Source organism: Natator depressus, chromosome 4, assembly GCF_965152275.1.
Source record: "Natator depressus isolate rNatDep1 chromosome 4, rNatDep2.hap1, whole genome shotgun sequence".
Classification (NCBI taxonomy): Eukaryota; Metazoa; Chordata; order Testudines; family Cheloniidae; genus Natator; species Natator depressus.
In genome coordinates this window covers 80,771,462-80,832,999 of record NC_134237.1, presented here as the reverse complement: position 1 = coordinate 80,832,999, position 61,538 = coordinate 80,771,462, and the positions used below count along the sequence as shown (strand labels likewise).

Genomic DNA, 61,538 nt, shown 5'->3' with positions numbered 1-61,538 from the left:
TAAAGCAGGCCAAATTTAGGACACAATGAGATACAAAGACCCAGAATGAGGGGGGATGACAAATTATTCATGCAAGAAACTTTAAAAGCTTTGGATTCAAATGTTTGGTATAAATTACTGTCTATAAACTGAGTTTTTCATAATTCTTTATTTCGGATGTAAATTTTCAACAAAAGTGAAGGGGACACAAAGTTGTGTAGAACATAAGGAGCTTTGGGACTAAGATGAGTGATATCCTTTGAAATTAGGTATTAAGATAAATGGATGCCAAAAAAACCTCTAACTGCCAACTCTGGATGTTGCTGCAAGAGTGGGAGTGGGGTAGAATTTTCCTGGCAATAGTCACAGGATTGCCAACCCCAACCATTAAAAAATCATGAGTCAGATCCCCTAAAATCACAAGTCTGGGTTCAAATCACTGGATTTTATTTTTGTGGAGGGGGGCAGGTATTTTGTCTTCTGGTTCTTGAGCTATTAATGTTCATGCTTTCAGGTTCTTCTCCATGAAGGCTAGTACCTTTCTTCAAATAAAATACCAATTTCATTTAATCCTGTGACTCCAGAAGCTGGGGCTTTAAGAAAAAAAACACCAAATATTGTGATTAAAATCATGAGTCAGCAACACAGAGCCATAATAAATATTTTTGTCAGGTATTCACACCTCACAGACTAGCTTCTCTCTAATTCTCAGGGAAATTGTTCAAGAGCAATTCTTCCATGTGCATTTGTAACTCCTTGTACTACTGCCATGGGCAGTAGTACCAACAGAGTAGTGACTTGCTGAGTAAGTGCTGGTCATGCAATTTACAGCTGCCGGGACATTTCATTCTAGTCACATTATATATGACCCTGGTATCTCACGTTTTAGACATAACAGACATCCAGGGCAGTAACTCAGGGAACGATTAATGTTGCTTCACAGAAAAGGCCTTTGGAATCAACTGGACACAAGGTCAGTTCTTCTTAAAATCCACAACAAGTGTTTTTAGATGCTGTTCTCTGCCAGTACCACCCTGCCCCACTCCACAGAAGTTTTAAATGACCAACTTTTAAAAGGTGATGAGAAAAGGTCAAAGAATATCAGAGTGACTTGTTATGTCAAACGAACAAAACCTTCAGTGTACACAGTACATTCTCTTTAAAAATACAGTATAGTCCCTGGAAATACCTCACAGAAGAGCTCTCTAATAAAGTGATCATATTATTCATTAACATTTTAAAAACTACTGCTTCAAACTTTTTTCCATGGTGTTTTCTCTGCTTGCTTAGCAGTAGCTAAGTGGAAGGTACAAGGTTCACAGAAGAGGGCTTGCAAGCAGCTCCCAAACAACATGCTTGAAATTCCTTCGTTTTGTAAGAGGAGTACAAAACTACAGTTGAATAATTAAGCATTGAGCTAGGGTTTATGCAGAAAAGACTGTAATTTGTAAGCTGTGCCTTAAGTGTCTGGGTTTGAAGTGATTTGCATATTTCTTTCCCTGGCATTGTAGGAATGCTATGAGAATTTGCTTCCCAGGTTTCACAGTATGTGTTTCTCATGGATACCTTTCCAAGTTTGTCTTTAGAAACACTGAGGTAGTGTTTGACAAGCACCAGTATTTTGTTGTCTTTACGGCTTATGAATACAGGTATTCATTCAACAGTAAGTCAACTTGTGCTTCCTTAAAACATACAATCTAATTTTGTTTATCTAGGTTACATTAAAAATTAATCAGAATGATTTATGCAGGAAAACTATAACAGCTCTGATAAATACAAGTAACTAAATCCAGCAACAAAAATGTATGTTTGCCAATTTAAATATATTTTTCTTGCAAAATAGAGTATTTAGGATGCAGTTCATCCCTGGCAATTATTTTCCTGTTTATTGTATAGCACTTTAGTTATTTTCAGTCCTTCTTGTAATTACATCTGAGACAGTACAACTTGTTTGAGTAACACAACATTTGATTAACCTTGTACTCACATGCTGTTTTTCTTTATTTTTTTAACTAAATGAAAAAACTAAAATTTCAAGTAAGAAATCTAAAATGTCAGCTTTAGCTACTGATATTCATGTAAAAATGCTTTTTACAAATCCCCTGAACTGCTTGTTCAGGACTGTTGGAGCTCATCTACATTCAAATATAGGTAAAAAGCACTGATTTGGATTAAACTGAAATAATATTTAATGAGTTTAAAAATATAGTGCAGTAAGCATATCTTCAGATTCATTGGATGCAGTGAAACTTGTAACGAGAGATCAGCAAATGTCAGTTATCTGTTAGACCTGGTCTCAAGACTTTCAGATGGTCACTCTAAACTGGGTATGTTACACATGGACAATGTACAGGGCCTACTGGATAGCCGACTCTCTTTAGTCTGGAAAAATACAACCTGGTCAGTGAAGTCACTGGTGTTACATTGATCTATCTTCAGTATAAAATGTGGTCTATCAAAGATGAGTTTTGACTTCAAAATTTGCATCCAGCTCTGAACTTCCCAGAGTCTGGATTGTATGGATCTGGAATTGCAGTTTGGGCCCATCTCTAATACATATGGAGCCAAAGGGGCCACATAAAGAAGGGGGAAATAGCTCTTTTTGTGAGAACTATTTTGATCTCTCTCACACAGTGCTAAATGTATGTCAGAAATCTTAGTTTCTCTTTCTTGCCTTTTCTGAACATAATTTGTAGGTAGAGATGGGGAGACAAGGACAAAGTTGAGCTCCAGCCGTTTCCTTGACCTTTGTTCACCTCACCTAATAATGCTATATGTATCTGTCTAAATGCTGGCCTTTTGTTTTCAGTTTGAAATACATGAAGGTACAGTGAAGATGGAAAAAGCAGAAGTCTCTTGCAAATCTAAAGCAGGCTCTGTCATGCAGAACTTTAGAGGCCTTTCTCAGCAGAAGGATAGTGGGAGGTAGCTATTTATTATAGGCTCAGCAGTACCACAGAATGTACATGAGCTATATTCTATCCTACAACACACACAACTCTGTGGAAATATTGCACAAAGATCAATAGAATATGGCAGGTACTTGGCATTTTCCCGGAGGGGCTGGCAACTTTGGAACTTAGTCCTAGCTTGGTCCAAAATAAATGTGGTGACGGTCAGAGCACATTGCAAGGCTCATCTATATTTTTCCAAGGTCTTGGTGAGGGAGGGAATGGCATTTGTGGTGAGATGGATATTGTTTTGATTTTAATTCTGTTTCTGGTGTGGGGAATGAAGACAGGCCATTTGTATGTGACAGCTTTATAATAAGTTAAAAACAATCTGGCTTCCAGGATAGGTATTCATATCCTCACCAAAAATGTACAAACTGATACTCTGCGCATACTAGGCACAGGAATAATGTACCACCTCTGGGGTGGAACACAACAGGAGCCCAGTCGTCCTCTGTTCTACTGGCAAACAGTACTTACAGAGCAGCACGTCTGATAGTTTCTATTACACTAATTCCTTTGCACCTCCATGATCCTGTTTGGAATAGTGGGAGGCATAGGCATGTACAAGGTTTACATGAGTCCTGTGCTGGGCAGCAGGGTTGTTACATTGCACAAAGAAGGCATATAGGGGGCAGCCTTATGTGCTGAATCATGCCCCTATAGGCCGTTTAAAACAGGTGCATTCACAGGACATGCAGGATAGCAGTTTTCAGCAGTTGTAACTTTTGCACATCCCCCTGCATCTGTAGATCAATCTCAGATGTACATGTCAGATTATAAGCAACATGAAGAGGATAAGGGAACATGGGCAGTTTAGATAATATGCAATGGCCAAGTCACAGGATTGGAGCCCATGACGTAGTAAATCTCCTGTTTCCAAAATTGGCTGCATAGAGGAGGCCCTGATAGCCACTCTGTCTTGTGTAGTACCAACCTGCCAGCTTTGCCAATAGCAATGATTCTAGCTAGTACCCACTTAAGTGTGGTAGAATGGATGCAATCATCTTTGGAAAGCTGCGGTCACTTGTTCAACAGAGGCACCATTCCGCCTCAGTGAATGTCCATGTTATGCTGGTGTAATAACCCTACTGCTACAGACTCAGTGGAGAGGGAATGCTAGGCCTTTAGCTCCAAGCACAGGTCTCTCCCATTTGAGCTAAACCCATAATTCCCTTGGCTCATAGCTACTACTGGTACTAGCTAACACAGGGGATAATAGCCTGGAGAGGAACATGGCAGTAGTGTTACCACAAGGGCAGTTCCTTTACTCTTGCAGCTAACTTTTGTTTAACAGTCTGAGTTCTTTCCTCAGCAGTGTACCCTGAGTGTCAGTGGTGCCTCTTGTGGGTTAACAAGGACTCTTCAGAAATTCAGACCCTCCCCCTCATCTGCAGTAGATCACAAATCCTACAGCAGACCATGCCCATTGCAGCCTCCACACTACTTCCAGGCAGGGCCAGCTCTACAGTTTTGGCCGCCCCAAGCAGTGGGGAAAAAAAACTGCCGCCGCGGACAGCAAAAGGAAGAAGCTGCCGCCCCAAGCACCTGCTTGGAATGCTGGTGCCTGGAGCCGGCCCTGCTTCCAGGGACCTTAGTTGGGGGGCAAGAGGGTTGCTAATGTGTTCCATGCACTGCAATTGAAATATTGGGAGTGTCATTTAGTCTGAGCTCTGTTTTCTAGACACAGGGAAGAATAGGGCCTGCAACAGAGGGGCTACCTCTTTAAGGGCCAGGAAGCCTTGAGCCACTCTGCCACGTTCAGTGAGTGCTGCCATGTGATACCAGCTAAGGGCTGGCTGGGGAGGAGGGTGGACAGGCTCTTTCGATGAATGGCAAAAAGCTGGGCTAGAGCTAGGAATTGACTGAGGGTGGGTAGACCTGACCTTGATCATTAGAGCTCAGGAGCTGATGTGAGACAATGAGAAGCCACTGATGCTGGAAGCCCACCTACAAGAAAAGGGGCTGAAGTCTAAGACGAGTGGGGCTGAAGATGTGTTTATGTTTCAGACTTGGACTAAGGGACTGTCCTCCCAAGAAGGGGTGGAACACTTTAAAGTTGCTTAGTCAGAGGCCAAATCACCTCTGTGGCTGGAGCAGGCCGAAGATTCTTGAGGGGAGACTGAGACAGTGCACCACAACACCAGGCCTTGCTGCAAGGGGATGCGCTTCAAGATGGCAAGTCTTATAACAGGGCCCTATCTCTTTAATACCACCTTCTGTTCAGCATGTAACTTGTGAAACAATGGGATGAGAGATGACCAAGAATGCTCTCACTCCTGACACTAATGCAATGTATACTTGATACCAAGCAGATGAATTCTGCCCTGCCTCAAGTACTAATACAAGAAAAAGCTAAATAAAACTCTACAAGTGTGTGTATACGATATAGAAAACAACCAGAAGTCTGCAGAGACAAATATGAAAGTGAAGATTGGAGTAACTTTCCAGCTAAGTCTGAGTGGAAATATATGCTAACCCAATGACAGGACAGCTGCATGAAAAATGACTTACAAGAACAATCCCAAGGGAAAAGATTAATTCTCTCATAACAAAATGTAATTCTTTCAGAAGCTGAAGGAATGAGAACCTGATTATACTGGAGTTTGTACATGGAAAACACCACCAGAAAGAAACTCCGTACTCAATTCTAAGAGGAGAGGACTTTTTAGGAAATATTGAGCCAGTGTTAAAAGCTTCATTATTTATTTGGAAGCAGAACACCATGCATCAAAAACTGATTTCAATATCGTCCAAGAAGTCTGAATTAGTTTGCATATGAGAGGTTTAAACTGGTGTTAGAGACAGTTTACAACCTCCACAGGAATAGTACAGAGAAGTAGTAATTAACTGAAGGGTTTTCCCCTAATCCTACTGCTTAAAAGGATTTCCCAAAAACTAAGGCAAGAATTGGAACAGAATAATGCCACCAATGCTGTCCACTTGTTGGACTGTCCAAATTTGATTTCAGAAAATGAAAAGTAACAGAGGCTTCTGTCTTACAATTGGTGTAAGACCTTAGGTCAGCACCCAAATACCTCATTCTATGGGAGTGGAGCTAGATGAATAAAAGTTTGAAGGGAGGATGATGTAACTGCTGAGATGCATTGATTAGGTGCACAATAAATTTAGTTGAACATCCACTCTATGCTCAAACCCACAAACTTAGATTCTATACAACTGTATATAGAGGGCCAGCAATTGGCTGATCTACTCTTTTCAGTCTTTCATTTTGTCCAAAGCTGAAAGGTTTTATTGGCCTAGTAAACCTGATTCTATCATTCCATCCTGATGTACCTGGAGTCAAATCAATTGTTTCTCTGATTTTTGTGTTTTGTTTCTAAAGTGTAGTCTCAATTTTTCCTCTAACAAAATACCATGTCTCGTTAACTTCTGCTTAGGACTTGCGGATATGCTAAGGAGAAGACCTCTATAAACAGCTTGTTTCCACAACGTGACTCATGTGGCATGTGACCAAAATTCATCACCCAATTTGGTCCACTGGTTGGATCATTAGCTTCCCCAGTCTGGGCCAGGTACTGACGGGAGTGCAATAGCTCTCCTCTCCGAATCAGAGCAAATCAATTACTTTCATTGTTGGTGCAACTAGAAATCATTGACTATGTCTGAGCCTTAGCCAAAAGAAATTTAACTCAAATACATTTATCACTCAATAGCTATATGAGAAGAGAACAGAAGGGTGTTTTCTTTTAATCAACATTACTGTGAAGTGTGTTTTGGGGGGGAGAAAAAAACAGTAACCTTCAGATTGCCTACTTTGAGAACTCCCGCCAACTCCTTTTCTCCCACAACAATCACACCCAGTCACATATTTGACTGTACTAGTTAAAGAAAACCGCTGACCCCATTTCAAATGAGAGCTGAATTCAAGCTTACCTTTCTATTGTACAGTACAATCCATGAACTGAGAAGCTCTCAGATTACTTTGAGCCCTACACAGTGCCGCTGTAAGCTGAAGAAGTCCCAGCAAGTAAAGGAACCTGTTATAAACCTAAGCAGGTCTGAGGCAAAGGATATGTATTACAGTAGACTAAAGTGGTGCACACAGTACATTGTTTACTTCTAGAACAGATTTCAATTAGGGATGTATATTGGTTTCTGATGCATCATTTCTGTGTTTTCAGACTCCAGATAAAGAACTGTTAGCCTAAATATAAAGGGGCAGACCCTCTGCTGGTGGTGTAAAGTGTCATTGCTTCACTGAAGTCAAGCTATGACACTGCCTGCTGATAAGCTGTTCAAGGGGGCTGACACTGTTGCATTCTAGTGGCCTAAAGATGAAAAATGCCCCTTGTGAAAGAGCTCGGCTGCTGGTCCCCTCTGGTGTATCTGAGGGGGTGGTTGTGGGGAGCCCACCCTTTGTCTCTCTTAACCTGCCTGGAAGTTTGAGGAACTCCTGGACAAAGTCTGTGTCTACCTCTTACTCCTGTTCAATCCCCTTGCTCTGGCAGCTCACTGGTGTTCCTACTGCAGTCGGTGGTGGTGTGAGCCTGGCCTTGGAATGTTCAGTGATGGTTTTTTTTTATTTGGACAGGATGCCAACATTTTCTTGAACTCTATTGAGAGGCGAGAGTGGCAATTTTTAATTGTTTATAACTCAGCCAAATCTGAATGGAATTTCATGGGACAAAGGAAAGGCACTGTTGTAGCTCAGGGGATTCCGCTTGCTGACTATCAAAGGCCGGCTGCACACAATAGATATGTGAGAGCTTCTCAAAGAAAATGTGCCAGGAATCCTCTCTAATGGAAAGTATTAGGCAACCTAATTATAGGGGCTGCTACCAGCTCCCGCTTTAATAATTTATATATTAAAGGCTAGATCCTTAGCTGGTGTAACTCAGCATACTCTGTGGAGTTATGCCAGTTTATGCTAGCCAAGAATTTGGCTCCAAACAACTACTGAGCACTTTCTCAGGGGTCTATTTTGTTTATTCTCCTGACTAGTCTAAAACAAACTGTTCAAGTCTAGAAACCTTGTATACTTAAGACCAAATCTACTTCCTAGAGGGGACTCACTCCTTTGCTGCACACAACATAGAGTGAACCGAGCTGAAGTTAATTCAATTTTAACATAAACACAGTGGCAGATTTGAGGACTAAAAGGCTCGCTGGTGTCATACTATTAAGTCCTAGAAATGACTTTCTCATGCTGCTGTCAGACTAAGATTCCTTCTTTTCTTAATCTCACTTTCTGGCTGTTGTCCAATTTCTCTGATTCATCTCTCAAACATGTAGCCTTTATCAAGATTTTTGGGAGGAGGGAGAGAAAGGAAGTCCTTGGATTTTTTTCTTCCTTATTTGTTACCAGGGATTCTGTTTGAAAAGCTTAATTACTTGATTGCCATGAAATTGAGCAACTGAAGAATACAGATGTAATACAAAAAGAAAAGGAGTACTTGTGGCACCTTAGAGACTAACCAATTTATCTGAGCATAAGCTTTCGTGAGCTACAGCTCACTTCATCGGATGCATCCGATGAAGTGAGCTGTAGCTCACGAAAGCTTATGCTCAGATAAATTGGTTAGTCTCTAAGGTGCCACAAGTACTCCTTTTCTTTTTGCGAATACAGACTAACACGGCTGTTACTCTGAAAGATGTAATACAAAGTGCTTCAGAAATCCAGGTGCCCCCAAACATGGAGATATCTGATCTACCATAGAAAGAAACCATTATGTCCTACAGATATGCCATTTTATTTACCTATTTGCAGAAATATTTGTATTATAGACACTTACTTGTAAGCAGCTGAGTTTAAAAACTTTATTAAACAACAAAGTCTCATGCAGAACAAGCATTTTATTGGATGTCAGATTCAACAAATATAAACCATGTCATCTCTATAACAAGTCTAGTTTGGGAAGCTGAAAAAGAACCTGGTAACCAGAAACTGTACTGTAACAAAAAGCTTGCCCTAAAAATGCATTAGGGCTTAGTTCCAAGAGCTTTTGGGGATGCTGTCACACTGTTATCTGTCATGGATATCCACAACCTGGTTGCTCATATAATAACATTTAGCAAACTTCTAAACTTAAATCTGTAACTAGCAATATAATTTTGAAACATCAAATTGAACCAAAGAAGAACTCCTAACCAAAACAACCAAAGAGCCATTTCAGTTACTACTACTTCTGCTACTGCTGTGTAGTGTCTGAACTCCAGCAAACTGAGCAGAAAGACTCTAAGGCATTTTTAGCCTTAAACGTTGATCTTCTATCCAGCAAGCAGTGTTGTTGTCATGGTACTAGTTGCACAAAAATGATTTATTTTTCAATACTACACCTGCACTGGAATGTCCTTGCAAGAAAAATTCTTCTTACTATGCTAGTGTCTGCAATAAGAAACCTGGCCCTTAGTGATTTCTCAGCTTCCCTACTTTCAGTTACCTATTTGAAAACTTTACAGTTTATTCTGAAATGTTCTCTGGTTATGGCCCAATTCAGCCACTTCTAATCAAGTTGATTTCAGTAGGATTAGAGGCAGGGTAAATTACTGCTCAGCAGAAAGCCTAGCTTAACACACACACATTTAGTACTGATATAACTATTTCAGTTTGAAGTGTGTGGATTTTTTTTTAAAAAAGTAGTTATACAGACACAACTTCTAGCACAGATGCAGTTTATCTTATTCACTTTTGTGTACAGGAATATTTTATATTGGTACAAACACAAGTGTGACCGGTGGTGCCTGGGGCAGCCCTCTCTGGAAATGCCAAGATCAGGGCAGGCTGCAAAAGGGAGAGCAGATACCCACCAGCCTTGGTAGTAACAGTGAAGTTAAACTCCCCACGTAGTCACAAACTGTGCTTCTGATCCTCCACACTCATTATCAAGAAGCAAAAAAGAAATCTCACAGCCCCCTTTATTGCATTCCAGTTCTCTGGTCCCCAATCAGCACCTAGGTCCAGTACAGTGAGAAGCTATTTAAAAAACTCTGCTCACATATACAAAATGTTCTTCTGACCCCAAAGGGTCAGCCACATCACCAGGCCTGCATAGCTTTGGATCTTACCCAAAATACCATGCTGCCAGCCAACCCTTTAATACCTAAAATTAAAGGTTTATTATAAAGAAAGAACAAGAGGAGAGCTGTTAAATAGTAAAGGAGTTACATGCATACAAAAACTCCCATATATCAGGTTCCTAGCAGTATTGGTGAGGTTGCTGAAAGTCCCTCTAGAATACATCCACAGCTTGGATGGGTCATTCAGTCCTTTGTTCAGAGCTTCAGTTTGTAGCAAAGTTCCTCCAGAGGTAAGAAGCAGGATTGAAGATAAAATGGAGAAGATGCAGCTACCTTTTATAGCAGGGGTGGGCAAACTTTTTGGCCCAAGGGCCACATGGGGGTGGGAAAATGGGGAACCACAGCCAACGGGAGCTTTGGGGGAGGTACCCACGGGCAAGGGCAGCCCCCAGGGGCTGCAGGGACATGGTGCCAGCCACTTCCCAGAGCAGAGCAGGGCCCATGGCACCACAGGGGTGGCAATCCCGCAGGCTGGATCCAAAGCCCTGATGGGCCGGATGGGCTGTAGTTTGCCCACTCCTGTTTTATAGTCTTTTGCCATGGTACCTGTGCTTCCTTTGTTTCAAACACAAGCTGCCCAGCACATGGCTTGGAGACCTTGGAGTTCTCTCCATAGTCATGCCCCTGCATGCCTTGCTGAGTCATAAGGTGTATCTGCCTTCTCCCAATGGATCAGTTCTATAGCTGATGGTCCTTAATGGGCCATTAAGCAGGGTAGGCAGTACTGATGCCAAACTATCTGGGGGTGTAACCCAGAAGCATAGCCCAAGTTTGAAATAGACAGACATACATATCTATAACCCAAAATACAAAGGTGATACAAACACATAAATGAGATCATATCTGGCAAATTATAACATTTTTGCAGATAATCTTGCAGATAATGGCATATCTGGCATAACTCATTCAATTTTATAATATTGATCATAATATCCTCAAGTGTCCCCCAGATTACAAACAGTATCACAACAAGTATCCTGGTATAGTTGTGTCCACTCTAGAAGGGTTGTCTGCTTTACTTATATAGGGTCTATTGGTATAGTTAAAGCAATAGAACCTTCTTGTGTAGACAAGGCCTAAGAGTAACAGAATTAGACCCCTCATAAACTTCATGTTTCTCCATTACTTGTAAAACTAGTTAGTTTATTCCTGAATTTGATACTTTTTGACCAGCTCTACTAATTTTCTGTGGGACTTTAATTTTTTAATATCCAGTGACGACTTAGTGTGATTTTGTTGAAAAGACTAAGCAGAAAATTTCAGTTTTCAAAAAACTTTTTGGGGGTTAGTTTTTGAAAGCCAATAATCTTTTCTTACTCCTCCCCTCTGTCAGCCCCCTGCCTTTTCCTTTCAGAATAAAATTTTACCAAAGCAAATCTTTTGCCAAAAATGTTTTTGAGGGAAAAATTGCCCCTCTTCTGTCAAGTGTTTAAATGGAAAAATTGCAACCAGCTCTAATAATAGGGTTTAAAATGTTAACCGCTAACCCAGGTTACCTGCAGGACTGATTCATATTGGTAGATATTAGAGAAAACCATGCTCAAGAGTAGTTCCATGGAAGACAATGAAACGCATGTGAGCAGGGCTCATAAACAACTGTATGCATACACATACCATACTGGCACTTCTCTGAAGACACTGACTTGTTCTCTAGAACATCGACTTTCTTTTTTTTTATTAAAGCGTCTAGCTGTTATGATGCATAATTTTTTTTCAGTTGGAAAACACATTCCATTATTGAGTGGATTTTTTTGGTGGAAGGAGAGAGTGAATTATGGCACTAGGGATGAGCTGCTATTGAGGCAAAAGGTCCACTCCAGGGAGTCAGTCCTGCAAGCTGCTGAGTACCAACTTCTGCTGACTCATCTCTATTGGGAGTTGAGACATTTGATACCTTGCAGAATCAGGCCTCTAATGAAAGAAGGCAGTGGGGGAAGGGCAGGGAAGCTCAGAGAAAATCTTTGCACTTTTAAAAACACAATGTAGCATGGCTTTGTGGATATAGTTATGCTGGTATAACAGTGCTTCATAATGGTATAGCTATTTCTGTACAAGAAAAGGGGGAGGGATAGCTCAGTGGTTTGAGCATTGGCCTTGTCAAGGTTCCTTCCCCACTCTGAACTCTATGGTACAGATGTGGGGACCCGCATGAAAACCTCCTAAGCTTACTTTTACCAGCTTAGGTTAAAACTTCCCCAAGGTACAAAATTATTTTACCCTTGGATTTCCACTGCCACCACCAAACTTTATCTGGGTTTACTGGGAAACGTAGTTTGGACACGTCTTTCCCCCCAAATCCTCCCAACCCTTGCACCCCACTTCCTGTGGAAGGTTTGGTAAAAATCCTCACCAATTTGCATAGGTAACCACAGACCTAAACCCTTGGATCTTAGAACAATGAAAAAGCATTCAGTTTTCTTACAAGAAGACTTTTAATAGAAGTAAAGGAATCACCTCTGTAAAACCAGGATGATAGATACCTTACAGGGTAATTAGATTCAAAACAGAGAATCCCTCTAGGCAAAACCTTAAGTTACTAAAAAGACACACAGATGGGAATATTCATTCTATTCAGCACAGCTATTTTCTCAGCCATTTAAAGAAATCAGAATCTAACACATACCTAGCTAGATTACTTACTAAGTTCTAAGACTCCATTCCTGTTCTGTCCCCGGACAAAGCATCATTCAGACAGAGACAGACACTTTCAAAAGCTGGGAGGAGGGAGAAAAATAAAGGATCTTGTCTCCTCATTGGTCATTTTGGTCAGGTGCCACCGAGGTTACCTTTAGCTTCTTAACCCTTTACAGGTAAGAGGATTTTTCCTCTGGCCAGGAGGAATTTTAAAGGGGTTTACCCTTCCCTTTATATTTACGACAGGCCTGCTAAACCCAGGATTGTGAGTTCAATCCTTGAGGGGGTCATTTAGGGATCTCGGGCAAAAATTGGGGATTAGCCCTGCTTTGAGCAGGGGGTTGGACTAGATGATATTCTGAGGTCCCTTCCAACCTGATATTCTATGAAAAGCTATACTGGTATAACTGCATCCCTACTAGGGGTTGTATTTCTGTGTTTGGAAAAAAAACCAACAAAAAAAACCACACAACCAAGTAATAGTTATATCACTTCAGAAACTGTGTGTGGAGCTTGATGTGTCGCAGAGTAGGGCATGCTCTTCCTATGAGGAGATCTCTCCGCAGCCATGAATTTCAGTTTGAGTTGAGGAGACTGCCAGCCATTCCTCTCATCCCCACCCCACCCACAGCAGGATTGCACCTGGAATTCTATTTGTGTTTAGATGAGTTAGGGTTTACCTTCACTTGAAGTAGGTTGTGGGTAACTTGAGCCATTTCACATTGTGTCTTGCAACTCATCTGCTATTTTAATGCATTTTAAACTTTAAACTCACTTTGAAAGCAGATTTACTGAGATTGCAGGATGAGTTTTCACACAACAGAGTTGGTGTGGATGCATCCTTAATCTCAATTCTCCTTCAAAATGAGGCATGAGGTCTGAGGGTTTTTAAAAAAATTGGACTTGTAAAACTCAACGACAATTTGTTTTGTATAGGGTCCTTTGCTGCAATATAGGACAGAGGAAAGGGATGCAAAGAGCGCACTGGGGAAAATTCAGTTCCAATAAATAAATCAGGTTAGCTCAGTGGATCACTGAAAGGCAAATAATGACCTCACATAACTTGTGACATGCATAAATTCCATTCACTCTGCTTGGCAGCATTAAGAAAAGTGGCATGTGAGCAACATTCTCTTCCTAGTGTAAGGAAAGGTATGAGTTAATAAATTTCAAATAAGTACTACTAGACTTTTATTCCATATCCTTATAAACAGTATCTGAATGCCTCAAATGATGCAAAATTAGTATAGGACTAACTATATTAATCCTTCTGTTAAGCCTCAGAGCTGGGTGGTTTCTAGAAAGCTGAGCAGACTCAAGTCTGAACTGAGTTCTCATGCATTTAATCAAGTGTTGTGCCTTCTTTTCTAACAAACTCCAGTTCCAAGTACTTACTAAATATTACTTCTTGCATGTCCTTCATTTACCCTTTTCCCTTAAGCTTGTCTTTCTGCCTCTACATTCCCCCCTTAAATTAGCATAGTTTTCATAGTTAAATATGGCACATTCTAAACAGTAATCCACTCCATAACCTTTAAAAGAACAAAACCCAGCTTTTCAAGTCATACAGAAACCATTCACTTTTTTTTTTTTTTGCAGAACACCAATGTCTGTCTCTTGAGCCTCAACCCTGAACAGTAATGTGTACACTTCACACAGCTGTTTCCAGACTCTCAAACTGCTCCAAAGAGTTTTCCTGAGAGGCAAATTTATTTTCTATTCACAGGGTTTGAAACAGAAGTGGAGAAAATGGCTTTTTAAAGTGAGTTTTATATTTTGGCTTGATATTGTGGCAGCCATCAATTTGAATTTTTCAATGGAATCTTGAGACACTTTTCCTGTTCTGGGCCACACACATTTGGGAAAGTGTGAAGGTTTAAGAATTTCCACAAATCTTGCAAAAAACAAACTTAAATTATGGGTTTTAGTTATTTATTTATTTTGCTTGTAGCACTAAGGGGCTGGGGGAAAACATAAGCATCCTCACAGCAAGCATTAGTGTTCACCAGAGATCCTAGAAATCCAGTTGCCATGGGGGAATATGCAGAATTTGCAGATTTGTGTTCTGTTGACAGAGAATCCAGGCGCCCAGCTCTGAAGGCTGCATTTCTTCCAGCGCAGTGCAAAAGTAAGGGTGGCATAGTATAGTATTGCCACCCTTACTTCTCCACTGATGCTGGCAGTGGCACTGTCTTCAGAGCTGGGTACCTAGCCAGCAGCTGCCTCTCCCCAGCTACCCAGCTCTGGAAGGCTAGGGAAACTAAAAGTTCAGTGTTCAATTTTCCTGCAATTAAAATAGATATTTTTGTTTTTATCTGAGAATTTTGTGGCTTTTATCACAGGAAAACTAAAATCCCCGGTGTTCACTACACAATGGACAAGGAGCGAAATTAACTTAAAAAAAAAAAAAAAGCCACTGTAAGAGGTTGGTGGGGAAGCAGGGGAAGTTGGTATGTTGTCAGCTGGATACCTTTAAACTACGGCTGTCAATTAATCACAGTTAACTCATGCAATTAAATACCAATTGAAATGTATTTTCATATATATTGTATTCTGTGTTGTAATTGAAATTAAAGTGTATATTTTGAAAAATAGCACTGTAAAAATGATAAACAAAAGAAATAGTGGTGGCATCTGACTCAGATAATGAAAATGAACATGCATCAGTCCGCACTGCTTTGGATTGTTATCAAGCAAAACCTGTCATCAGCATAGATGCATGTCCCCAGGAATGGTGGCTGAAGCATGAAGGGACATATGACTCTCTAATGCATCTGGCACGTAAATATCTTGTGATGCTACAACAGTGCCATGCGCATGCCTGTTCTCTCTTTCAGGTGACATTGTAAACAAGTGGGCAGCATTATCTTCTGCAAATGTAAACACACTTGTTTGTCTGAGCGATTGCCTAAACAAGAAGTAGGACTGAGTGGACACCATCAGCTCAGGATTAAACAAAGACTGTGACTGGCTAGCCAACTACAAAAGCAGTTTCTCCTCCCTTGGTGTTCACACCTCAACTGCTAGAAGAGGCCTCATCCTCCCTCGTTGAACTAACCTCGTTATCCCTAGCCTGATTCTTGCTTGCATATTTATACCTGCCTCTGGAAATTTCCACTACATGCATCCGAGGAAGTGGGTATTCACCCAAGAAAGCTTATGATCCAATACGTCTGTTAGTCTATAAGGTGCCACAGGACTCTTTACCGCTTTTACAGATCCAGACTAACACAACTACCCTTCTGTGTTGTAACTGATATCAATATATTTGAAAATGTAGAAAACATCCAAAAATATTTAAATAAATGGTATTCTATTTAAAGGTGCAATTAATCGCAATTTTGTTTTTTAACCACTTGACAGCCCTACTTTAAACTGTATGGTATTTGGTAAAAGACTGCCTGTAGTGATGCTAGTTAATGGCTACAATGGAGGCTGTTACTCAGGGACTTGGGGGAAGAATGCCAAGGAATAAGAACACAGAACATGAAAGAAGGAAGCTTTTGAAGTCTGTCCTAAGTTTAGAGGTGTGTGGGTGTGGGTTTTTTTGTTTGTTTGGGATTTTTTCTACATACTGAGATTTGCTACCAGGAATACATAAGTGAACTATGTTTTGGTAGTCTGAAGCAATTAATATCCATTTAGAGTTTGATTTTTCCCATTAGGGGCCAATGCTGCAAGAGGGGAATCAATGCAGTTACACTAGCATAAAACTGGAGTAAGGCCCTAGTAATCAGGCCCTAAGCTTGCTTTTATCCTCCCGTAGCAAAAAAGCAAGCAAATAAAAAAAAAATCAAGAATAAACTTACCAGCTTCTTGTCAGATATTATTTGACTAGTGAGAGAAGGTAATATCCTCCAGTGATATTGAGTCAGGCAGAAGGGAATGTAGGTGGAAAAGCAATCAGAAATGTAAAAAAAACCTAGCAGGAGTATGAAGAGCAGAGTATAGGCCCCTCTGGATCTTATAATCATTAAGGTGGAGCAATCCTGACAAATGTGTGGGAGTTTGTATTACCACTGCCAATGCTCTACCACTCCTTGCTCATGGTACCAGTTTCATTGATTGCAGTGGTAGCAGGATTGGATTGCTGGTTAAATGGAGGACTTCTGTCTTGAGCTATCAATACCTCTTGTGGCTTCTTGTGTCCATTTTTAAGCTTATTCTGGTTTTTGGTTTTTTTGTTATTGTTGGTTGGGGGGTTTTTTTTGTTCTTTCTTTTTTGGGTTTTTCAGAACTAAATTGTAATTATATTTCAGGTACAAACAATCTAAAAGAGCCTGAAAAAACTCTAACCCTGCTCTTCAGATTCCTCACCCTACTGTCTTAGCACCACTGCTAAGTAGTAATACTGTACATCATACGTTAATGAGAGAGATGGGCAGAATCTTTGGAATGAGGCCTGTATGCAACTCTAGTATCCTTGATGAATATTAATAAACAATTCTGAGTGTTAAACCAATGGGCAATGCCACAGCCACTTTACCTTCCACCATGGCAGTACAATTCATCTTCTACAGATACATCTCCACCCCTGATGCTCTCTTTAAATTTCTCAAATGGTGCTGCTGAGTATTTCATGTTCCACATGTACCTCAGTAACATAGAAGGGACAATCTCTGCTGAGTTCACCATTGTTTTCAAGGAAATGGAAAGAGACAATGAAAGAGGCATAACTGATAAGCTGGAAGAGGAGCAGCAATTAAAGCATTAACTCACCGCTTGATATTTTTCTCTTTCTCCCCAAGGACCCTCAGGCATACTTCTCCTGTTACTGACCAAAGTAGGGGGCAGTTGCTTTGAGGGGCAAGAAAAGCCTTCTGGGATTTCAAACAAAGGGGATTAGTTATTTCTAACAGTATTTTCATATGTTCTGCATATTGCCTCCATAATTAGAATATATTATTGCACCATTCCCATTTGTTATGAAATGAATTCTCAAACCTTTGATCTTTAATAAAATATCCTGCATGTATAATGATGAGACATAAATGACTCTTGTTGCTTTTAAGTAGACAGTAAATGTGATATGTCACTGATTTTATAATTGTGGCTGAAACCAAATGCCAGTTGTGCATATGGGGAACTGTATATTAAACAGCAACAGAAAGGTCAAACAGGCAAATCTGTTAGCCCATTGTGATTGAACTGTCGTATAAAAACTTCAACTTGAAAATGATACAGGAGCATTGTAGGGCAATCATTCTTTTCATCCAAGATCCCTAGTGTAAATGGATTAATCAAAACATTGCAGGCTGTAGAAAAACACTTGTTTTTAGTGAAATTTAAGATGCTTAAATGCAGCTTCCCCCTTTCCCCTCAGAAACTTATCTACTGCATATGTGGAAAGTAACAACCACAGAGTTACTGTACTGTTTTATACTGTTTCTCCCATCTTATGGGTTAAGTTAAAACCTCTTTAAACTGATATGCAAACGAGTCCCCCATTTAAGTAAGTTGGAAGAGACAGTTAAGGGGCCACACTTAAAACAAAGCCTAATGGAAGCTGCTCAGAAACTAGCATCTGGTGCGCAAAGGCTGGGGATTGTGACTCGGGGGTAAGGGGTAAACATACAAACTGACAACAGAATAGACTTAAGGAGAGTGACAGGCTGAAGGAGCAACTGAAAATGTGTGGCTTCCCCTGGAAGAAACATGGGGAGAAGTTTCTTTTGGGTCAGGAAATCAGGCTGAAAAAAGGGCTCTTGGTGCCGTGAGTAGAAGAGGCTGCTTGCTGCTATTGGATTCTTTCTGCATTCAGAGACACAGGACTCTCCATGTTCTTTATAAATAAACAAAATTGCATCAAAGAACTGCCAGACTGCCACCAATTTTTATTCCCAACTGGAACACCACCATGGTCCCAAACTTGGATTAGCTGCTCTGGTCAAAGGGGGGCAACAGTACACTGAGGAAATGTTTTCATATTTTATATAAAGAAAAAAAGGGACCTTTTTACACTTGACAAGTCAATTGATAGTGCCAGAAAAATCTTAAGATGAATCATGATGTTTTGAGAGAGAATATGTAAATTTCTATAAGGTGGCATAAATCACTAGGGAACAAGTCAGCTGTTTCCTCCATATGCACACACAATTTAAAGTTTTCCAACAGTATTGTGCACTTCATTATTGTGACTCAGGCATTGCAGCAATAAAACACTGGAGCCCTCACCCTTCTCTGGAGAGAGAAGCAGTGAGGTTTTTTCCCCCCCAAGTTAGTGGTGTGTATTTGCAGTCCTCCAATACTAAACCGTTATCACACATCATTTATGAGCTAGAGGCTATGACAGGACTCCTTACTCATAGGAGCTGCAGTATCTCATTTCACTAAGCCGCTCTTTACTCTGATTCCATGGAGTCTTCCATATTGACTATCTTCGTAGCAGTGAAGGTTACCCCCGAGCCTAATAAGGTTCACAGTTTTGCACCTGACATAGTTAAGCCCTTATGGAGAGGAATGTAAAGGGGACAGATTGCTTTGTTCTTTATTACTTGTCAGATGATTGGGGGGGTTGTGGGAGTAAATAAGAGAACTGCTCAGGGGGAAAAACACTGTGCCTTACTGGTATCTGCACTATGACATTATCTGCGGCAATTAAGTTTGCAGGCACTGCTGTGTCTGTGGTTGGGAGTATGTTACCAGGTATAGTGTGTCTGTAAAATGATTCCCGCAATTACAACTAAACTTATTCAGATCTGTTGCATCCAGCCTGTTAATCCTTAACTATTGTGCCATTAACAGATTCTTTATAGTGGGCCAGTTTTGTAAGCAGCTGAAATTTCCACTGGAGTAGAGGGTGTCCAGCACTTCTCCGGGTCATGCTTAGCACCTTGTAAGACTGGCTTGACCCTCTAGTATCCATTATACAACACTTCTAACTTGTAAGCTAGAGATACTAGCCTAGCATAGATAGATCAGTTTCAGCTAGTCTGACAGAAAAGCCTTAGCACTAGCACTGAGGGACAACACATTTCTGGTGGGTTCAGCTTCGCAGCAAGATCAAAACAGTAGCTTACCAATTGCATTTCCCTTAATGCCTCTTTTCTTCTTTCCCTCTTCACTTCTTGATTTTTCTCTTCCTCTCTTTGCGTGACCCCTCTGTTCCTCCTCCCTCTACACCAAACCAAATAAAACAAGTGACAGTTACAGGGTTACCTATAGCCTGATAGCAAGCACCCCTAGCTTTACAGACTGTTAGCCAGCAGGTAGCACTGGAATGAGAAGCATTTTATACCATTATGGTTAAACTGTGACCTAGATTCACTTCAGTCCAGGTCTGGGAGTGGCACAAGTCTTCCTCAGCCTCTCCTCCGCGGGAGATTGCAGCCAACCAGTATAGGCACTTATCAGAGCATTGGGGTGGCTGGATTGTTCTCTGATTCGTGGAACCACAGGGTTCCGATGGTGCTCCTAGCAGAACTTACAGCAGTCCTCTCCTCAATCAAAGTGGGAGGAAAGTGATGGAAAAAGCAAATGACCCCGGGTCACCACAGCCTTCACTGGCATTGAAGTGCAACTTGTATCTCCCTTCCCCTGTACAGGTGAAATCTGGGCCTATGGCTGTACTGGTAAAATATTTGGTATCCCTAGAGTGAATACAGCACATTTGATATACCTCTATGATGGAATGTATTTTACACACACACACGTATTGAAAGGGTTAAGTGGAGCTGGAGAGCTTAATGAGGGCACCTGGTGGTAACTACACAGGTGTCAGGCTCAATTACAGGTGAGATTCAGCTACAGAGGACCTGGGTGGTTAATGTAAAGAAAGGGCTTTAGGGGAAAAGAACACCAGTCTATGGGGAGAGTAGGCCTTGGGATCCTTTCTTGAGACAGGAGCTCTAATAATAGAGTTGGAGAGGTACTGAGAAACCTTAGGGATGACGTGCCCCTTCTGAAAGGGCTAGGAACTGGCTCTCTGAGGAGAAAGCTCAGGGAGCCTGCTTACTACTGGAGTTGGAAAGGACTCTGCAGAGCCTGGAAAAGGGCATGGAGACTAGCTGATGTAGGAAGATGTCTAGGGGAGCATCAAGGTGCCTAAGGGAGCAAACCTAGGCTGATCACTGTAGCATTTGTGGGTTGGAACCCACAGTAAAAGAAGAGCCTGGGTTCCCCTGCAGACCATGGAGGAAGGAAGGGTGCCCCGCACTCCCTCAGGATAAAAGAGGCAAGGACTATTGGTAGCTGTGAAACAATGGCTATAAAGAACACTGGGCCTAGAGTCAGCCTCTGAAGTCCTAGTGTAAGAGCACTGAACTACCTGTTTGGACTTTGTTACCACTAAAGGGGTAGGACTGAGCGTGATTTGCCCAGAGGGCCAAGATAGAAGAAACAGATCCCTGCAGAGCTGGATCTGCAGAGTAGCTGTCAGCAGGGAATGCCAGAAGAGCAGAACCTCCTATACCATAAGGAGGTGTGCTGACTGGTGAGTCATTCTTTGATCTGTTTAAGATTTCTTTGAATTAAGAGAATATAGAATGTGAAATCCTGGCTCCATTGAAGTCAATGGCAAAATTCCTACTGACTTCTGTGGGGTCAGGATTTCACCAAGATTTTTCCCTCCCCCATGTGTACTCTTATAATTGCTTGGAACCCTTTTTGTTATATGTGGCCCCTTCAATTATAGTCAGTAGTCAAACTGGAAAAGAGTGCAGTGGTACACTTCCAAGCTCTGCCCACTTGATATGCCACTCACAGGTGATTGTCTGGATGTTCAAAACATGATCATATGTGCTCTTCTAAGCAACTCAGATTTGGTATTCCCTAAATAAGTTTTGGATACATGGGCACTGCTGGGCTCCTTAATCTTGCCTCCCCTTCAGTGAGGCTCAGATGCCTTACTGAGCTCCGTGGGAATAGTTCCACCACGGTGAGTTTCAGATGCCCTCCCTTGGGTTCTGTCTCCCCTCTGCCATGTTGGCTCCATGGGTTGTGGGGAGGGAGGGAATTAAATGGTGGCCTACCAAGTGACACCCACTCGGAGGCAAAATGAAATCTCATTCTAGAATAAGATCACCCTCTCCTCTCTGCTTTCATCAACAATGAAATAATATATTCATTTAAAATCACCAGTGAGCAACTGAGTTAGTGCCTCAATTAGATGAACAAGGGCAAATCAGAGCTATTGTTCCAAGCTCTCAAGCACATGTCCCTGCATCAGTTATGCTGGGTTCATAGTTTTAAGATTTTCTCTATAGGCACTAAAACTAGAGACTTCTTTTTTTTAAAACAACCCCCCCCCCCGCCCCCAGGCCCTATAAGGTGGCCCAATTCAAGACCTGGATACAGTATAAGCCTGTAGTGTCATGACATGAAACCTAAATGTTTACAATGCTATAGTCTACATCTTTTCTGTATCTAGAAACTTAACAGTAGTTATAGCACTGCACATAGAAAACCTTATACCCCAAATTTAATTACTTGTCACTAATGTAATTGTCTGTGTCAAGCTGCCATTACAGCATTGAGGGAGGACATAGCCATTTATATCCTCTTAGTCACAGAGAGGATGATCTAAATACTCGTCAGCTGACCAGAGAGTTACTTTCCAGGTTTAAACTTGGCCTAGAAATTGTTTTGCAAGCAAATTAAGAGGAATTAGTCTGAAGCTGCTGTAGTTGCATTTTAAAATTCTTAACCCTTTTTTTGCATATTCACCTTTAACAAAACACGAATGGCCAGATTTTCAACAATGCAATACACATTCACGTGCACAGCTGAACATGTAAATAACTTCTATTCATGCAAATATGTGCACGCACATACCTTAGCTAATCTTCACATTGAATCATTTGTGGAAATGTACGCTGCACTAGCCAGTACATCATTTGGCCATCTTAGACTTTGGAAATTAAATCTATACTGTCAGCACAAAGATACATAATGGTGCCAAAAATTGCTCCTTTTAATTCTGTAGAACACTGATGTGCACACACAACATTAATTTCAAACATTTGTAACATCACTTATTTCACACACAGCAAAACTTTAGCACAGGTAGGTTATGAATTGTACAGTTGAAGGAATAGGAATCAAGAGAGAAGCATTAAGCACTGGCTTTTTCAGATACTGTATGTTTTTGTAAATGAGATGCAGTGGGGAAACATCACTAAGCTGTTGCCCAAGTGAGTAGAGTTCACAGGCAAAAAGTGTCATGGATTCTGAGAAGTGCAACCTAGGTAGCAGTGACTTCAGCTCTTCAGCGTGTAACAAGACTCTCAATTGAGTCTAAATGAGTCTTTTATTATACCGTAGAGAGAGGAAGGGTCAAATGGTGTCTAGGACCTTAAACAAGGCCCATACTACCAGGTACAAGTACCTGTCCCTACCCTCTCTCAACTCATTGGGCTTTGGAACCTATGTCCCCTGGCTAGTGAGTGCTGTTCAGTTGTGGGTCAGTCCCTCCATCAGGGTATGCCAGGTACAGTTCTGTTGCCCTCAGTTCACACAACAAGGATAGCAACACTTTATTACTCCTGCCCCAATAACAAGGAGACTGGGGATCCAAAACTAGCCAAAGGGATCATTTGTGCAAGCAGTCCCATCATGCTAAGCATCTAGACAGGGTGGGTGTGTCATAGAATATCAGAGTTGGAAGGGACCTCAGGAGGTCATCTAGTCCAACCCCCTGCTCAAAGCAGGATCAATCCCCAACTAAATCATCCCAGCCAGGGCTTTGTCAAGCCTGACCTTAAACCTCTAAGGATGGAGATTCCACCACCTCCCTAGGTAACCCATTTCAGTGCTTCACCACCCTCCTAGTGAAAAAGTTTTTCCTAAGATCCAACCTAAACATCCCCCACTGCAACTTGAGACCATTGCTCCTTGTTCTGTCATCTGCTACCACTGAGAACAGTCTAGATCCATCCTCTTTGGAACCCCTTTTCAGGTAGTTGAAAGCCGCTATCAAATCCCCCCTCATTCTTCTCTTCTGCAGACTAAATAATCCCAGTTCCCCTCAGCCTCTCCTCATAAGTCATGTGCTCCAGCCCCCTAATCATTTTTGTTGCCCTTCGCTGGATTCTTTCCAATTTTTCCCCATCCTTCTTATAGTATGGGGGACAGTACTCTAGATGAGGCTTCACCAATGCCGAATAGAGGGGAATGATCACGTCGCTCGATCTGCTGGCAATGCTCCTACTTATACAGCGCAAAATGCTGTTAGCCTTCTTGGCAACAAGGACACACTGTTGACTCATATCCAGCTTCTTATCCACCATAACCGCCAGGTCCTTTTCTGCAGGACTGCTGCCTAGCCACTCAGTCCCTAGTCTGTAGCAGTGCATGGGATTTTTCCATCCTAAGTGCAGGATTCTGCACTTGTCCTTGTTGAACCTCATCAGATTTCTTTTGGCCCAATCCTCTAATTTTTCTAGGTCCTTCTGTGTCCTATCCCTACCCTCCAGCAAATCTACCACTCCTCCCAGTTTAGTGTCATCTGCAAACTTGCTGAGAGTGCAATCCATGCTATCCTCCAGATCATTAACGAAGATATTGAACAAAACCAGCCCCAACACCAACCCTTGGGGCACTCCGCTTGATACCAGGTGCCAGCTAGACATGGTGCCATTGATCACTACCCATTGAGCCCACAAACGAGATCAGCAAATGAGATCTGCCTCTGAAGTCTTTTTCCACAGCTCACCACTAGATGACAGGGGGGAGCTCATCCAGACTCTACTTACATACTTAGCATGTCTAATGTCTTCACACACAAATATGAGAACTTATAGCTGACCCTGAATCTGTATCTTTAATAGTTGGTATTGTACCTTATTATTGCTGATGATTTTATGATATAGGGCTCTCAACCTTTCCAGACTACTCTATCCCTTTCAGGAGTCTGATTTGTCTTGTGTAACCCAAGTTTAATCTCTCTTAAACTACTTGCTTACAAAATCAGATATAAAAATACAGAAGTGTCACAGCACAGTATTACTGAAATATTGCTTGCTTTCTCATTTTTAACCTCAATTGGAATACAAATATTGTACTTACATTTCAGTGTATAGTGTGTGTATATAGAGCAGTGTAAACAAATCATCTGTATGAAATTTTAGTTTGTACTGACTTCGCTAGTGCTTTTTATGTAGCCTGTTGTAAAACAAGGCAAATATCTGGAGGAGTTCATGTACCCCGTGGAAGATCTCTGCATACTCCCCAGGCATGTGTATATCCCTGGTTGAGAACCACTGATCTAAAGTCATACATCTGCTTTAGGAATGGAGCCAATTCTAACCATGAGTGACTTATCAGATTTATTTTTGCATTACTATTACCTAAAAAGTTCAGTAGTTACTGCCTTTTAATTGGTAAAGCAGGCAGCACTATGTTATTACAGTCTCTTAATTAAATAGTCAAATCATAATGAATTGTAAAAAGAACTTCAGTTGGGGTTTTAGGCAGTTTCTCCATGAAACAATAATAACTTGAGGATGCAATGGAGCCATGCAACTTTTCTGTGCTTCTACATCTGTCTTCCTATTGTTTGTTCTCGGTGGTGCCTTTTACTTGTGGGAGTTCGTATGATCTCTTTGAACATATCTGTATTCTGGACTATATCATTTTAACTACACAACAGGCACAGTAATCCTATGTACACATTTCCCCCCCCCCCCCCCCAAGCATTCTTTAAGGTCAAAATCTAGCTTTTACCTGTCTATCTTTGAATCTGTCATCCATTCAGTTCTCAAACATTTTAGTGGCATCCCTAGTTTATGAGAAGACATAATTAAGGTGTTCTGTTTTTTCACTAAAATACAGCACTAGTTTGCCTTACCTCTCTGCATAATTAATCAACAAGACTGTTAGGTGGTGGTGGTTTTTTTTTTTTTAAAAGCACCTAGGACATTCTGAACCCTACCAATAACTACTTTCTCTCTATTTGGGCATGTCTAAACTGCAATTAAAAATCCATGGATGGCCTGTGCCACCTGGCTCAGGCTGAGGGGCTATTTAATTGCAGTGTAGATGTTCAGGCCGGGAGGTCCCAGAGCCCGGACTCCAGCCCAAGTCCAAATGTCTACACTGCAATTAGGACAGCACAGATATCGAATAGTAGTGTGGACACCCTTTGTCCCCAAAATCATTACTTTCTTTCAATAAACAATATAAACAACTGATGACCAGCACAAAGAGCCAAATTGTAGATTCCCTTTCAAACTCTCTTCTTGTCTCTTGAGAGTTCCTCTTGCTGGTTTTTATTCAGCATGTCAATGGAACAAGGTCATTCAAATATCTTTTTATCAAATCTCCACTCCACCAAGTCCTGAATGGCAAATACTGCACAAAGCAAGATTAGACTTTGCACTACTGAGAATATAGCACAGATAACATTGTAATCTATCAAAGGGGACACAAGGCAAAGTTACAGTGAGCGCCAGTCTCCTTGTCCTCATACTTCAAGCCACCGCTGCATGTCGGGGTTTCTGGGCCAGCATTAACCCTGCATAGTTAGTTGCTGTTTCCATGCAACTGGAAGATGGCAGCTATACATCTTCTTTTTTACATGTCTTTTATACTTTTTTATTTTTTTAACTATCTGTAACTTCTTCCAGTGAATGTGGGAGTTGAGTGGTTTGGAAAGTTAAGCTAAAAACTTTCAGTAAAACATGTGACCAATACTCTTTGGCTTTCATAAACTAGGCCTGTAGTTATACTGACCTCCAATATGAATATTTGTTAACTGGGGGTTATGATTTCCAGGCATCTTTTGTCAAACTAGAACCAAGAGGCTTGTTACCAGGTGGCAGAAGCCTCAGGGAGTGGGAAAGGAGCTAGTTATTTGCACAATCTCACAGGCACAAACCCCCATGGACATTTGCTTTTCATGGAAACTAACTATATTAACTTTGGCAGTGAGATGGCACTATTTTTGGATGCCTTAAAATGTCCACTGAGAGCCTTACATATTTATTCATATAAAGCAACTATTTTCACTTCTTAAAGACATGTTTTAAAAAAAAAAAAAAGAGAAAAAGCTTCAGTTTAGGTTTTCCTGAATTTCATGTTTTTGAGTTTTTTTTAAAAGCCAAGCCATTCAAAGACCAACCAGATGTCAACCTAAACCATGGTTACACTTGTTGTCCTTGACTGATGTGTAAAACTGACCTTTCAAGCACCAGGTGATAAGAAAAAAGAACCCTTGCAAAACAGGCAGAAGCAGTGGCAAATCTAACAGTCAGCAAATGCTGACCTCCTGGGCCTGCCCTTGTCTCCCTCTCAGTGGTAGAGGAACAAAAAGCTGGCCCACTGCAGACTTTTATGGTGGGCCTTCACATGCCCCACGTGCATATAAACTGACTTCTCTTCTTCCCACCTCCCCTCCTCCTCCACTCATTCTGAGCCATCTGGTCCCTCTAGCCCAGGCCCTGCAACAGTACTGCTGTCACTAGAGCCATCTCCACTGCTCCTACTAAAGCCAGCACGGCTGTCGCAGGAGCCAGAGCGGCAAACCATAACTGCTGTTGCCACCAGAGTTAGAATCTGAGCCTATAGGTAGAGCAGCATGCTGGTTCCTGCACTGGAATTTCCTCCTGCCGCAGGCGTTGGAATTTTGCCAAGGCTGTGCGAGGGGAGGAGGGGTCTCTGAGCAAAATAGAGGCTCTGCCATTGGCAGTCCTGCTACCAGAATTGCTGGCAGAGCCACCATTCTGGAGGCTCCCTCCATGGGCAAATTGAAGTGTGGGCATTGGGGACCAGCATGTTGCTCTTAGAGGTACCAGCAGGCCACAGACAATTGTAGCAGTCTTTGCCAGGTATGTTGTATGGCCAAGCAGCCCTGAGCCTACAGGGGCAAAGTGCATGGCCCCTGAGCAGCTGCACCAGCTATTCCTCAGCCACTGCCATGTGCCCTGCACTTGATTCTGGGGCCCCACCCTCACAAGTAACTGAGACAGTCACCATGGCATGGGCCCCCCCCTTGATGCCTCAGGGCTGATGCAGTTGCATGTGTCTAACACCACCCATGGCTATCAGCACGCATCTTTAAGGGGTCCCAGTGAGAACAGATGTTTGTTTCCTTTAGGTGTTTCTAGAGGGTACATAGCTTAGTTAATGATGCTGCGGCATTTCACTGAGATTGATTCTAACCCAAGCTGTACTAATTAGATGAGCTGACTGACCTAGAGGCAGAGTTCTTAGTGGGCTTGTAGATCTCTGAGCAAGCTCTATAGCAGATAAGGTAGGATTTGCTCTTGGACCCCCACATTGAACTGGATAAGAGCGGCCAGGAATTTCATCCTCTGTCTGGGGTGCAGGGAGAAGTGGGCCTAGCATGGGAAACTACACCCCCTCATCCAAATTCCATGAAGGGGTCAGAGTGGGAACCTCCTCCCCAATAAGCAATGTCAAAATGGGAAAGAATATAGTCCTAGGAAAACAGGTTTTTCCATGGTGTCTGCTACCACTATGTAAGATGGAGTGTGAGGCATTGGGTCACCGGGCCCAGGGACCCCACATTGGGGATCTGGAGTCAGATGGTGGGCATTCCTGTACAGAGACAACACATAGCCAGTCATGATGATCTAGGTCAAACAAGACAAACCCTTGAATGTGAACAGAAAGCTCCCCCTCCTTGAAATATTTATTTCAAACTGTCTGAAAAAGGTAGTTGAATATATTTATAGATTCTTATTGGTGCAGATGTAAGGAAAGTGAGCTCCTGGCCTGCATCTTCCAAGAGGGACCATTGAAATATCATGGTTTCCTCCAGGCTTTTTTCTCTTGTGGAAAGGTACTATTTATATTCTTGCTTTATTTCCTAGCCTGGCTTGCCAGAAGCTAAAACTACAGATAATATGGCTTACATGGTAGACTGTTTGACAGCCTACCTGCTTTGCTGGGACCTGATCCGAAGTCCATTGAAGTCAATGGTAAGACTCACTGGGTTTTGAATCAGGCTGCTAGTCTTCGGGGAGAGGCTGGCTGGAACCACTGAGGGCTAGCCAGATCCCTAATCACCAATGGAATTATAGTTAAACAGCTTTTGATTTCTATTGGCTGGGAGTACGTTGGGTCAAAATGTTTGTTTCATTCAATTTCTTTTGACAAAAAAAGCCTTTCTAAAATTTTTGTAGAAAATTTTGCTGTTTGAAACTTTCTAATTTTTTAAATGAAAATCTATTTATTTTTTTCTTTCCCTTCCCAATCTTTTTCAGTGGCAGAGAAATGAGGGACAATGTTCCCCTCCCCCCCCCCACCCCAAAATAACTTTTTTCAAAAGATAAAAATTACCATCTCTCTCTGCAATAACTCACTTTGAATTTTCAGGAAAAAAGCAGAATATATTTGAGAACACTGACAGACACATTCCCCCGCACCACAGAAGAAGAGGAGATATTTGTACGATTGAGATCACAGAGACAAGGACAAACACTTGTCTGAGGGCTTGACTCTACTTCTGTGAGCAGTCACATTGATGAGACAGCATTAACTTTGCTGAGAAATAGGGAGCCAGAACCAGGTTCCTGATGTCCCCTATCCCTGTCTCCTGTGCCAATCAGAGCTCTGGTTCAGGAAACCAAGTATTTTGACAAGTGAAATACTGACTGTTAGGGTCTTGATGTTACAGTTCTTGATTTCATCAGTTTAAAGTAATCCATTTGCTGGTATTTTAGTACAGTGGTTTTATGATTAAGTGAAAGTCCACTATGAAGTTTTAAAGTTACTCAGTTTGGGAATTTTGCCTAGAAATCTCTCTGGGTTAAACTTCAGGTGTTCATTGCAGACATATTAGTCCCAAGATATTAGAGAGACAAAGTAGGTGAGGTAACATCTTTTACTAGACCACCATTTGTCATATACAAATGTTACCGGAAATGTTGAAGAGTGTCTGGCTTAGTATCAATCTCTGTAGAACCCAAATAGAAAAATCTCTCATCAATGATGATTCTCCATTGTTCCTTAAAGAGCTTGGGACCAGGAGCCTTGTAGAATGGGTGGGCAAGGCTCCCTTGTCTGCTAGCCAAAGCAGATGAGTGCTTGGGTTATTGAAGCAATTAATCAGTGACTGGGCAGGTGCCTCAAGGAGGCTCCAAGCCCAGTCAAGGGGGAAAACTGCTGAAGGGAAGAAGTCTACCCTGCCACAGCCCCAAGAAAGAGGGCTGTGCAACTCCTGAAACTGAGAGGAAAGCTTACAGGCCAGTGCTAGAAGCACATAGCCCCAAGAAGGAATATTGTGAAACTCAATCTAAAATGTGAGCTAGCTTCAAGCAAGAGGAAATATTGGTCTTAGTCTGGGTATAAGTGAATTATTGTTGAAACCTCCAAGGAAAGTGATGCAGGTGTCTACAGGACCAACCCAGGATGGCACCTGTCCACAAATCCCACATCTGCCTTTTCCATTTTTTTGCCTAGGATTGATGAAGCTCATTGGCTTATAGTTACCCAGGTCATCCTACCTGCTCTCTTTAAATATTGGCATAACATTAGCATTCTTCCAGTCTTCTGGAATTTCCCTGGTATTCCAACATTTATTAAAAATTAACTCCACCAGGTCAAAGTCCCCCTCCCCTAACAGTTTTAGAATATTTGGTGCAAGTTATGTGGGCCTGCTGACTTAAAAATGTTTAACCTTAGCAGATGTCTCCATTCTGTTAGTAATTAAAGGAGGATGTTAAAGTACTTTGTCCTCATGTGATATTAGTTCATCATTCTGCTTCTTAATACAGAGCAATAATTGAACACTTTTTTTTTTTCTGCATCATTACTGACAATTTTCCCACCTTTGTCTATGGGCCTAAACAATTGCTATGATTTCTTTTGTTTTCTAACATTTTTTAAAAAATAAACTCCTCATTGTACTTAGTCCTGCCATCCATAGATATTTTTCCCCCTGATAACTTAAATGTACAACACTGAAATGGGAAGCTGAACTTCTAATTCATATTGATTTCTATTTATTTTCCCTTTTTCTTTGTGTTATAGCAAGGGCTTTTAAAATTTCTGCCTTCATTTCAGCAGTGGCCCAGGATGCGTTATTGTTTTGCTTTCCAAATTAGAGCCTTAATTTTACAAGCCAGTCTGTCAGGCCTGAATATCTTACACAAAGATTACAGCAAGTTTCCCATAGTTTCTATTGGGAAGAAACTGGAAACGCAGGTAACGTGTTACTGACCCTTTCCTCTCACGATCACCAAGAGTGGTGTGGAATTTCAAACACTTCCCCAGGTGTATCAGAGTTAGGCCATAGCAAAAATGGTATGTGTTGGGGCTGGGAGGAGAGAGGTAAAATGTTTTTCTAGCCCTCCTGAAACACCACTTAGCACCTGTTCTAGATGCAGGGACTGCCTTTAAAACTAGGGCTAACTGGTTTTAAGCTCCTCACAAAAGTCAACCCATAAATTAGCCCAGATTTAAAGGTGTTACATTGTATCTACTAAGCTCTAAGTGGTATTTTAAATAGGTTTCGCTAACATGACTAAACACTATTTTACCTAGTCTAGACAAGGTCTTGAATTACTGCAGCACTTATCTTCCAAACTTGAGACTGTACAGGACAGCCAATAAACACAATACAAACACATTCCTAATGATAAAGGAGTCTTTTTAGTATGGCTGGCAAAAAAACCAAAGGATACAAATGCCCTAGATACAAAAACTTAGCTGTAGGGTTAAAATATACAATAATTCCTTCCTAAACCACAAGCTCAGTATCTTAGAGTGGAGTACCAGGGTGTCATTAATGCTCAGGGCTCCTTCACATTCAGCTTTCTCGTGGAGAATGGGTACAATTTTAGGTCTTTATGCCTCTTGTGACATTACCTAGGATACAATATGAACTACTGATTAGCTGTGTCCCCTCAATTCTCCAACCTGGAGTGCCTTTTACACTGCTTCACACAGCTTCCAGCATGTAAATTACTCCCAGCTAATACTGTATGAGTTCTCTGATCAGTCATTCTTGAATAACACTACAGAGTAACACCAGCAAATTCCAAGATTTCCCCACAAATGTGTTGTGCTGCCCAGCCCTCTCCTGGATCACACAAGCTCATATAAAGTCCATCATTTTATTAATAGAAAATGATGTGCACAAATCCTATTACAGTAGAACCTCCGTTACAAACACCTAGGGAATGCAGATTGTTCATAACTCTGAACAAAACATTATGGTGGTTCTTTCAAAAGTTTACTACTCAATACTGACTTAATACAGCTTTGAAACTTTACTATGCAGGAGAAAAATGCTGCTTTCCCCTTATTTATTTTTTTAGTAGCTTACATTTAACACAGTACTGTACTGTATTTGCTTTTTTTGTCTCTGCTTCTGCCTGATTATGTACTTCCAGTTCCAAATGAGGTGTATGTTTGACTGGTCAGTTTGTAAGTCTGAGGGTTCTATTGTATCTCAAATGGAGTTTCCCAAAAACTTCAATCCAAGCACATTGGTTTAGATAAAACAAATTTAACCACAGAAAGATTAAGTGATTACAAGTAATAAGGCATAAAAGTCAGAACTGGTTACAAGAAAATTAAAGTAAATGCGACTAATACCTAACTTAACAGGCTAACTGAATTGAAAGCAAAATTCTCTAGTCACATGCTTCAGCAGTCTAACTGGCTGAATTCCTTTCAGACTGGATCCCTCCATCAATCCGAAGCTGTTTCTTTGTTCCTCATGTGTTGTGGCTGCCGTGGGTAGGGAGAAATAACTTGGGGCATCTGTTCCCCATTCTTATACTTTTTTCTCTTCTTTGAGAATCATCTCCAGCTGGGGTTCAGGAGACAGTCTGTGGGGATGGGAATGTCCAGCTGTTTCTTTGCCAAGGTATAAATTTCTCACTCTCTCTCTTTTCTGCCAAAGCATGTCTGCTTACCCAGGTGATAGTCCATTTGATTTTGTTGATCCCTGGCTGAGGCATCAGTTTGCCTTTAGTCTCTAAGGAACTGGTTTGTGGCTGCTTTTCTAAACTTGGAACTTGTCTCAATGACATACAATAGAATTTTATAACTTTTTATTTTACATACAGTGTTGCCACACATTTTACCAGGACAATAACAATCAGGAAGTTGTGAGTTTTCAAATGATACCTCATAAGGCATACTTCATACAAAATTTATCATAGCCTTGTAAAAGGGATCAGCATAGGGGTACAGACTGTCACAACCATGTGAGGTACTTTATCTAATATGCTGCAAAAACCAGTTTTAAGTGTGAGATTTTGCAGCTGAACAACAAAACTATTATTATACAAAATATGACAATTGTACAACTACACACATGAAGGACTTCAAACACACTCTCAAATCCCACTATCCACATACCAATAGCTATTGCTAATGATCACTTTATCCATACCCAGCTTCTTGCTGCACTTTTAAACTTACCTAACAATAGCTTCCCCTCTAGCTGGTATGGGGGGAACAAATCTTACATTTCAAGTAACAAATAACAGGAGGGGATGATTCCTACAGATGACAGTAACCCCAGCCAACTTCTTCTCTTGTTCTGTAATCTGGTGACCACAGCTTCCTCTTGGGATTTGCTGAAGTAGATAAAGGCAGAGAGTCCAGTCCATTTCACACAGAGTGTCTGAAGTCTGTGTGTTTCCTTCTGCTATTCACTGCTGGTTATGAGCAAATGCTCACAAAGCTAGTAATTATGCAGCAACCTTAGAATTATACTGGCTGATTTGCCTCCTCTGGATGGAAACCATTGTGCCCTCTCTAAGGAATATTATAAATGTTAACTTGAATCTGGACAAATTTCTATTTTTTTTCTTTTTATAGAAATATAATGAAGTCCTTGTGAGAACTAGCTTCGGTGCCCACACAGCTTATTCTGTGTACAGTAACTTTATCCTACTTATTAGACAGGAGAAATAACAAATATCAAATTATTACAATAGCATGTAGAGACCCCAACTGAGTGGAAGGCCCTGTTGTGCTAGGCTGTGTGCACCCACAAAATAAGACCGTCACTACTTCCAAGAACCAGTCGAAAATGACAAGAGAGACAAAGGGTGGTAGCAAGGATGTAGAATTAGCTCGGTTTTACACACCGGAAACTCTCTAAATATCATCCTTGATGATCCAGGAGAAGAGATGCTTTAAAGCTGCACATGCCAATCAAATGTGCTGCAGAGAACATCTGTTGTCCCCACAATGTGTCCAATAGGCAGGTGGGGGGAGGGCTGAAAGAACTGGAAGTTTGTACACCAAGAAGGTAAATCATGGTGACATCTTATTGCCACTATAAACTAAAACACATTAATGCCAACACAACGCCCTACTAATCAGTAGTTTTGAAAGGCCCTTTTTATTGTGGGGTGGCTTTTTTTATAAAAACCCTGGAATAACAGACTAAACAAAGTCTGCTCTCACACCTTCCATATCAGGTGTACCTTTTATATGGAGATCAGAAAACTGGATTTCTGTGGTACATCCTGACAGAAAATGCCTATACACATAAGATAGGCTTTGTTTCTCAAATTGCTTAAGCAGCTCATCAGCCTTATTAAATAGACATAAGGCCACAGTACTCCAATACAGTTTTGTGCATCAGCGTGGCTTTCAAGTGAGCAGATGAAGGAAGAAAGAGTGACAGCCTCTGCAAGATTAAACCATTATAGACTTTTCTTCAGGGGCAAAAAAAAAAAAAATCTTAATAGATTTCAAGGCTGTGCTTTTATTTCTTTGTTCACTGGCATTGTGATTGATTTTTGGATTTCAGGGATTATGATGCTAAAATTCACCTCTGCAGAAAGCTTTGCATTTTGGTGGTGTTGGAATCTGGCTCTGGCATGGGTGGTGGTTGGTGTGCGCTACATTGTAAGGGTGGATTCTATGAATAATGTACAGAAATGCTGATTGTGGTTTCAATCGCATACCTGTCAATCTCAAGTAGTTAGATAATTTTATAATGGCAGTTGCTTTGCTATGAAAATACATGAGAACTAGTTTAGGAAAGATTGCCATTTAAAAAAGAACTATAGAACTCAGTAAAAAGAAAAGGAGGACTTGTGGCACCTTAGAAACTAACCAATTTATTTGAGCATAAGCTTTTGTGGGCTACAGCCCACTTCATCAGATGCATGCAGTGGAAAATACAGTAGGATGATTTTATATACACAGAGAACACGAAATAATGGGTGTTACCATGCACACTAAAACGAGTGTGATCAGGTAAGGTGAGCTATTACCAGCAGGAGGGGGGGGGAACCCTTTTGTAGTGATGATCAAGATGGGCCATTTCCAGCAGTTGACAAGAACGTGTGAGGAACAGTGGGCGGGGGGGGGGGGAGGATAAACATGGGGAAATAGTTTTTCTTTGTGTAATGACCCATCCACTCCCAGTCTTTATTCAAGCCTAAGTTAATGGTGTCCAGTTTGCAAATTAATTCCAATTCAGCAGTCTCTCATTTGGAGTCTGTTTTTGAAGGGTTTTTTTGTTGTAATATTGCGACTTTTAGGTCTGTAATCAAGTGACCAGAGAGATTGAAGTGTTCTCCGACTGGTTTTTGAATGTTATAATTCTTGATGTCTGATTTGTATCTGTTTATTCTTTTACATAGAGACTGTCCAGTTTGGCCACTGTACATGGCAGAGGGGCATTGCTGGCATATGATGGCATATATCACATTGGTAGATGCGCAGGTGAACGAGCCTCTGATAGCGTGACTGATGTGAGTAGGCCCTATGATGGTGTCCCCTGAATAGATATGTGGACAAAGTTGGCAACAGGCTTTGTTGCAAGGATTGGCTCCTGGGTTAGTGTGTTTGTTGTGTGGTTGCTGGTGAGTATTTGCTTCAGGTTGGGGGCTGTCTGTAAGCAAGGACTGGCCTGTCTCCCAAGATCTGTGAGAGTGATGGGTCGTCCTTCAGGATAGGCTGTAGATCCTTGATGGATTTTTTTTTTCTTCCCCCTCTCCTGCTGGTAATAGCTCACCTTAACTGATCACTCTTATCATAGAATATCAGGGTTGGAAGGGACCTCAGGAGGTCATCTAGTCCAGCCCCCTGCTCAAAGCAGGACCGATCCCCAATTAAATCATACATACTCTTGTTATAGTGTGCATGGTAACACCCATTGTTTCATGTTCTCTGTGTATATAAAATCATCCTCCTGTATTTTCCACTGCATGCATCCGATGAAGTGGGCTGTAGCCCACGAAAGCTTATGCTCAAATAAATTTGTTAGCCTCTAAGGTGCCACAAGTCCTCCTGTTCTTTTTGTGGATACAGACTAACACGGCTGCAACTCTGAAACCTGTCATTTTATAACTCAGTGTTTCCTAGCCTAAGCCTGATATGAGCCAGGCTAATCTGGGGAAGGAAAGGGGTTTCAAGTGGAGCAGGGAAAGTAGTAGCCTCATTTACCTCACTTCCCACTGCAAACATGCACAGGCAGGTATAGGTAATGCAGCAGACCCCTCCTCAAAAGCCAATCCTCTTCCTTCCCTGCTCCCATGGTAACCCCTAATGCATCCAGACTTAGGAGTAGTTGACTGGGTGGACTTCTACACTTGTGCAAAACCCCTGCCTGTGCAGCTCCAGCCACAGGATTGGAGCTTCAATAGCAACCTGCTGGCCCCAGCTTCTCTTCTCAGATGAGCTGAGTGTGCATGTCCCCGGCCTTCCCTGCTCCCTCACGGACACACCGATAGATGCTCCCCTCCCCCATCCTCCACTACAACATTCACTGTGGCAGATCGGTTCTTAAACTCAATTCAGTGTTGCTACCTGTGAAGATTTTGTGGAATCTCGCCATAACTGGAGTTTTTTCTTAAATCTCCAGCTGCTGAAATCGTGATACCTGAGGAACTCAGCCTTTGCTTTAATAACCCCCCAAAAATAAAGTTTTTAGCCCTCATGGTTGTGGAGAAAAGCCTGAAAATGTGAACCTGAGTGCACCCTAAAAACTCAAAAAACAGAAGAAAAAACCCCCAAATCACTACTTGATGGGCTTCACAATCTCATGGATTTTGGGGGGACCTGACATGGATTTTGAATAATTGGGATTGGCAATGCTGGTAAATATGCTTATTTTTTGTAACTTTTGTGTCTTTCCCTATTCTTTCATCTGTCCGGTTCATTGCTTAGAGCCTGATCCTGCCACTATTCGTCACCCTGAGGAACCCAGTGTACTTGGTGCTTCTGTGGGAACGCATGGGGCTGTATTCTTCCTGGCTCTTACGGCAACAGTGGATGCTGAGCTCTTTTGAAAAATCTAGCTGTAGCAGCTCCCATGGGGACTCTTGGGTGCTGAGCAATTTTGAAAATTATAGCTCTTAATCAGGTACCTAAATGAGAGCTGAGCTCTCTTGAAACTCTGGCCCTAATAGAGGGTGCGGAACCCTTCAGAATCTAACCCTAAGCTCTCTTAAAAAGCTGGCCCCATGTGGCAGTGGGGGGCCGGGGGGGTGGGGAGAAAGGAAGCTACTTCCTACCTTTGCACAGCCCACATAAGCACCAGGCAGAGTTGTAGCCCCAGCACTTAGGGGAGCACAAAGCTTGCTCTCTTTTGCAACTCCCCAGAGGTTGCCCCCCGAAGGGTGGAGAATAGGTGGTGCCATGTCTCTAGCCAGCTCCTTGCAAGCAGGCAGGGAGGATCCTGGAGCGTGGCGGCGTGTGCATGCTCTTGGTTTTCTCTGGGAAGCTCCAGAAGGTGGTATTCCTCTCCACTAGACCCCTTGGAGTTTCTTGTGTGGTGAATGTGGCTTCACAGGTCCTACAGTGCAGAGCTGTTCTTAAATGGAAAATGGGGCACTACCCTGTAGAGCTTATATTTTTAGCACCTTATCATGGCCCCCTCACGCATTATTTTAGCACCTCTGAAAATCAAGCCACTTGTATGTATTAGAAGATGGGAGGTACTGATCCTTTAGCACTCAGGGGAGAAACTAGGGTTGCCAATTTTTTGATTGCAGAAAACCTAACGCCCTTGCCCTGTCCTGCCCATTCAATGCCCCAACCCCTGCCCACTCCATCCTCCCCCCTCCCTCCTTCATTCACTCTCCCCAACCCTTGCTCACTCACTCATTTTCACCAAGCTGGAGCAGGGAATTGGGGTGTGGGAGGGGGTGAGGGCTCCAGTTGGGAGTGTGGGCTCTGGGGTGGGGCTGGAGCTGAGGGTTTGGGGGTATAGGAGGGAGCTCTGGGCTGCGGGATGGGGCAGAGGAGTGTGGGAGGGATCTCTGGGATGGGGCAGAGGATTGGGGTGTGGGAACAGATGAGGGGTATGGGCTCTGGGCAGCACTTACCTCTGGCAGCTCCCAGAAGTGGTCGGCCTGTCCCTCTGGCTCCTAGGTGTAGGGACAGCCAGGGGGCTCTGCATGCTGACCTGTTCGCAGGTGCCACCCCCACAGCATCTGTTGGCCATGGTTCCCAGCCAACAGGAGCTGTGGAGCCGGCGCTCAGGGCAGCATCTGCACCGCAGGCAGCGGCAGCACGCAGAGCCCCCCCTAGCTGCCCTTGCACCTAGGAGCCAGTGGGATGAGCTGGCTGCTGTGTCCAACCAGACTTTTAGCAGCCCAGATCCCTTTTCAGCCAGGTGTTTCGGTCAAAAACCAGATGCCTGGCAACCCTAGGAGGAATCCTCCTGGTCTATGTAGCATGTGCAAGGGGCAAGACCAGAGGACTTCACCATGCCTATTTTGTGCTGGTAGATGCCTCTCTAAGGAGCCATTGCCAGCAAGGTAAGTTATTACAGCCCCTGGGGCTATAATGGTATTCAGGTGCCTCCAGAATTTAGGAGGTGCAAAAGAGGAACATAGTATTTCCTAGCTACCCCCAAGCTGTACTGAGTTTAACTCTGCTCTTGAGTGTACAGGAATGTGCTTATGTGCTGCTCAACCTTTGTTTGGAACACTTCCTATAAATAGAGTTACAAGAGCATATCAATAGTATTGCACTTACAAAATGATTTTCAAAGGCTGCAAAATCTGATAGATCAAAGCAATTTTTTCACCATTACACACCCAGATACTGCTCTTCAGTGAGAACTATTTTATGTCAAATTTCAACTCTTCCCTTCCCCCAATTCTTTCAGCACTAGAGCTGCGTTTAAAGGGGGAGAGAGGCATGTGTCAAGGTCCAGGACTCTCACTCTATAGCTCTATCCACCTTGATGCTGGTGCCCCATTCCTTTGCACCAGGTGGACTACAAATCCAAGACGGGCTCTTGGTAGCTAACAAATGGTCATTTTGAGATCCTAGATAGAAGAGCAGGCTGGGAAGTGTAGTCCACTGTGGTAACCATAGTTCTGGGTTAGGGTAAGGCCTTATGGGAAATGGGGTGGATGGGGAAGCTAAGGAAATAATATCCTACTTTCAAATCACAAGTGGCCCAGGTGGTTTCCCTAAAAGACTGGGCAAGTAAATTGACTTTTTTTTTGTATGATTTATTTTGTAATTTTTTTCCCCAGTAGCCTCAAAGAGTGTCTGCAACAACCACCCTGAGACTGCAGTTTCTCTTCCTTTTGGGACACATTTTTAAAACAAACAAAAAAGCTAACCCCCAACAAATAAAGTCTTTCTGTTGACATTTTCCAAAGAATTGCTTCCATATGGGATGCCTGTGATAGCGTTAACTTGTCTATCAATAAAAACTGAGTATTCAGACATTGTGATTTATATGTATTGAATCTTGAGAACAACTATGGCAAAAACAATTTTTTTTTACCTACGTTACCATCTCATTAGATTCATGGAAAATGGCAAACGTGGCATGCACACACCAGTATTTTTGTTTTCTGCACTATGATGTACAGCAGTGGGGTTGTGCAGATGAAAATTGCTGCTGCTTTTAGCAAATACTGCACTTCTGTTTGGTGAAAATGGCCCTTGTGAATTTGTGCTTGTAAAATTCTAACTGACAGGAGACCAAATGCCATGCCTGTAGCACCTGAGAAGCATGATCTGTGCATCCACTTTGTATCTTTTTGCTTTGGCAGGAAGTATTCTAAAACTGAAACAATATTTCAACTACGTACCCTGCAGTGTCCAACTTTTTTTCTTTTTAATTAAAATCTATTTTTCCCAAATAGACGTATAATACTGAATTCTAAAAAAATCACTCTAATCAGTTGAACACAAATAGTAATATATTTTTATTACTGGCTCCTTAATTATTGAAATGTGGTGAATTTTAAGTTTCACCTAAGCTTTTTGAACCCTCGTGAATGCTATAATGTGTGTAGCTGTTCTCGGCATGCCTGCAGCTTCAGCTGAGGCAATTTAGGAAAGTATTTGAAACTGTTGTGGCTCAAAAAACACAGCATAATGTATCGTACCGCCTGGAAAATTCCCTGGTGAACTAATACCCTAAATTATATTTAAGAAGGTGCAATGTCATTTGGAATAACAAAGGCGTTTCAGAATCCCTTTTATAGAAGAAGGGGAGGAGGAGGGTTGCTTTTCAACTCGGGATAGTGAAGTATATCAGAGTTCAGAGGATACTTGTGACCTGTGCACCATAAATAAAGGGTTTTTGTATAATTCACAAATGATCTCTGCTCCGACAGAGACCATGTTTTTGGGGAAAATGGAAGTGTGTTTAAGTGACTAAGTCCCGTTTCCAAAAGTGAGAGTTTCTTAAGAGCCTTAGTGTCATTGAAAAATCCTAAATCACTTAAGCACTTGTGGAAAAAATGTATAGCTTAATATTTTGCTTTGGGGTGGCAGGAATATACACTGAAAAAACATTTCTAGAGTTTAAATGTCATTGTGGTCTCTGATGCAGAGCCAGGAGCAGAGTTAAATAACATAACTTTTTAAGATGCAAACATTTGCTGTGCTTCACTAATATAGGTAATTATACATCAGTTGTTTCACTGCATGAATCTGATTCTTAAATATTTCACTTTTTTCCCAGAAAAGCATTACCAGTCTTCTATACTTCTGTTTTCATTTACCCAGCCATGTAAAATCTAAAATAGATACAGGAGGGCTATTCTTGCTTAGGTGATGCAATTCATAATACCCTTCCGTGTAAAATGGATTAGGTAACCTTATTTAACTGTATCCTCTAAGGTTTTTAATAACCTCCTTAATATAGTCTGTCATTCCCATCTGCTTTGATTTAAGGCTGATTATACTAGCTGCCCTTAAAACGGGGAAACCACCTGACCACTTCAGCAGTATTAAGCAGATGCAGCTTATAGTATTTTCAGACTGTAAACACAAAGTTTGCTATTGTGAAGTTATCCTTTTGTTAGTTTTGTCCTTGTTTAACATGCATACAACCTTGGAAAACTAAATATTAGCCTTGTCCATAGAATAGCTGTTTTGTTTTGTTTTTTTCTACCTGCTATTGTTTCCCTAACAGCCAATTCTCTGTAAGTATCCCCTGGGAAACATATTGAACACAGCCTAAGGTTAAGGCAAGAGAAGTACAGTGAGCCCAGCAGCCAGCCAATCAGACTCAGATAGCTCTAAAATCTGGTGCCTCCAGACAAATGGTAGAATGCACTGATTATGCTTCCTTATTGTGCATGAATACAACATACATATTGTAAATGCCTCAAGTACTGGCAAACGCTGCCCTGCAGATCAGATTGCTCAGAAGGGGCAGCATTGCCAGGGTATAAGCACATGCCATGTAACTCATTACATGATACAGCATCTGAAAAGCCGACTGCAACATTTCTGTGCTGGAATGTTCTCTTTTCAAGGTATCTGTTCCTTTCATTGTTTGTTTTGAGTCTGTTTCATTCAAGGTTGCAGAATTACAGGGATTAGTAGAGTGCTGATGCATGAGACTAAATGAATTTTATCCTAGTCTTAGACATTTTAAAAACTGATAATAGCCTAAACTGTAAATAAGATTGTAGAACTGTGGTACATTTCTGCTGTTAACATTTCCTATTATAATCTATTAGCCATTTGCAGATAAAACAAGCTGGTTTATCACCATGGTCTTTTGTTGCTGCTGCCGTCCCCATTATAACTTGGTTTTGTGTGCAGCTGTATGAGAGATCGATGGCATCTGTTTAAATCTGAACAAAGTAAGAAAGAAAGCAACACCTATAACACAGCGTAGCACGCGTCAGAACGGATACATGCAACATATGTGAACCTAAAGGAACTCTGAGAGGAAGGATTGCAAACTGCAGACTAAAGGCTAAGGAGCATATAATGCTTTACACCAATACAGGCAGCAGCTTTATGAAAAGGGGCTGTTTTCATTGTGCCCTGTACTCCAATATTACTATTGTGAACAAGAATTGTAATGCCTTACTTATCCAATGCCGTAATGAGCTAACCAGCCATCAGCATATTGGGGAATACTTTTTTGTTGGCTTCTAGGACAAATGACAAGATATTTCAGTATCAAACACAGTAACTGAAGACTAGGGCTGAGGAAACAATTAATAGATCAGTTTGTTGACCTAACTGGAGAGAAAAGATTTGGATTGACCCACGATGGAAGTCTTTCAGTTATTCTTGCTGAAACTAAAAACCGGGCCGGGGGGGGGGGGGGAATTGTTTGGGTCAAACATTGCCTTTCACTTTGAGTCAAATGAGATGCTTCTGTTCAACCTGAAATCTTTTTCATTTGTGTTTTTTGGGTATTTTTTTAACCTTTCTTGGCTGAAGATATTCACAGTATTCAACCTGTTTTTGCAAATTTTGGTTAGAAAAGATACATTAGAATTGGAAATGAGACAGGGAAGGGCAACAGATTATTTAGGGGGATAGAACAACTTTCACATGAGGAGAGATTGAAAAGACTTGGATTATTCAGTTTAGTCATCTCTTTTTCTAAGATGGGGGATCTAAAGTCTATAAAATCATATATGGTGTGGTGAAAGTTAAAAGGAAGTGTCATCTTTTACTCCTTCACATCAAGCAAGTACTAGAGATCACCCAACGAAATTTAATAGGTACCAGATTTTAAACCAACATAAGGAAGTACCATGCGATGTGAAGGCCAAAAGTATAACTGGATTCAAAAAAGAATTAGATTCATGGAGGATAGGTCCATCAATGGCTATTAGCCAAGGTGGTCAGAGATGCAGTGTCATGCTCTGGGTGTCCCTAAATCTCTACACTTCCAGAAGCTGGGGCTGGACAACAGGGTATGGATCATTTGATAACTTCCCTGTTTTGTTCATTCACTCTCATGCATCTGGCACTGGTCACTGTCAGAAACAGGATACTGGCTGGATGGACAATAGGTGTGACCCAATACGGCCATGCTTATGTTGAGCCAAAACTGCATTTTTTTTTTGGCAATTCCTTATTTGTCTGAAAATTTTTGCCCAGCTCTATTAAAGATCCATAAGAAATGTATTTGACCAGGCATGTGAGTGTTTATGGAGTGTTTATTTCCTGTAGCCAGTGTCCACTTTTTTTCTTATCTGCAGCACCCATCAGCAGAGATTAACAATGGGTTTGAACATTTAGTAGTACTCATGTTATGAGAACAGTTCTAAGATGCTTACATGTCTAATTACAATAAATGCAATACAGTTACATAATGAGTTATCAATACAGTGTGATGTGACTACATAAATTAATTTGATAATTAACTATGCATCTGAGGCAACACAAATCTGCTACCATGAGGCTGGTGGGTGGGGAAAGCAGGTGTAATATAGCAACTGCTAGTGCATTCAGTGATAGGGGGCAAATATGAGTTCCAATCTTGTTGTCAAATTGCAGAGAGTGTACCTTATTTTAATCCATGTAAGACTTCTGTTTCCTGCAGTTTTCTCAATTTACACTGCCAATTAGTCAATGGAATAGCACATAACCAGCTTTTCTGGGTTGGAAGAAAGGATGGATGAATTGAAAGAACTGTTGATCTTTTTGTTTTGAGGTTTGCATTAATCCTGTCCAGTTCACTATAACTGAATGGTGTAATATGTTGTCAATGCAGTTAGAATGTAATGTGCGATCTAGTTTGGCCCATATAATATATACATATTTAGAGGATTTAAATCGAGAACAATTGTCATGGAGCCAGGGTAGCCACTCATTAATTAGAGACCATTCCTAGCAGGTGCTGAGCATTTCCTAAGAAGTGCTGAGCACCTTTTTCCTCAGTTTTGTAGGACTAGGCTCTTAGTGGAAACAGCCTTCCAACCGTAACTCTGATTTAGACATCCCTCTCATCTTTCATTAAATAAATGTGTCTTTTCAACCTGACACTTACATTGCATAGACCTAGTCCAGATGAGATTATTTTGACAGTTTGTTAATCAAACAAGATGTTTTTATTTGTTTTAGAGAAAATAGTGATGTGTAACTTTTGAAAAATATTTTTTACATAATTGACTAACAGGTTTACTTAAAACTGCATTTTATACATAGATTGCCCCTGAAAAGAAATAAAATCTCCTTATATATTAAAATTTCTACTAAGTATTTTGCAGACTTTGCAAATGCCACATTCCCTGCTGCAGAGTATCAAGATAGTGTTGCCTTTGGCATTTCCAAGGCTCACAGGTGCAGCCCATCCTTTACAGGGAGTGAATGAAGTCTCTGTGGACTTTGTAAGCTCCATGCTTATTGCTCTGGTTCCCTCACCACTCTAATGAGGGCCACGGACCAATAGCTTAATTCAAGAAATTTACAAGGAACATCCCCTCTCAGGATTGGCCACTTGGTCTACACCTATGCTTCCCCATTTACTCACAGGTTCTTTGATGCCCTCTCCTTGCCCTCCATTTTTCTCTTCTCTGCCACCTTTTTCTTCCTGTTCACACCTATGTCACCTGCTACTGCCGGCCTGCTGTTTCCTCGTCAGTAATCCCTTCCTCACCTCACATTGGTACCTTCTTTGTGTTCTGTGAAATCTGCAGTGAAAGTGTTCTTAAAACGAACAACATGTGCTGGGTCATCATCCGAGATTGCTATGACATGAAACATATGGCAGAATGCGGGTAAAACAGAGCAGATACAATTCTCCCCCAAGGAGTTCAGTCACAAATTTAATTAACACTTTTTTTTTTTAAATGAGCATTATCAGCATGGAAGCATGTCTTCTGGAATGGTGGCCGAAGCACAAAGAGGCATACGAATGTTTAGCATATCTGGCATGTAAATACCTTGTAATGCCGGCTACAAAAGTGCCATGAAAACGTCTGTTCTCACTTTCAGGTGACATTGTAAATAAGAAGTGGGCACCATTATGTCCCGTAAATGTAAACAAACTTTTTTGTCTTAGCAATTGGCTGAACAAGAAGTAGGACTGAGTGGGCTGGTAGACTCTAAAGATTTACACTGTTTGGTTTTTGAGTGCAGTTATGTAACAAAAAAAACCCTACATTTGTAAGTTGCACTTTCATGATAAAGAGATTGCACTACAGTACTTGTATGAGGTGAATTGAAAAATACTATTTCTTTATCGTTTTTACAGTGCAAATATTTGTAATAAAAATAATATAAACTGAGCACTGTATACCTTGTATTCTGTGTTGTAGTTGAAATCAATATATTTTAAAATGCAGACAAACATCTAAAAATTTAATAAACAATAGAATACCAATCGAAATTTAACAGCATAATTAAAAGTGCGATTAATCGTGATAAATTTTTTTAAATTGCGATTAATTTTTTGGAGTTAATTGTGTGAGTTAACTGCAATTAATCAACAGTCCTAATTTTTAGTTTTATAGATAGTGGGTTCAAGGTAGTCTCTGAGCACATCTATTGCATGATGTCCTGCAGGTGAGATAGATGGGGGGATGCCTATTTTGCAAATTCTGTCAGGCATAGTCATGAGCTCCGCATCAAACTGCCTGGTGGTGTCAGGACTGAGGTGGTTGTGTGCATCTCTACTGGCAGAAATTTAGGGGACTTAGCCAGTGAAAACAGGCTGGTAGGGAATTAGGTGCCTTCAGGGTTAAGTGTCAGCTGTGTCAAGGTTTGCATGATCTAACCCAGGAGCTTAAGAAAGGCACTTAAATCCCCCTTTGTGAATCTAGCCCCCACTGTCCAGCATTTAACAGCCATTTTGTAGTGAGTGATTTTTCTCTTTAATTAAAATGGCAGTGGTATGATATAATTTTATTTTTAAAGCAGCTGGATGTTCAGATGCCATGGTTTTCCACTCAGATATAACAACTTCAGAGCAGTGTGAATCCTCACCAACATCTCTTAAAATAAGAGTGTACTCAGTCTGCGGGGTGCAGACTCAGCCTCAAAACAGGTAACAGTGATTCAGGAAGAAAGGCCAGGGAAGCTAAAAACACAAGGATAAGATGATAAATGTTCTGAAGGGCTCCAATGATTACAGAGGCATTAGAATGTTTCCTTGGTTACAAGTTTACCCTAACAAAGGGGAAACAGGCTTTTTACACAGGGAATTGATGGTTTTGCTATACTGAGTGTCCAATAAAAATAATGGTATGACAAGAAGTTGTGACTGGCAATTAGAATGTCATAAGTAGGCAACAAGAAACTGCAGAAGCCTAATAGGAGATGCCATTATTTATGGGGAATTATTTGAAAACATAACCTAGAATTATGGAAATTAAAGACAGAAAATACCTAATGGGTAATCTGGACTATCCCCCAAGCAATGCAAAATGATTTTGTAAACTATTGAATTAAATGATGCATGAATATATGGCAATTATACCTGCAACATCCTCCCTGAACTTATCCATCATACCCACAACCTGTCATTTTTCAAATCTCTCATGGAAGCAGGAACATTATCCTCTTGTTAACACAGTGATTTTTGTGTGGGGTAGTGGGAGGAAACCACAGCTCTGCACCATTCTGGGATTTGTCCTCTGAGGACTCTCCACTACCTGCATGTACAGTATTGTTTTGTCTATCTACTTAGATCCTGCAAAAAGATTCTCAAGTGCAGACTTTTATCCCTGCATGAACCATCCACTGGGGTTGTGCATGGGAGTGCTTGAAGATCTCTGTGTGGGATCCTGAGAAATCTGCCTCAGACTTCTCTCCTAAACTGTGTAATTTAAGAAGTATAGTAGAACCTCAGTTACGAACACCAGAGTTACAAACTGATCGGTCAGCCAGATCATAGAATATCAGGGTTCGAAGGGACCTCAGGAGGTCATCTAGTTCAACCCGCTGCTCAAAGCAGGACCAATCCCCAACTAAACCATCCCAGCCAGGGCTTTGTCAAGCCGGGCCTTAAAAACCTCTAAGGATGGAGATTCCACCACCTCCCTAGGTAACCCATTCCAGTGCTTCACCACCCTCCCAGTGAAAAACTTTTTCACTAGAACATCCAACCTAAATCTCCCCCACTACAACTTGAGACCATTACTCTTTGTTCTGTCCTCTTCTACTACTGAGAAGAGTCTGGATTCATCCTCTTTGGAACCCCCTTTCAGGTAGTTGAAAGCAGCTATCATATCCCCCCTCATTCTTCTCTTCTGCAGACTAAATAATCCCAGTTCCCTCAGCCTCTCCTCATAAATCATGTGCTCCCGCCCCCTAATAATTTTTGTTGCCCTCCGCTGGACTCTTTCCAATTTTTCCACACTCTTCTTATAGTGTGGGGCCCAAAACTGGACACAGTACTCCAGATGAAGCCTCACCAATGCAGAATAGAGGGGAATGATCACGTCGCTCGATCTGCTGGCAATGCTCCTACTTTTACAGCCCAAAATATCATTACCCTTCTTGGCAACAAGGGCACACTGACTCATATCCAGCTTCTCGTCCCCTGCAACCCCTAGGTCCTTTTCTGCAGAACTGCTGCCTAGCCACTCAGTCCCTAGTCTGTAGCAGTGCATGGGATTCTTCCGTCTTAAGTGCAGGATTGTGCACTTGTCATTGTTGAACGTCATCAGATTTCTTTTGGCCCAATCCTCTAATTTGTCTAGGTCCCTCTGTATCCTATCCCTACCTTCCAGCGTATCTACCGCGCCTCCCAGTTTAGTGTCATCTGCAAACTTGCTGAGGGTGCGGTCCACGCCATCCTTGAGATCATTAATGAAGATATTGAACAAAACCAGCCTCAGGACCGACCCGTGGGGCACTCCGCTTGATGCTGGCTGCCAACTAGACATGGAGCCATTGATTACTACCTGTTGAGCCCAATGATCTAGCCAGCTTTCTATCCACCTTATAGTCCATTCATCCAGCCCATGCTACTTGCTGGTAAGAATTCTGTGGGAGACTGTATCAAAAGCTTTGCTAAAGTAAAGGAATAACACATCCACTACGTTCCCCTCATCCACAGAGCCAGTTATCTCATCATAGAAGGCAATTAGGTTAGTCAGGCATGACTTGCCCTTGGTGAATCCATGCTGACTGTTCCTGATCACTTTCTTCTCCTCTAAGTGCTTCAAAATTGATTCCTTGAGGACCTGCTCCATGATTTTTTCCAGGGACTGAGTTGAGGCTGACTGGCCTGTAGTTCCCCAGATCTTCGTCCTTTCCTTTTTTAAAGATGGGCACTACATTTGCCTTTTTCCAGTCATCCGGAACCTCCCCCAATCACCATGAGTTTTCAAAGATAATGGCCAATGACTCTACAATCACATCCGCCAACTCCTTTAGCACCCTCAGATGCAGTGCATCCGGCCCCAGGGACTTGTCCAGCTTTTCTAAATAGTCCTGAACCACTTCTTTCTCCACAGAGGGCTGGTCACCTCCTCCTCATACTGTGCTGCCCAGTGCAGTAGTCTGGGAGCTGACCTTGTTCATGAAGACGGGGGCAAAAAAAGCTTTGAGTACGTTTAGCTTTTTCCACGTCCTCCGTCACTAGGTTGCCTCCCCCATTCAGTAAGGGGCCCACGCTTTCCTTGACCACCACCTTGTTGCTAACATGCCTGTAGAAACCTTTCTTGATACTCTTAACATCCATTGCTATCTGCAACTCCAAGTGTGATTTGGCCTTCCTGATTTCACTCCTGCATGCCTGAGCAATATTTTTATACTCCTGCCTGATCATTTGTCCAAGCTTCCACTTCTTGTAAGCCTCTTCTTCTTTTTTGTGTTTAAGATCAGCAAGGATTTCACTGTTAAGCCAAGCTGGTCACCTGCCATATTCACTATTCTTTCTACACATCGGGATGGTTTGTTCCTGCAGCCTCAATAAGGATTCTTTAAAATACAGCCAGCTCTCCTGGATTCCTTTCCCCCTCATGATGTTCTCCCAGGGGATCCTGCCCATCAGTTCCCTGAGGGAGTCGTCAGTGTGCTTTTCTGAAGTCCAGGGTCCGTATTCTGCTGGAACCAGAAGTATGCAATCAGGGAGCAGCTGAGATTGGGGCGAGGGGGAGGGTGGGAAGGAGGAGCAAATACAGTACTGTGTTAAATGTAAATTGCTAAAAAAAATGAAAGTTTAAGAAAGATTTGACAAAGTAAGGAAACTGTTTCTGTGCTAGTTTCATTTAAAAGATGATTAAAAGCATTTTTCTTCTGCATAGTAAAGTCTCAAAGCTGTATTAAGTCCATGTTCAGTTGTAAACTGTTGAAAGAACAGCCATAATGTTTTGTTCAGAGTTGCAACCCACCTCAGTTCCTGAGTTGTTAATAACTGAGGTTTTACTGTACTAGTTACATCTTGAATCATGCGCTATATAGCACTTAAGGGGGTGTGTGTGTGTGTATAGCACCAATGATATCTGAATCTCTCTCAATCTTTAATGTATTTATCCTCCCAACACCCCTGTGAGAGAGACAAGTGCTGTTATCCCCATTTTACAGATGGTGAACTGAGGCACAGACACACTAAGTAACTTGCACAAGGTCCCAGAGGAAGTCCGTGGTGGAGCAAGGAATTAAATCCAGGCCTCCTGAATCCCAGACTGGTGCCTTATCCAGTGGGCCATAGTAGCTCTTTTCTCCTTTTTGGAATCTTACAAAAAGTTTACAAATCTTAGCAAAACTTTTGTAGATTATCTTTCAGCTTAGCAATTAAGAACTTTTTTTTTTTAATCACATGCCCCTTAGAGTGAATGGGGATCTTTTAATTGACTTCAGTGGATATTGGATTGGGCCTCTGGCTTTAAACCTGATGCAATCCTTGAAGTGATTTGAACTTTTCAGACTGAATGTTCTCAGCAGGACAGTTACTCTTATACTGTATCCGAAGAGAAAGTTAGGAGGCATACTTTTAGACCAGAGGTGGGCAAACTACAGCCCGCAGGCCACATCTGGCCAGCAGGACTGTCCTGCCCGGCCCCTGAGCTCCCGGCCGGGGAGGCTAGCCCCCAGCCCCTCCCCCACAGCACTGCCAGTGCTCTGGCCTGCCGCTCCTCCCGGGCAATGTGACTGGCTCTGGCGGGCTGCAAGCTCCTGCTGCTCTGAGCAGCATGGTAAGGGGGTAGGGGAGTTGGATGGGGCGGAGGTTCTGGGCGGGGGCGCGGTCAGGGGACAGGGAGCAGGGGGGTTGGATAGGGGGTGGGGTCCTGGGAGGGGGCGGTCAGGGGACCAGGAGCAGGGGTGTTGGATGGGTCGGGTTCTGAGGGGGGCAGGAAGTGGGAGGGGGCAGATAGGGGGCGGGGGCCAGGCTGTTTGGGGAGGCACAGCCTTCCCTACCCGGCCCTCCGTACAGTTTCGCAACCCCGATGTGGCCCTCGAGCCAAACAGTTTGCCCACCCCTGTTTAGACCAACCCTGGCATTTAATAGAAACCCTAGGCTCTAGGACATTTATGGATAATTTTCATAGAACTGTTGTATATGTGTGCCCGCTATGCAGGGGAGGTGGTAGAATGTTGCCATGGTTACTAGTTTACCCTAAAGTAGGCTTTTTTTATTTTCTTACAAGTGAAATAATAGCAGCTTTCTTGTTTGTCAACAAATTTCAGTTATAAGCTAGTTAAGATGGTTTTAGGTAAGGCTTTTGTTTTTTGTTTTTTTGTATGTGAATTTTCCCTGCTTTATTAAAAAGTCAAACCATACATAATCTTCTAAAATGTCTTTTCCCTAATACTTCCCAATCTTAACACTACATCTAAGACTTCATTTTCTTGAAGAAAAACTTTTTTGGGGGGGAAATAGCCTATTAATTTCAACAAGATCATATAAGAATTAGGAATGTTTCAGTACAACAAGAGCAGTGGAGCTGAGTCCTAGAAGGACTCAGGGAGCAAGAGAGCAGGGCTCCAATCAAAAGCCCATTGGCGTCAATGGATAGACTCCCACTGACTTCACTGAGCTTTGGATCAGGTAGTAGGAGAGCAATAGCAAATGTTGACTGCAAGGTGCTCTGGGTAAGGAGGGACCTTGTCTTTCTGTCTGTACTGCAGGGCAGAGCACCTGTTAGTATGCTCTAAAACATAGACCCAAACAGCAGTCTGAGAGATTCTGAGGGAGCAACGGCAGTAGGCTAGTCACTCCCCTGGAGATAATAAATAGTGTCAGGTTCCTCTTCACCCCCCACATGCTACAAGGGAATGATGTGATGAAGAATCCCGCTACACCTTCTCCCTTGCTCTGCCAGGGAGTGAAGATGAACCTATGTGTATAAGTTGGACCTGAAGAAAGCTTGCTACAGATGGTCAGTCAGCAAAAAAAAGTATATATATTTTTTTTGGAGTGGGTTCATTTCTACCAGATCAGGCCACACGCACAGCATATCTGGAGGAATTTCCCCACATTTATCTAATAGCCTAACGGTTAGAGCATTCACCCAGGATGCGGGACATTCTTGAATTCCCACTGCCTGATGTGGAGCAGGAAGCTGAACCCAGGATCTCCCATTTCCTAGGGTACCACCCCAACCACTGGGATGTGGGGAATTTTAGGGTGGGTGTTTCTTTCTGCTGTTTAAAGCTGTTCTACTTTGTGTTTAAATAAATATTTAATTGTGCCAAAAAAAAAGGGATTCTGTATTTCAGTAGTAAAGGGTCCTCACCTGGGATGTGGGAAACTAAGTCCCTGTTCCAGTGAAGGTCTGTATGAGCAATGACACATCACTTAGACAGCTATTCATTCTCAATTTTAAGTCGTCAAGTGATGGAGACTCCAGCCATAAAAACCTAGATTTACTTCACCTCTAGTTCTCCCAGGTCGGTTCCCAAGTAGAACTAAGAGAAGAGAATGGGGAGGAGAGGGACTGAGTAGTAGTGTGGTTTTTTTTTTTATAGGCCCATTTTTCCTTTCATCCACCGTACAAGTAGCTTATTTGGTTTTCTTGTGGTTGCAGTGAGGTGTGTTACCATCCTGACCTTCTTTCAAACGAACCCTTAACTTTGTGGTTGCTAATTGAGACATATCAATGCAAGCACATTTTAAATGGTTTTGAATATTCTAGTTTGCATATAAATCCAGTCATGTAGGATGATAAAGCATAAAAAGTACTGTGTAAGATGTACTGTATTTTGGAAACTTTAGAAAGAAGATAATGGACCATAACCTTTTTCAAGTAGACAGATAGAATGTGGAGACTTTTGGATTTTAAGTTCTCCCCCTTCCCTCTGTATAGAACCAGTTTTGCTGCCTCACTCCTCTGGAAACACAAGACATGGTATGCAGAGTGGCTAGTTTTTTATCTTATTCCTGCTTGGAAACAACCCACTTTTGTGTGTAGTGTTCTGGCCACATGTGACTGGTGGTGGAGGTAATGGTGCTGTAGTATGATACTAAGTAAGTATATTTACGCTTCATAATGCTTCTTCAGGTCCATACATTACCCTCTTTCTAGTAACAGATGGGATGATGGTATCCTCCACCATTTCTGTAATACTACATATATAATGCAGCCATATTTCAAGAACTTAAAGAACAGCTATGCCTTCTTCATCTTGACATACTTTTGAAGTAGTTACATGGGAGGATGAAAGGAACCTTCCTTAGGCTAAGTCTTGGCACACATTAAAGATGTGTAAGTAATTAATCCAATTAATAATTGTTTTTCAATATCTTGTGGTCTGCCCACTCTCTGTTATGGTGAAACAAATAGATATGAAGTCTCTATTGCTCACCCAACAAATGATAAAAGTACAAAAGGTGAGGGGTTTTGACTGAGGGGTGAAAATAAACAGGATCCTTCTCCCTCCTTCCCTCCCTCCCCACACAAAAAAGTTCATGAAGGAAGGAAGAGAGTTTAAATTAGGATGTCTGTTCTTGTGAAACTATCCAGAGATTTGAAACAGAAAAAGTGTTTCACATCTACCTCTGTATTTGTAAATATTTTGTAAAACTAGGGCCCCTGATCTACTTCTGGGCCTGTGTGTGGTACCATAATATAAATAAATTCTGAAAAGCTGTGTAAAGTAGCACATTGATCAGGCTGAGTAAGTGCTTCTCTTTACCACAGTAGTCAGCCTGTGTTCATCTGCAGTTGTAAAGTTGGTTCCGAGTTTCTTCTGTATGAACAGACATGATAGTTGTATTAAAGTAGAAAAATATCATCTGAAATTCAGACAGGTGACACATGCTCCTGCAAATGTTTGCATTAGTGTTTTGTGATTCATGAAACCCTTCCTTCTGCTTACAAAAGTTTGTTATCCAATCAGGAAGGAGACTCAATATCATGTGACTTAGATTGCCAATTGTGAAGCTGGACTAACGTTTTGATACTCAAAGCAACCGTTAGAGACTACTTCACAAGCAATTATTTAGAAGACATTTAGCTATTCAAAACACTTGAATAATTTCAGGTAATAAACTTGTACACTGAAATCTGATCACACAATTTATGAACATAAAAGGTAAATAAATTCATTGAATAAACTGATAACTGAAAAATCTTTCCCAGCTCTATCTGTGAACTTGTTCAAATTTCACAAGATTTATTTTGGTCTCCCTGAAAGCAAAATTTAAGCAAATATTACAGAATGGTCCTGGAAAGTGTATTTTGACTTCCAGAGTACTCCCTCTGGTTTTACTCTTGCCTAATGAGGTTTCCAATCAGTTCTGGAAGAGAAACATACTATGTGAGGGGCTGTTTCCATTCAAAAGAGCTTGAATTTCAAAGTACAAATATTGAAAGCTAGAAGCAATACTTAAAGCGTGTATGCAATCCATATAATCTTGATCACTAAACATGAATAAAAAATTCTATATATTTGAACAAGTTGTAAACAGAAAAAATACTAAATTCAGACTAGTTTGCTGCAAGTAGTTAGCACTTGGGAGTAAAGCTGAGCATAAACAACTGTACAGTAATGGCTTATCTGGAAGCTCTGCAAGTGTAGTTTTCATAGCATCCAGTGAAAATTCCCAAGTCTCTAAGGTGCCACAAGTACTCCTTTTCTTTTTGCAAATACAGACTAACACAGCTGTTACTCTGAATGCTGTTAGTGTTAGCACATATATTAGTTTGCTGACAGGACTTTTGGAATGGTTGACACCAAAAACCTATGGTATAGGTTGAACGTGCTCAAGTTTAGTCTTTTGGAAACTGACAAACACCATCATGTCATCAGGGAATGGTCAGCCAATGAACTTCTTCAGATGATGTAATGTTTCTGACTTAGTGTTTTAGTGGGAGGGTGTCACTTGATATCCTGAGTTTTAGAGTGGAGTAGTTCTGTGACAGCTCAACTTTCTGTTCATCTTGTACAATTTAGATAAGCTTATTAAACTTATTGTTTTCACCAACAATCCTTTCAACTTTTATTCACATGAACAGTTGTGACACTGAAGTCAATGGGTCTGTTCTTTATATGCAAGATGTCTTACATGTTTATAGGACTAGGACCTTGATTGATGTTGCTCTAGATACAATATCCCTGAAAGGGAAGAGGGTAACAAACCTGCCCAAGTTGTGGGGGCTCTGCATTAGGAGATGGCCATATTATTCTGTAAAAGAGTTGCTTTTCTTCAACAACAACTTTGAACTGACATCAGTAAAATAAGGTATTTTTAAAGAAACAAGCTTACTTTTGGAACTGAACACCTTTTTTAATGTCTTACATTGGAAATACATATTCCTTGGTTTATAATATGACTGCAATTGGAGATGAAGCATGAGTCCAGTAAAGAGACCTTCATTAGACTTCAGGAGTATATGCAGAAGAATAAAATAAAGTAGCTAGGGCTGTGTAGGATATATGGTAGAGGGGGAATTCAGTCCCATACCCTATCTGAAAATATGAAGCATGTGCACAAGAATGGTGAAAACAGATGAATGTTGACTTTTTGTTGACTGCAGTATGGCCCAGTAGCATGAACTTCTTTCAATAAAAATAAATTTTGGCTTTTTTTTTTAACTTTTTTAATCTGCATGTCTATTATGCAGTGCAGCAATAGTTATTGTAATACTGAGCAATTACAGAAAACTACTTCATTGGTAAGGAGAGAAGCTAGTTCTTTTAACAGTTTGTTTCCCTCTCTATAGTCAATCAAACTTCTGATAGGTAGATAAGTAATAGTCTCATTTTTACTGATTGAAAGAAAAGGAGTACTTGTAGCACCTTAGGGACTAACAGACTGGGATGAACTCTTGACTTGCCCAAGGCTGTAGAGGCAGACAGCATAAGAAATGAGGACCCCCTGATTGGGGTATGAAAGAATGAATTGAAAGAGGTTTAGTGCTTACTTTAAAATCTGTCATTTTTCAAATATAAGGCAAAACAATTCACCTCAGATATAACTTTCTGATTCCAAGTTTGTCTGAAACAAAGATTTGTTGCTCAGCTATAAATCTTCAGGAATAGAGGTTTGTAATGAGTAATGATGCCAAGAATACTGCTTTAAGAAGATCAGGTCTATAGACCCAAAATGAGGAGAGTGAGATTTTTGTCCAAATTACTCTCTGGGTCCAACTCGCACTTCAGTTGCACTGATGTAAATTTAGGGCAACTCCACTGCAGACAATAGTTAGGCCTCATCTATGCTATAGAGTTTTGTTGACAAAATGTATGTAGACGATCAAAAGGCACCATAATATTACTATTGCATGTTCACACTACACTCCCTCTGTTGTCAGGGCGCGTCCACACTTGGTATTCTAGTATCGACAGTGAGAGCAGCGCACTGTGGGTAGCTATCCCACGGTGCTACTTGCCGCCATCTGCAGCTAGGCCTTGTGGGAAGGTAGAGTGGTTCACAGCGCATCATGGGTGCGGGCTCAATGTCCAATGGTGCATTATTTTCTGTCCCAGCATTCCATGGTCTTCAACAGTCCCTGTTCACTGTGCGCCTGCCATCTCTGTGTGAAATATTTGATCATGCAATATATCATGAGCTCCCAATCTGAACAGGAATCAGAGCTGCCTGACATGCTTGCCATGGAAATAAACAACACCCGATTACTTTGGGCATTCACAGAGCAGCTACACATGGTGGACCATCGCTTTTGGGCTCAGGAAACAAGCACTGAGTGGTGGGATCGCATTGTCATACAGGTCTGGGATGACAAGCAGTGGTTACCGAACTTCCAGATGCCCAAAGCCACCTTCGTGGAACTGTATGCAGAGCTTGCCCCAGGACTGTGGCACAAGGACACCAAAATGAGAGCAGCCGTCTCAGTGGAGAAGCATGTGGCGATTGCAGCGCAGAAGCTGGCAACTCCAGACTGCTACCACTCAGCCACAAATCAGTTTGAAGTCAGGAAGTAGATCATGGGGGCTGCCTTAATGCAAGTGTGCAGCGCCACTAGTCACATCCTGCTATGAAGGACTGTGACTCTTGGAAATGTGCATGAAATAGTGCATGGCTTTGCAGAAATGGGATTCCTTAACTGCAGCAGGGTGATAAATGGAACGCATATTCCAATGTTGGTCCTGGACCACCTTGTGACAGAGTACATCAATAGAAAGGGGTACTTCTCTATGGTATTGTAGGTGCTTGTGGATCACCACAGGTGTTTCACTGACATCAACATGGGGTGGTCCTGGAAGGTGTATGATGCACACATCTTAAGGAACATTGGCCTGTAAAGAAAACTGTAAGCAGGGACTTTCTTTCCAGACCAGAAGATCATGGAGGATGTGGAAATGCCCACATCAATCCTGGGAGACCCAGTGTATCCCTTACTCCCATGGCTCATGAAGCCTTACACAGGAAACCTGGACAGTGGCAAGGAGCACTTCAACAATAGGCTGAGCAGGTGCAGAATGATCGTGGAATTTGCGTTTGACAAATTAAGAGCACAATGGCAGGGTAGATCTAAATAAGGAAAACATTTCCATGGTCATAGCAGCCTGGAGCATGCTCCATAATCTTTGCAAGGCTAAGGATAAAAAGTTTTCACCGAGGCAGATCACCTGGTTGCTGACTTTGAGCAGCCTGATACCAGGGCTGGGCACAATGAAGGCCATTTGAATCGGGGAGTCTTTGAGGCAATATTTTGATGATGAGCACCAGTAATGTTTCTATACAGCAATCTGCCATGCTTCATTAATTTATCTTATTTTGCCTAAAATTTGTGATTCCTGAGCGGGAACCATTAACAATTAATCATTATGGAGGAATTAGCATCCTGGAGAACGGACTGTCCTTAAGTGTCTGGAAAGTGTCTACTACAATGTGGGTGCCATTGCAATTAAATAACTGCACCTAACTAACCTGTGTGCCCATATGATCTTATTTCTCTGTGCTCCTTCCCCCCCTTTCCCTCTTATTTGTTACACTTGTTCAGGATGTCAGACTAGAGGATCGCAGTAGTCCCTCACCTGAAGAATTTAGACCGTTCCTTCTGGCCTTGGAATCTATATCTGTATATTTGTACAATGCCCTGATCCAGTTTAGGGCCTGTGACCACCATTGCAACACAAATCAATAGTAATACAAAAGAAGCAACTATAGATATGGTTAGTACAGCTATTGAAATTAATCTATTTATAGATACATACAGTATATTTTACCTTTTTCTCTCCAAAATCTGCAGTTCTTTCATAGTATCTGCAACAGTAATTCTATTTTCTTCACATAAGTGTGGAATTTTATTTTAAAAATTATATAAATTTAAAGGGTACAGTTCTGTTTTCAGGGAGGGAAGGCTAGATGGTTCATCCAAACAGCAAAATGTCAAATCGATAGCATTCTCGTTGACTGATTTGTTAAGAATTGGTAAGTTAATAGTAGTTCACAATTATTTGGACTCTGGCAGACAAGCCAAAAACTACACATGTTTCAAGCAAAATGTTTATTATGCTTCTTGTAAAAAGCTCTACCTTCTATAAACTTGCATTGTCTTAAATAGCTTTATTTTGTTAGGAAGTGAATCAGCTGCTGCTGGTTCCAGGATATAGGGTTGAATTGATATATTACTTTGTTTGGACAATTAAAAATGAATGTGTCCTGTGTATGTGGTCTTAAAAGATAATGTAGCATAACACCTTGTATACATAGTTCTAAGGGAAAGGATCAACAAAGTCTTTTTAAGAAACTAGAAAAGTTTATTTGCTGCTACCTTAATGCAGTAGAAAAATATCAAGCGAGGTATGAGAGTTCCTGACATTCATGTGGGACTCAGTCCACTAATCAATGCATTATTTTTATGGATCCAGATTAAGGAGAGAGCCAGATATATGAGAACAATGAGGAGTCCTTGTGGCACCTTTTAGAGACTAACAAATGTATTTGGGCATCAGCTTTCATGGGATTTAACCCACTTCATCAGATGATTCATTATAGATGCTTGTTGTTTTTACTGATACAGACTAACACGGCTACCCCTCTGAGAGACGTGAGAGTGACTACTGAGGCTCTCAATGTATAGAAATAAAAAAACACGAATAATAATTTTGCTTGGTTATATTAGGTATTTTTAGGACTCGGCTGCTACCATGGTATCTGTACTATGATAACCAAGTACATAGTTTTGGTCTGAAAATCCAGCCTCTCCAGAAGAAATTGGTGAATGTTATTAATGGCTGGATCCAATGTATGAGAAGGATGCTGGGAGGAAAGAAGATGATTAATCTTCAGATGGAACAATTAACAATGCATTGTGACAAAAATAGAGATGAGCATCTCCAGGTTCAGTGGTATCATGCTGCCTTCTTTGTTAAGTTCCATCAAAATGTTTGTTGGCCAAGATTTTTTGCATTTTAATATATTTTTGCACACACTAGAAGTGATATAAAATGTTGTATTCTGCTTCACGTACACACCTATACACATGCTATATGATGTATAGCTATCTGGATAGTCACTATAAGTTCTCTTCTAATCCTTTTCCATAGAAATGTGGCTTCTGGTAGAACTAGCCAGTATGACATACAAATGCATTCCAAGATCTACTTCTGACTGTGTTTACATAGGAGCTATAAAATCTTGAAAATAGGGCTCTGTCATGCTGATGTTGACAGTCTTTAATTGTGGCATTCTTTGCCAAAAGTTTTGTGTAACTAACTAGGATTTAACAAAAAAAAAATTACAATATTATAGCTAAAATCTACGTAGCTCATAAAAATGTTACTATAAACATTTTCAAGCTATCACGTTCTAAGGGCACAGTCCTACACTGGATTCTACTAGTGTGACCCCTGCAGGTTTAAGGCCCAGAAATGATACTCCTTTTTATTCTGTAATCAGTTGAACAAAATACTACCTAGCTCTTCTAATGCTTTCCTCAGTAGATCTCAAAACACTTCAAAATAGATCCTTCCTTCCTTTTAAATATGGGGAAATTGAGGCACAGAGGGGCAGCAACTTGCCTGAGATCACCCAGGGCCAGAGCCAGGAGTAGAACCCACATCTCCTGAGTGCCAATCGGGTGCTCCTTCCATTAGGCCACACACAAGAGTAAACATGTGTATTATAATCCAGGCACATAATAAAAGAGAGAAGGCATCTTGGGCCTGGTCTACACTAAAAAGTTAGGTCAATCCAGCTACATTGCTCAGGAATATGAAATATCCATGATGTAGTTAAGCCGACCTGACCCCCAGTGTAGACAGTGATTGGTCAACACAAGAATTCTTCTGTCACCCTAGCTACTTTCTCTTTGGGAGGTGGATTACCAATGCTGATGGGAGAACTCCTCCCGTCAGCGTATGTTGTGTCTACGCTGAAGCACTACAGCGGCGTAAGTGCAGTGCTGTGCCGCTGCAATGTTTAGAGTATGGACAAAATGGCACCCAAGCGATATTCCAGAGGCTGGTCTGAAGGCTTGTTGTGAACAAATTCCTTGTTAAAAACATTAAATGAATATTCTACAACAATAGCCATAGTTCCTGGAATATTGCTATGATATGCAATAATGTACCATTACTGTATAATTATACTACTTTTTAAATGATGCTATTGCCCGTTTACAGTACAACTCATTAATTTTATGAAAATCTTATTTAAAATGACATTATGTATAATGACAAGCGATGTCTGAAACAAAATGGCTGCCAAGCTATTAAACTATATTTCTCAAAAGACCACAGTGCTAAAGTCAAAGTTCAGGCTACCTTTAGAGGTGTAACTTCCACCTTAGCTTCAGGCAATACCGGGGTAATAGCTTCCTATCTCATTGGCCATATTGTTGCATAAGTAAACAAGTTAACTCAAACAAAGCAAAAGAAAAAACAGAACAAGGTAACTTAAAAAAAAATACATAGATCTCTGCATTTACCTCAAACCTCTCTAAGTGGCATAATATGCTGCTTATTTTATTAATCTCTCTTAATTTCCTTACTCTTCAGATAGAACACAGAAACCCATTTAAAAAGCTCAAAACTCCCTTTAAGATTTCTAAGCCTTTTAACCAGCCCTTTTGCCTTGCCCCAGGGTATGACTTGCATATTTCAGGATTACTTCAGGATACAGTAAAGAGAGAAAAGCTAAAAATTCTTCTGGCCAGCAAATTAAAAACAAAATGCAACAAAAATACTTGGTGCTATTTAAAGCCATTCATTTACATTCTCCACATCCCTGTATTTCCTATTGCATGCATTTTTCCCCTTATCCAGAATTTATAGGCCACTATTTAAAGCAAACAATTAAATTATAAACAAATATCAAAGACGCACATTCTTAAAAATGTGTGTAACGCATTCAGTGAAATAAGATTAGGATGTTTATATTTTAATTGAATAAACATGCTATTTGGGGGCTCTGTATTTAAAGGATACTAAAATCAATTGAGGAAGGAAAGAAGAGCACTGAAGAGGAATTCAGAAGCCTTAAGAAAAGGAGTACTTGTGGCATCTTAGAGACTAACCAATTTATTTGAGCATAAGCTTTCGTGAGCTACAGCTCACTTCATCAGATGCATTCAGTGGAAAATACAGTGAGGAGATTTACACAGAGAACATGAAACAATGTACATACACACTGTAACGAGAGTGATCACTTAAGGTGAGCTATTACCAGCAGGAGATGATGGGGGGCGGGGGTGGACCTTTTGTAGTGATAATCAAGGTGGGCCATTTCCAGCAGTTGACAAGAACGTCTGAGGAACAGTGGGGGGTGTGGGGGGGAAATAAACATGGGGAAATAGTTTTACTTTGTGTAATGACCCATCTGCTCCCAGACTTTATTCAAGCCTAAGTTAATTGTATCCAGTTTGCAAATTAATTCCAATTCAGCAATTTCCCCATGTTTATTTTCCCCCCCTCCCACCCCCTGCTGTTCCTCACGTTCTTGTCAACTGCTGGAAATGGCCCACCTTGATTATCACTACAAAAGGTTCCTCCCCCCACCAGCCCCTGGCTCTCCTGCTGGTAATAGCTCACCTTAGCTGATCACTCTTGTTACAGTGTGTATGGTAACACCCATTGTTGCATGTTCTCTATGTATATAAATCTCCCCACTGTATTTTCCACTGAATGCATCCGATGAAGTGAGCTGTAGCTCACAAAAGTTTTTATGCTCAAATAAATTTGTTAGTCTCTAAGGTGCCACAAGTACTCCTTTTCTTTTTGCAAATACAGACTAACACGGCTGCTACTCTGAAACCTGTCAGAAGCCTTAGGTTCAGTTCCTGCTCAGCTACAGCGCGCCTGTGTGACCTTTGTTAATCATGTGGGTGCAAGTCACTTGCCAGGATTATCTGAGTATATCTCACTTAAACATTTCCATGTCATTGCCTCAATCCCTTTTATTCTCGCTCTGTGGAACATAAATCTAGTCTCCTGTGGGCTGTAATATTTGGTCTCAGTTTGGTTACTGGATTTAAAAAAGGGAAGAAGGAGAATCTGCGGAACTACAGATGGGTC

General features: G+C 41.4%; 1 long non-coding RNA gene across 1 annotated transcript; it reads right to left on the bottom strand.

Moving 5' to 3' along the window:
* Window positions 1-17,323: 17,323 nt before the first annotated feature.
* On the bottom strand, window positions 17,324-33,079 carry LOC141985901 (uncharacterized). The gene is made up of 3 exons (XR_012639056.1): window positions 32,940-33,079; window positions 19,625-19,721; window positions 17,324-17,425 (listed from the first exon to the last, which is right to left on the bottom strand). It is a non-coding gene; the product is annotated as an uncharacterized LOC141985901 (long non-coding RNA).
* Between the last annotated feature and the right edge of the window lie 28,459 nt (window positions 33,080-61,538).